Source organism: Mauremys mutica, unplaced genomic scaffold (assembly GCF_020497125.1).
Source record: "Mauremys mutica isolate MM-2020 ecotype Southern unplaced genomic scaffold, ASM2049712v1 Super-Scaffold_100166, whole genome shotgun sequence".
Taxonomy (NCBI): domain Eukaryota; kingdom Metazoa; phylum Chordata; order Testudines; family Geoemydidae; genus Mauremys; species Mauremys mutica.
In genome coordinates, this window is record NW_025423279.1 from 664,175 (window position 1) to 718,919 (window position 54,745).

At 51.5% G+C, this 54,745-nt stretch overlaps 4 non-coding genes across 4 annotated transcripts; 3 read left to right on the top strand and 1 right to left on the bottom strand.

Moving 5' to 3' along the window:
• The first annotated feature begins 27,444 nt into the window (after positions 1 to 27,444).
• Positions 27,445 to 27,516, top strand: TRNAG-UCC. Its single transcript has one exon. It is a non-coding gene; the product is annotated as a tRNA-Gly (tRNA).
• Positions 27,517 to 29,413: 1,897 nt separating this feature from the next.
• On the bottom strand, positions 29,414 to 29,486 carry TRNAI-AAU. Its single transcript has one exon. It is a non-coding gene; the product is annotated as a tRNA-Ile (tRNA).
• A 16,169-nt stretch (positions 29,487 to 45,655) lies between these two features.
• On the top strand, positions 45,656 to 45,727 carry TRNAQ-CUG. Its single transcript has one exon. It is a non-coding gene; the product is annotated as a tRNA-Gln (tRNA).
• A 1,202-nt stretch (positions 45,728 to 46,929) lies between these two features.
• On the top strand, positions 46,930 to 47,002 carry TRNAK-CUU. The gene has a single exon. It is a non-coding gene; the product is annotated as a tRNA-Lys (tRNA).
• The last annotated feature ends 7,743 nt before the right edge of the window (positions 47,003 to 54,745 follow it).

Consider the following 54,745-nt stretch of genomic DNA (forward strand, 5'->3'; position numbering starts at 1 on the left):
GGAAGGGGGGGCCGGGCGGGCGGGCGGCGAAGCGGGGACCGGTGAGGCGGCGGCGGGTGGGCGGGCGGCGGGCGCAGCGGGGACCAGGTATACGGGGCTGGGCGGGCGGGGACGGGCAGGGACCGGGTATGCGGGGCCGGGCGGGCGGCGAAGCGGAGCCGGGCGGACGGGCGGGCGGCGAAGCGGGGACCGGCGAAGCGGAGCCGGGCGGGCGGCAGGCGAAGCGGGGACCAGGTATGCGGGGCCGGGCGGGGCCGGGCAGGGACCGGGTATGCGGGGCCGGGCGGCTGGGGACACGGTGGGTCGGGGACGCGGGGAGCCGGGCGGCTGGGGACGCGGGGAGCGGGCGGCTGGGGAACCGCGCGGCTGGAGAGCCGGGGAGCGGGCGGCTGGGGACACGGTGGGTCGGGGAGCCGGGCTCGAGATATTAGGGTTCGGCGAATCGACATAACAGATGAGAAACCCCATAAGACAAAGAGGGAGTTTGGCGGTTCCACTTGTAAAACGTCGACTTAATAGGATTGGCAAGTTAACAGAGGTCGAGATAAATGGGTTCGACTGTAATAGTATTGATGTAATATACCTAAACTTCTGTAAGGCATATGACTTGGTTCAGCACAACATTTTGACTAGAAAACTAGAAAGATACAAAATAAACACGGCATACATTAAATAGATTAAAAACTATGATTGTAAATGGGGAACCATGGTCAAGTGGATTTCTTTCTAGGGGGTTCCCACAAGGATTGGTTCTTGGCCCTGTGCTAGTTAACATTCTTATCCATGACCTGGAAGAGAATATAAAATCATCACCGATAACGTTTGCAGTTGCCACAAAGATCGGGGTTGGTGGTAACTAATGAAGTGTCAGTAGGTTCAGGCTCCAGCACTGGGAGTCTGGGAAGTTTTCCCAGCCCTGGTTAGAGGGTTATTTCCTGTTCCACAAAGAGGGGAAGTTCCATTCACAACACCTGTGCCTTGAAATTAGGCCCTGACACTACACCCCACATTCAGCACAGTGGTATGATTATCAAATGATTAGGACATAATTATGACGCATTTTGTGCAAGATGCGTCATGTTCAGTGTCATTGAAAAAGTTATGATTTGCTGAATATGATTGTCCTATTTGTGTGCATGTATCATATTCGTATCTGAAGTTATGGATATTGACTCTGTATCTGTATTTCAAATGTGCTTACTCTGGGTAACAGCCACAACGAGCCTTTCAGGTACAACAAAGAAGCCAGACAGTGTTCATGGCTCATCAACAAAGACAATGGACCATGGAAGAGCTTAGCCTTCCTGTGAATGTTTCAGCCAGCCTATGAGTCATGGCTACTATGACTCAGCAGGCCATGGTAGGGCCTGTGACCAGACCACATGACACTAAACTCCATTTTGGTACCTCTATTTTTCCACAAACTGAACTGGGAATTGAGTTTGGAACAAATGGTTCCTGCCATATGGAAAAGCTACATAAGGTGGGGTGTGACGTCATCTCTTGGCCTCATTCCCCACACAAGAAAACTCCTGGAAACACCTGAGGAACAAAGACTGAACTGGGGGAAAGTGTTGGTCCCAGGGTAAAGGGATTTCTAGCTTGTGTATGGAAACTTGGTGGACTGCTTCTATCATCAGTCAGGGTGAGAAATTGCTAATTCAAATTCTATCCAGATAGTATGTTAGGCTTAGTTTGAGTTTTTGGTTATTTAAGTAATCTGCTTTGATCTGCTTGCTACCACTTACGGCTGGGAAATTGGCTTTTGTCTTCTATCTGTCCTTGAGTGGCTTAGGTAAAAGACTCAGGTAGCTCAGTTGGCTGCATGGCGCCACCTGCTGTCGTGTTGGGTGATAACAGGGCCTGGAGAGGCTGGCTGAATCTCCAGCAAAGCAGTGTGAGAAGGGCCAGCCCAGCTTGAGGGTTAGAGGACACAGCGGTTCCCAGAAGCCCCCCAGACTGCACCCCGGGGTAACAGCCCATCACACCCTACATTACACAAGTCTCAGGGGGTTTGTCACATCCTGTCCCCTCCCATTCCACACCCTATATAGTTCCTGCCTCCCACCCTCCTATACATTTACTGCTTCTCTCCCTCCAAGCAGAACCCACCACCAGCTGTCTGATAATCCCTTACCTGAGCCAGCTCCATTGCAGCCATTTCCTTCCCCCTGGGAGGAGGGGATGATTTGGGGCGAAACGTGGATGTTATTCTGTAGCCTGCCAGGGTGAGAAGGGCAATGTGAGAGAATTCAGACAGGGTTTCTGTCCTTTCCACATGTCGATTCCCCCCAGGATTTTCCCCTGCTAATGGACATTCTAGGTTCTGCCACACTGTGAAGCACAGAGTGACCTTATCCCAGTACAGGCCTAGCCCCCTCCCACCAGGGTGTAACCCTCTGAGACAGGGTGACACCCTCCCAGGAGCAGAGTCTCTCTGTTAAACTTATCAAGTTTGTGGGTGATACCAAGCTGGGATGGGTTGCAAGTGCTTTGGAGGATAGAATTAAAATTCAAAATCATCTGGACAAACTGGAGAAATGGTCTGAAGTAAATAGGATGAAATTCAATAAGGACAAATCCAAAGTACTCCACTTAGGAAGGAACAATCAGCTCCACACATACAAGACAGGAAATGACTGCCCAGGAAGGAGCACTGCAGAAACGGATCTGGAGTCACAGTGGATCACAAGCTAAATATGAGTCAATAGTGTTACACTGTCGCAAAAAAACAAAGTATAATTCTGAGATGTATTAGCAGGAGTATTGTAAGCAAGACACAAGTAGTAATTCTTCCACTCTACTCCGCACTGATTAGGCCTCAACTGGAATAGTGTGTCCAGTTCTGGGTGCCACATTTCAGGAAAGATGTGGACAAATTGGAGAAAGTCCAGAGAAGAGCAACAAAAATGATTAAAGGTCTAGAGAACATGACCTGTGAGGGAAAACTGAAAAAATTGTGTTTGTTTAGTCTGGAGAAGATATGATCAGCTTTCAAGTACGTAAAAGTTCGTTTCAAGGAGGAAGGAGAAACATTGTTCTTCTTAACCTCTGAGGACAGGACAAAAAGCAATGGGCTTAAATTGCAGCAAGGAAGGTTTAGGTTGGACATTAGGAAAAACTCCCTAACTGTCCGGGTGGTTAAGCACTGGAATAAATTGCCTAGGGAGGTTGTGGAATCTCCATCGTTGGGGATTTTTAAGAGCAGGCTGGACAAACACCTCTCAGGGATGGTCTAGATCGGGGTGGCCAACATGTGGCTCTTTAGAATTTAATATGCGGCTCCTTGTATAGGCACCAACTCCGGGGCTGGAGCTACAGGCACCAACTTTCCAGTGTGCTGGGTGTGCTCACTACTCAGCTACAGGCCCGGCCCCCAGTCCACCCCTTTCCTGAGCCTGCAATGCCCTTGCTCCATTTCCCCCCCGCCCGAGTGTCTTGCATAGCGTGAACAGCTGATCGGGAGGTGTGAGGAGGGAGGGGGAGGTGCTGATTAGTGTGGCTTCCCATGGGTGGGAGGCGCTGGGAGCAGGGGGTGGGAGCTGATGGAGGGCTGCTGACGTATTACTGTGATTCTTTGGCAATGTACATTGGTAAACTCTGGCTCCTTCTCAGGCTCAGGTTGGCCACTCCTGGTCTAGATAATACTTCGTCCTGCCTTGAGGGCAGGGGACTGGACTAGCTACCTCTCGAGGTCCCTTCCAGTTCTGTGATTCCATGAACCAAAGGCCAGAGACGAGCAGAATCAAAGGAGTCACTCTGGGGATTCTCCCTGTCACTGTCCCCAAGGCAGCTCTCTCAGGTTAACTAAGTTGTTGGATGCTCCAGCCTTTATCCAGTCTCTGCTGGGAGTGCCCCTTTCATGGGCTGGGCCTAGTTTTAGCTTTTGGGAAGCGTGACCCCGGGGGCTCTGAGACTGGGCTTTCTTGCCTCAGCACATCTTGTTTCTTTCTGTGGCTCCCCAGCGAGTCCAAATGAGTAGATACTCCTCATACAGACTGTGAACATAAGAATGTGTTTAGTGTTTAGACTTTATTGAATGCTTGAGAGTTGCTGCCTGGGTTAACATCTGACTAGTTGCATTGGGAGCCTCTGTGGCTCTGTAAATCATCAGACAGGAGAGAGACTTTAACTGTGCAAAGTGCTGATTGGCAACAGAATGCATTGCACCCTGCCTGGCAGGAAAGACCCATCAACATCAGAGAGACTATTATGGGACGTTAACGAAGACACAAAAAACTGTTGTTGTGCTCTTGATTTTCCATTAGCTGAGTTTCCAGGACAGAGCACATGGTAGGAGCACATAAAACCCCATGCAGAAGGAACTGATGATCTGTATGCTGCTTGGACTCTGGGGGGCAAAGTTTCTAGGCATAAGCAAGAGATCCCCAGCTACTTAGCCGGGGTTAGTCCTAAAGAATATGTAGAGCTTGCTTATTATAGAAGCTTCTATTACATTTGATATTTAAGACTACAACTCGTCTGCATCTATAGGATTACCTGCTTTAACTTTGTAAACAACTCTCCTGTCCTTTTAAATAAGTCTTAATACAGGTTATGACAGGACTGGCTACAAGTGTTGTCTTTGTTGGAGATCTAAGATTCAATTGACCTAAGGAAGTGACTGGTCCTTTGGGACTGGCAGTAACTTGAACATTGCTGTGATTCGTGGGGTAAGGCAGTGGTTCTCAACCAGGGGTCTGGGGCCCCCTGGGGGGGCGTGAGCAGCTTTCAGGGGGCTGCCAAGCAAGGCCGGCATTAGACTCGCTGAGGCCCAGGGCAGAAAGCTGAAGTCCCAGTGCATGGGGCTGAAGTCCAGGGCCCTGAGCCCCACCACCAGGGCTGAAGCCAAAGTCTAAGCAATGTAGCTTTGTGGGGGCCCCTGTGGCATGGGGCCCCAGGCAGTTGCCCTGCTTGCTGCCCCCTAACGCCAGCCCTGGCTTTTATATGCAGAAAACCAGTTATTGTGGCCCTCATGGGCAGTGGAGTTTTTATAGCATGTGTGTATGGGGCGAGGGGGGGGGGGGGGAGCTCAGAAAGATATATGGGATCACCCAAGGGGACTGTCTGTGGTTCCATGTTAATGCTGTTACAGAGCCTGAAGCGTTTACACTGGATTCTAGGTTGGTGAAATCTCCATACAGACCTTACACCCAATTTGGGGTTTGTTCCCTGCTTCTTACCAGTCTGCCCGAGGCTGGTGCTTGTGCTCTCGAGTCACTGAAGACAGCGTTACAGAGAGAGGGGCTGTGACTTCCCCACGGTCACTGAACAGGTCTGTGACAGAGCCAGGAACAGACCCTGTTAGCTCCAGAGCCCCGTCACTCGCAGCTTGGGAAGGTCCCCCGAGCACACTGTATTAGGCTGCAGGAAGAGGTGTGCAGGGACTGCAGCTGAGCTGCCCTGCCAAGACAGCCTGTGCATCCATGGACAAACCACCTCGCTGGGCGGGTGTCCCCTGGGTCAGGAGAAGTCAGTGTCCAGCCCTGTGGGGCTGTGCTCCTGGCTCATACCTCCAGCACTCTCTGCTGCCCCTCCCTTCCCAGCTGCACTGTTCAGCCAGCCCCAGGCCTCTGTGAGGTCACTTCCCCCCACCCCCACCTCAAACCTTCAAACTGGGACATGGTGCACCAGTACCAATCAGAGTGCACTAGTGTAAATTCTGTCTGTACTAAGGGTTTGCACCAGTGCCTAAAACACCAGTGTGACAGAGACCTTCAGTGCCCAAAACAGCAGTACGGTGGCACTAGAACTGGGATCTATTTCTAGCTCGGTCACGGACAGCCTGGGTGACCTCGGACACGTCAATGTTTCTCCTCCCAACTTCAGTCTCTTTACCCAGCTGTCCACTCACTGGGCTCTCCTCTGCAGAGAGAGCTGCTCACCACTCAAATCTGTGTGGGTGTCCCCAGAGCTAAGGCAGTTGACCTCTGGAATAGTCTTACAAGGGGGGCAGGAGAGTCTCTTTCCCTGGAAGTTTTTAAGAACAAGTAGGACAAAGCTCTGTCAGAGATAATCTACAGATACTTGGTCCTGCCTCGGCAGAGAGAGCTGGACTTGATGACATCTTGAGGTCCTATCTAGCCCTACATTTCTAGGATGCGATACAATATATATATATAAAAACCCAACATACAGAATAAAACCCACCACAACATAATGTCAGGCAATTCAGGGGGGAAAAAACACAACCTGCACTCCACAGCATAAAATGACAATACAAAGGAGAAGAAAGCAACACGATGCAAATGACAACATCCTAGGACAAAAGTACACAATGCGAAAGAGCTCAACTCAAACCGACACAGCACAGGCACCAAACAAGCTGAGGCAAAACAATGAACCATAAAACTGCTCCACAACATGGTGCATCACAGTTCCAAATGGCACCATGCAAAACAGCTCAGCGTAGAACAGGACACAGCACAAAAGAGAATTATTTCAGTGTAGGCCTGGAAGGGATCTTGAGAGGGCGTCTACTCCAGCCTCCTGTGATGAGGCAGAACCAAGTATCCTAGACATTCCCAGACTGGTGTATCTCTAACCTGGTCTTAGAAACCTCCAGCGAAGGAAATTCCACAGTCTCCCTTGGAAGCCAATGCAAGGCAAACACAGACCAAAACAACGCTGTACACACACACGCTGGGCTTGGGGTTAAGGGGAGAGGCAAGAATTCAAACAATCTGGGTTCAGTTCCCAGTTTTGCCCCAAATTCTCCATGCAAACTTGTTAGATACCGACGGCTGGCCCGTGCCCACTGACTTGGGCTCACACGGCTCAGGCTGTGGGGCTGTTTAATTGTGGTGTCCATGTTCCGGCTGGGGCTGCAGCCCAAGGTCTGGCACCCTCCCACCTTGCAGGGTCCTACAGCCTGGTGCCAGCCCGAGCCCAGACATCTACACTGCAATTAAACAGCCCCTTCGCCTGAGCCCTGTGAGCCTGAGTCACCTGGCATGGGCCAGCTGGGGGGTTTTAATGGCAGGGTAGAGATACCCTTGGTGTCTGTTCAACACCTGTCACAATGGGGACAATGATCTCGGTGTCTGTGCAGAGCCCTGCACAACAGGGGCCTGACCTCAGTCGGGGGCTCTGCAACTCCCAGCATTACAGGATCCCTGATTTTGTTTAGGGCCCCTGCAGCAACTGGCAAAATGTGGGGGCAGGATCTCGGGCAGGATCTCTGTCAGGGTCTGTGCAGTGCCCAGTACAGTGGTGGGGTGTGATCATTAGGGTCAGTGCAATGTCAGACCCAACGGGGACACAGATCTCAGTCGAGGTCTCTGAAGTGCCCAGCACAATGGACGCAGCGGTTTGGGTCGCAGTCATTCGCTGCCTGGCACAAGGGGGGAGCCGTGATCTCGGACCAGGTCTCAGTTTTACCTGGCACAACACTGGGGTTTGATCTCACCTGGGGTCTCTTCAGTGCCTGTCAGAACAGGGCCCAGATCTCTGTTGGGGTCTCTGCAGCACCTGTCAGAACAGGGTCACGCTCAGTATGATAAGAGCCCTGATCTCAGTCACACACCTGGAGAGAAAAGTGGGAAGATTTTTGAGCATTTGATATCAGTATTTCAGAACTGAGGAGAAAATGGGGCACAAACTAAATATTTGCCAATATAAGGGACAAGCATCATGTGGGGAGATTTTATGTCACCATTCAACCACTCAAGAGAAAAGAGGGGAAATTTGAGGGGATTATACAGCAATATTAAATCAACAACAGAATGGGATGGATTCTTCTTGCCTCACATTCACATGGCCGGCAAGGATCCCTGAGTGATGTGGCTTTCACAAGGGAGAGGAGTGGGGCTGGAGTGAGGTCACTGGCTATGGGGAGGGGCTGGCAGTGGGGTCTGGGAATGTGACTAGTACAGGGGTCAGCAACCTTTCAGAAGTGCTCTGCCGAGTCTTCATTTATTCACTCGAACTTAAGGTTTCACGTGCCAGTAATGCATGTTAATGTTTTTAGACAGTCTCTTTCTGTAAGTCTATAATATAGAACTAAACTATTGTTATATGTAAAGTAAATAAGGTTTTTTAAATGTTTAAGAAACTTCATTTAAAATTAAATTAAAATGCAGAGCCTCCCTCGGACCGGTGGCCAGGACCCAGGCAGTGTGAGTGCCACTGAAAATCGGCCATAGGTTGCCTACCCCTGGACTAGCAGTTGGTTGGGGGGAGGGGGGGGGCTGCTGGGTTGGGCAGGGTGGGGGAGGGGAAGTAGCTGGGAGGGGAAACCTGGGGCTGGGCCGTCTCCATGGGGACACTTGTTCCTCCCTCCCCTTCCTGGCCCTTCCCAGGCCCCGTTGCCAGCAGAGAGAGCCCGCCCCCCAGCCCAGCCCAGAGGTGTCCCTGTCTCAGGGCCCCCCCAGCCTCTGCCCAGTCACCCTCTGCCCAGCTCAGGAATCGCTCAGGGGAACCATTTCCCACCCACACAAGGACAAATCCCTGCAGGGGAAATGGGGGAAACCCCCCAAACCCGAGCTCTGAACTGGCCACTGGCGAAGGGGAGAGAAAATGGGGCACAGTCGGGGGGGGGGGACAGGGAACTTCTCAGGGGTTGGGGGAGGGGGGGTCACCCTGGGGGGCTGCTCGTGGCTCTCTAGGGAGAAAGGGGGCAGGGCAGGGGGGGGCGGGGGGTCCCCACGGGGGGGGAGCGGTAAATCCGAGGGGGTCTCAGCCCCCCCCTTTCTCTCCCCGCCCCTCGGGGGTCACCGGCTCCGCCCCCCCCCCCCAGCCATGTCCGGGCTGCACCGGCACTTCCCCCCCCGCCCCTTTCCCAGCCCCCCCGCCCCGCCCCGCCCCGCCCCCGGGCTCGCGCCGGGACCAGGCACGCGGGAGGGTTAATGAAGGTCTCTCCCGCCGCGATCTGCGCATGCCCAGAGTCCCAGCGGCACAAACCCTTCTCTGGCCCGGGAGAGGCTCCAACGGCACCGCACGAGCCAGGCAGAACCACAGCGCCCCGCCTCTCTTGCTGACGTCACTTCCGCTCCAGGGAGAGTCCGGAACTACATCTCCCAGCCTGCCCCGGGGCCGCGTCCGCCCTCTCCAGCCCGGGTGAGGGAGGGCTCAGCTGCTGGAACTGCGCATGCTCCGTGCGAGCCCCGTTGGGGGCGGGAGAACAAAGCTGCTGCTGCCGCCTCCGCGTGAGCCGGTGAGTGAGAGACCCCGGGGGGGGGGCGGGGAGTTAATTGGTTCCTGTCCCTGTTGGCGCCTCTCGCCCCCGGTACAGAGTCTCTCCGGTTCTGCCCCGTTTCCCTCTCGGGGTCTCGCTCGGGCTGTAACATCCGGGGCGTTTCGCCCCCCCCCCCCCATGATCCGCTCTCTCGGCTCCCCTGTCCCCCCCCCGCCCCGGTCCCTCCATGAGTCTCCAATGTCCATTTAAAATCCCCCCCCCCCCGTTTTACCTGCAGCGATTTGTCCTTGTCCCGGTGGGAAATTGTTGCCCTGGGTCAGTCCCCAGCACGTGGCTGCCCCTGGCCGGCGGGGGGGGGGGGGTGAGATGCCGGTTCTCTGCCAGGGCGGGGGCGGGAGGGGCACGTGTCCCCCGTGGGGGCTGCCCGGACCCCGGTTTCCCAGTTACTGCCCCCAACGACCAACACAGCCACCTGCCCATCCCCCACTGCTGCCCCCTTCCCTCATCCAGGGACCTGCCAGCTCCCCCCCCCCCCCTTTTGCCCTCTTACAGCAGCTCCTCACAGGGCTCCCTGCTGCCCGTGGGGGTGGGGGTGGGGGGGGGGGGAGCCATCACTTTCTGTATATGTATTGGATAGTAATATAAAATCCAGTCCAACAGCCCCCCTTTTCCCTCTAGTTATGTAGCAGTAATATAAAATCCCCTCAGATCTCGACGGTGTTCATAGACTATCAGGATTGGAAGGGACCTCAGGCAGTATCTAGTCCAACCCCCTGCTCAAAGCAAGAGCAATCCCCAACTAAATCCTCCAACAGATTTTTACCCCAGTTCCCTAAACGACCCCCTCAAGGATTGAACTCACAACCCCGGGTTTAGCAGGGCAGTGCTCAAACCACTGAGCTATCCCTCCCCCCTCTCATGTTATCACTTGCGTAGTTTCTGATATGTATTCTCTGCAAATCTAAAAATTATCCTAAGCTCCACTTTTTCTCTAATTGTCTATTTCTAAATGACTATGGCCTGAGATTTTTCCCTGTCTCTTTAATTATAAAATACTAAGAAAATCTCAGATTTACACCTTTTCTCAGATTCCTGAACATGGATATAAAATATTGGCAAATGTTGCCCATTTTCTCTCTATTCAGTTATCAGATATTGATGTGAAACACTCAGATTTTACCTCGTATCAACAACTGATATAAAATCCCTCTGATTTTCCACTTTCCTCTCTAAACGGATTTAATACCCATCAAACCCAGAGGCCTCCCCCTGTTTGGGGGATCAGTGGTTCCCAGCTGGTAACGGGAGAGTTGGCTGGACCCTTTCCTTTTCTCCAGCTGGCACTGGGTGAGGAGGTCACTCTGAGTGCAGCGTGGGTCCAGAAGTGTCCCAAAGCCCATGACAAATGGCCTCTGGGAGGGGCTGCTTCCCGCAGTGCGAAGATGTAGCTAGTGACAGGGCATGGACCTTTCTTGCCCGCCAGGCCTTCCATTCTCCTGTTAAAGCAGCACCCCCCAGGGATCCCTCTGCCCGTGTGACTGGCCAGCAGGGGGCAGTGATAACTTTCTATCCACTTAGCAGACACAGTGAGGTAACTGTTGCTGGGGTCGGGGGTGGGGTGTCTGTGTGGGGAGATTGCAGCTGGAGCTGAAGGGGCATTGTGGGAGGGGGAGGCCTCTGGGTGACTGGGCAGGGGGTTCTGGAGGTTTGGGGGGGTGGGTTCTGATGTGCCCAGCCCTGAGGCTGTGGGTCCTGGAGGTGGGTAGCACTGGGGACACGTTGGTGCAGAACAGTGAGGGTGGGCGTCTCTTGGGGAGGCGGGGCAGGGGGCTGGAGGGAGCCTGGTGCTGTGCCAGGGGCTCAGTCGTGCCCAATGCACAGAACTGGGTGGGGGAGTGCCAGGCGCTAGGTCGGGATGCCAGGCAAGCAGAGGGAGGGGTCCCGTTGTAAAGCATCAGGGGGTCCCAGGCAAACGGCCTGGCAGGTCCTGCTGGAGGGCAGGTGGGGTCCTAGGCAGGCAGTAGGGGAATCCTGGGCAGGCAGTGAGGGACTGAATTCCCAGTGAGGGGTCCCCTGGGGGGGTGGTCCCTAGCTGTTGGGGGCTCTTGGTGGGGGGAACCTTTAGGATTCCCAGCCTGCCAGTGATGGTCTGGTGGGGGTTCTCTGGCCAGTGGGGTGCTGAGGGGTATCTGGAGTCCCTGTTCAGGGATTTGGGGGGTTGGGTCCCAGGGAATATCTGGTGGGACTCTGGCTGCGGGGTCTGGGCTCTGGGTACTGGGGGTGTCTGGGGGGCCCTGGATGGAGGCTCTGGGGGCTGCTACTAACCATGCTCCTTCTCTCTGATCAGCTTGTGCCAGAATCCTGGCTCCAAGCACATCCCAGCATTCCCCAGCCAGGCCCAGTCACCATGATAACTTTCTAGCCACTTATCAAACATCTTGAAAACTCCAGGACCTTCCAGTTCCATTGGGAAAATTTGTGCCCCGAGTCCTTATACTAGATCTTGGGGGTGCGGCAGGTGGGAAGGGGGCTAGAAATGCCACACAATGGTCTCTTCCACAGCGTTCTGGACTCCTTCTTTCTGAAATCTGGTTTCATTGAGACCATTGTTAATCCAGAGTCACTGCATGGAAAGACAAGGAGTGACTCCAGATGGACAGTGGGGCAAATGAGATCAGCAGTTCTCCCTGTGAGGAGGGGCGCTCATTAGCTGCTCTCCCCAGAGAGCTAAAGGAGGGAAGCTGCTCAAACGCTCTGTCCCTCTCTGCCCAGGATATTGGGGTTCAGCTTCCTGGGTCAGACGCTGCAGCCTCCATTGTGATCTGGGAGACCAGGCTTAGCAGCAGCTGCTCCCCCAGCGGGGTTCTGTGCTGGGATGTGACCTTAACTAAAGCTGCTTCTCTGCCTGGCCCAGGGGATGACTTTCTCCAGCTGGTCCTAGCCCCTTGGGGCAGCCCTGGGCCCTGTTAATACAAATTCTACCATAGACTCCAGGTAACTGAAAGTCCTCTGGGAAAGTGCTGGGGACTGGCAAGAAAGTGACTCTACACAAACAGCCTCTCCTCCCATTAGCAATTGCCAGGAGCAAATCCAGCCATGGGAGAGCAAAGCCCCCAGGAATGGGACTTTCCCAGCCAGAGGGGCAGGGAGACAGGACAGGGGAAAGAGAGTCTGAAAGGGGCAGTGGGAGAAATGAGTGGGGGGGAGATTTCCAGCTCTCTAGTGCACCCAGACACATGTATTGCAGCATCCCTGGGCAGAACCACTTTCCAGTGATCAAGAAAAGGATCAGAGAGAGGAAAAGCTGGTTCTTGACTCCATATTCCCCCTGCTGGGGTGTGACTGCCGGGGGGTCAGTGTCCGAGGGAATCCCCCACAGTGACTCCTTTGGTTCTGCTCTTTTCTAGCCTTGTGTTCAGAGACTTAGTTATGAATTTGGGAGAGGGAGAAGGAAGGTTAAAAATCTCTCTGTGGGCTTAGCCTGGCAGGAGGGGCCAGCTCCACACTGTAATAAAGAGATTGAGCATTTTCCCAGGATGGCAGAATCTAGGATGTCTGTCTGCAGGAAAAGGGCCTGGGGGAATTGTGATGTGAAATTAACTAAAGCTGAAACCTCCACAACTGCCCTTCTCACCCTCCCAGGCTGCAGAATGTCCTCCATGTTTCGCTCTAGCTCATCCCATCCTCCCATGGGACAGGGGAGAGAAATGGCTGCAGAGGAGGCTGTTCAGGTAGGGATTATCGGGGGGTTGCTGGTGGGTTCCTGCGGGAGGGAGAGGGACAGCAAATACACCGGAGATGGGAAGATTTGCACAGTCTGGTTTGGAGCCGGGCAGGAAATGCACAGGGTGGGGAAGGGAGGAGGACAGCTTGTGACATTCCTGCTGGGGGGAGTTTAATGAGTGGCCCAGATTCTAGGAACAGACCCAGGAGATTAGGATGTGGAAATAACCTAATTTGTGAAACAGAAAATAACCCTCCTACATGGGGCTAGGAAAACTGACCAGACTCCCAGTGCTGGAGCCTGACCTGACTAACCAGTGGCTGCTGTGAGATATGAAGGGGACACCCACTAGTGAGGTTTAGGGGAGATTCCCCTCCTTTCGTATCCAGCTCTGCACAATGAGGAGGGTGTTGGGCTTCCTACCGAAGATCTCTCCCTGGTCCCTGCTAGGGGCTTCATCTCCTGTATCGGTCTGTGCCTAGTAGGCTTGTGATGGATCTGCTGAGAGAGAAAAAGGGCTCTTGCTTTGTCCCCTTAACTTGGTGTTTCCAGGATGCTCTGAGCGGGGTGGGGGTGGGGCTCTGACTGTGATCCACCCAGAGATTCCCTTTGATTGGCTCCTCTCCCCACAAATAGTGGGAGTGTGAGTGGGGCAGCAGGTACTGAGTGTTGGACTCTTGCTCTTTCAGAAGCCAGTGACCTTCGAGGAGGTGGCTGTGCATTTCACCAGGGAAGAGTGGGCTCTGCTGGACCCTGCTCAGAGAGCCCTCTACAGAGACGTCATGCAGGAGAACTATGAGAATGTGACCTCGCTGGGTAAGGATTCCTGTCCCCTCAGTTCTTGGAAGGGGAAATGAAGAGAAAAGGTTCACGCCAGCCCCACAATGCCACCTCTGCACTGTCCTGTCTCTGCATCACCCCAATATGCCAGTGACCCACACACTGCCACAGACCCTCCCCTGCTGCAGAACACAGGAACAGTATTGCACAGTGTCAAATATCTCCTGTTTGCATAAATAAACTTCTTTGAGATGGGGCGACCACACCTGCACGCAGTGTTATGCTCCTACAAAGCACATGGGATCTTTATAGAGGAAGGTAAACACACACACACACACACACACACACACACACACACACACACACACACACACACACACACACACACACACACACACACACACCCTCTGCCAGAGCAGTTCATAGTTACCAGTCTGTTGTAGCTCGAGTCAATCTAATGGCCAATTACACTGAGCACGAGTGTGGGGCTGGGCTCTTGTCGCGATCCAATGCTCCGGGAGTGTGGCAAGACAAACCCAAAGTCCCATGGCCAAGCACCCTGGTTCTTATAGGCTTTTTTCCTTTGTTGAACTCTATGGATTTTGCTGTGTCAGTTTGTGATCGGTTACTTCTTAACTGGTGTAAACATTCCAATGCACCTCCGGGAGGGTCAGCCTGTCCTTCGTTCTGATTTAATCAATTGTCCTCAGGGGTGCCAGCCTTTACCTCAGGGTCATCAATCTGCCCTTCATTATGGATGCGCGCTGATGATTCTTTGATGTCCTTTAAGTCTCTTGACTCCTTCCTTGACTCTGGCTGTAACAATGGCCTTTACACCTTCTCTTTTCCTGATGCATACATCCTCATTCACACAAACCCACTGAGAATACAAACAGTAGTATTTTATATCGAGCAAAAAGGCATTGCAAATGAAACCTTGCCTTCAATGTTTCTCTAATCTACTTAACATGGACACAATAGAGAATCCTGTCTCTTATTTACTAAACCTTAAAACAAAGACATGTATATTTAACTAGAGTGCCTAATTTGTAATACATAGAGGAAACCATAGTAGACAGTGTAACTTATCCTAAAACAAAAGGTGACCATAATCAGTCAGAAGGATTGTTCTGGTCTGTCATTCCTTTCTGCTATTCAAACAGGGTGGCTGACAGGATGAAATCAAATCATACATTAATTCTCACAGTACGTTATAAAATCCAGCTCCTACAGCCGTATTCGAGATGTGGGCGCACCATAGATTTATATACAGGCAATATGATATTTTCTGTCTTTTCTATCCCTTGCTTAATGATTCCCAACATTCCGTTCGCTTTTTGACTGCTGCTGCACATTGAGTGGATGTTTTCAGAGAACTATCCATGACTCCAAGATCTCTCTCTTGAGTGGAAACAGCTAATTTAGACCTCATCATTTTGTATGTCTAGTTGGGATTATGTTTTCCAATGGGCTGCACTATGTGCTATCCTGACATCTAGTACTGCTGAGATCCTGCATTCAGTACTGTCCCTGCCCTTCCTGTTCCCTTTCTCCACTGAACCCCACCAGCCCATGGTTACTGTTCCCAGCTTCCCCAGGACTCTCTCATTGTCTCTGGACCTCTCCGTCAGCAAGAAGCAGTGGCAGGGAGATTTGCCCTCTCTCTGGAGTCTTGGATTTCTGGGACATGGATTTACTTTCTCTGTGTTTTAGGAGCCTCTTTGAAATTGAGTGTCTGTGACATTAACCACAGTGCAATCTGGAGTGTTGAACAGCTGTGTCCCCTCAGTTTCCCAAGCTGGGGTGACTTTTACACTGTTTTACTGTGAGAGCAGCCACTCCTGGGCAGTTATCACACAGTCTCCAGCATGTAACTCGCTCCCAGCTACACAGTATTTAGTGCTGCTAGTCAGCGACTCAGGAGTTACAGTGCAGCACAGGAAAACCCCAGAAAAGTCTCTGTTCCCAGACGTCCCCCAGAAATGTGCATCTTTTCCTGTCCAGCACACTACTGAACAAGGCAAGCTCATATGAAGTCTGTCATTTCATCTGTGGAAAATGACATGCACCAGCCTTGTTATCCCATGTAGATGAGGGGACTCACCCCTGCGGCACCCCCTGCTGGTGACTTCTGGGAATTAGCTCATTCCAGCTCCAGCGCACCCTCTGCAGGCCGGTGAGCCGCCTGTCCTCTGGCCCCCCGTGTCCCTCCCTGGACCTGGTGCCCCTTTTACCTGGGGTGCTGCCCTCTGGCAGTAACCCCTCAGTCTTAGGGTCTCCCCTCCCCAGGGAACTCCCACCCTCTATTCCCACCTCGGCTCAGTATAAGGCCAGTCATCGTCTAGCCCCACACCCTGGGGCAGGCTGCAGTATCAGCCACTCATCACTGGCAAGGAGGGTTTGGACCTGCTGCCTTGGCCTACCGCTGGGCTGCCCTCTGCAACCCCCCCAGTACCTATTGCCTTCTGCTAGGCCGCAGCCTGGGGCTTTCCAGGCTGGAGCTCCCCAGCTCCTCTGCCTTTCCCCAGCCCTGCTCCACTCAGGTACCCTGTGTCCAGCTCCCTGCAGCCAGGCCCATCTCCCTCTACAAACAGAGAGAGACTCTATCTGCCCCTGGCTTCTGTGCCTTTATAGGGCCAGCTGAGTCTGTTTGGGGCGTGGCCCCAGCTGCAGCCACTTCCCCCAATCAGCCCAGCCTAAAAGCTGCTTTCTCCAGCCACAACCCCCTCCCAGGGCTGTTTTTAACCCTTCAGAGCAGGAGCGAGGATCAACCCCTCTACATCCCAAATGCAGTTTCCAACACACTGTAATCCAAACACACTAGTTGGATAAAACAATAAAACAAGATTGTTAATTACCAAAAAAAAAAGACTTTAAGTGACTACAGGTAACGAGGCATAAAAGTCAGAATTGTTTACAAAAGAAATGCAGATAAAACACAAATATATTTGTTAGTCTCTGAGGTGCCACAAGTACTCCTGTTCTTTTTACAAACTAACATGTAGGTCAGGGGTAGGTAAACTACGGCCCGCAGGCCACATCTGGCCCGCGGGCTCAGCCTTCTCGGCCCCTGAGCTCCGGATGGGGAGGCTCCCCTATCCCTCCCCTCCCCTGCTGTCCCCTCGCCCCCGCTGTCCCCCTGCAGCCTCAACATGCCGCACCACCAGCGCTCTGGCCCACCACTCCTGGGCAGTGTTGCAGTGGTGGGGCTGCGAGCTCCTACTACTCTGAATGGCATGGTAAGGAGGCCGGTCTGCGCGCTCCTGAGGGACCTCGTATCTAGCTCCGGCGAGCTGCGTGGCTGTGGTAAGGGGGCCAGGGGGTTGGATAAGGGGCAGAGAGTCCTGGGGGGCAGTCAGGGGACAGGGAGCAGGGGACGATTGGGCGGGCGGTCAGGGGATGGGGAACTGGGGGGTTGGATAGGCGTAGGAGTCCCGGGGTCTGTCAGGGGTAGGGGTGTGGATATGGGTTCATATCCAGGACCCCACCCCCTACCCAACCCCGCTGCTACCTGTCCCTTGACTGCTCTGACCTCTATCCACCCCCCTGTCCACTGACAGACCCTTGGGACTCCCACACCTATCCAGCCCCCATCCCCGCAGAACCTCTGCCCCATCCAACTGTCCCCTGACTGCTCCCCAGGACTCCCTGCCCCTTATCTAACCATCCGACCCCGTTACCATGCCGCTCAGAGCTGCGTGTCTGGCAGCCATGTAGACCACGCAGAGCCAGACACACTGCCCAGCAGGAGCGCACAGCCCCGCCCCGCAGGAGCAATGCCCACGCGGTGGTGTGGCTGTGGGGGAGGGGCTAGCCTCCCCAGCCGGGAGCTCAGGGACCAGGCAGGACGGTCCTGTCGGCTGGATGTGGCCCGCGGGCCGTAATTTGCCCATCCCTGATCAAGGGCATAAACCTATTGAGTCAGCAAGACATGCAGGGGTATGTCTGTGTGCTGAGACCTATGAGGCTTTTCCATGCCATGTGCTGTGAAGCTTGTGTTTGGGACACAGGAAGTACAAGCCACATGGCAAAGGGAATATAAAGGGCAGCTGCATCATCTCCATTTTGTCTTCAATCCCTCTTCCTACCTCTGGAGCAACTTCTCTACAAATTGAAGCCTGGAACAAAGGACTGAAAGACCCATCGAACTTGTGGATGTGTTCCAGACAGACTTTCAAGCCAGCAGCTCAACAATACTGCTAATAACCTGATATATAGATTTTGGAATGCATCTCACTGCTTTTCCATTTAACAACTTTTTTTGTGTCGTGTCCTGTCTTGTCTTTCCATGCTAAAGGATTGGCTGGCAGTGTGGTCTTTTGGGTAAGATCCAAACCTATAGTGATCTTGTAATGTGGCTGACCTTTTGGGGTCAGAAAAACATTTTGTATATGAGCAGAGTTTTTAAATAACCTCTCACTGTACTGGACCTAGGTGCTGATTGGGAGTCGGAGAACTGGAATGCAATAAAGGGGGCCGTGTGATTTCTTTTTTCAGCTTCTCGATAACCCGTGTGTGGGATCAGAAGCACAGTTTGTGACTGGTCGTTGAGTTTAACTTCAGTGTTAACCACCAGTTTTGGGAGCATCTGCTCTCCCTTTTTCATCCTGCCCTGACCCTGGCATTTTCAGTGTGGACTGCCCCAGGCACACCCGTCACACTAAGCACTGAAGTTAAATTAATAGAATGTTTTTTATGACAAAGTTATGAAATCAAGTGACCTCCTTTGTTTTCTTTCATCTGAGCAGGGTTTCCAATTTCCCAACCTGATGTGATCTCCCAGCTGGAACAAGGGGAAGAGCCATGGGTCCCAGACCTCCAGGGTTCAGAGGAAAGAGAGATCCTGAGAGCTCCCTGCACAGGTGAGGAAATATTAAACCAACTGAGAATCTGTAAGTGCCTGAAGGAAACATCTGGGATGCCCTACAATGCCCTTGGAAGGTCTCTCAGTTCAATATTGTCCCTAGCAGGGGTCGTATCCTTAGGGTAAATATAGCTCATGGCTTCCTGTAGACACTAGCAGACACCAGGCAGTAGCTTCCTCCCTTCCCCCTGTGAATTTGGATGGGATGTGAAGCCTGAATTGATCCCCTCCTCTCTCCTGTTTGGGGAAGAACTTGGGGGAGTTCAGTTCCTGATTTTTATTTGACCTCTCTCCAGTACTTGTATTGGTTTGGCCTTCCCCTTTCCATCCCTGTTTGAGGTTTCTGTCTCTATCACAGCAGGTGACGCAATGGTATGTGAGAAAGAGGAGCAGAATTCTCAGCAGGAAAATGTTGAGCAAGTGGATAAACACAGAGCATTATCACAAAGATCGAAAAGGAATGTGTCCTGGAGTCATAAGCAGGAAAAATCCCATGACATTCAGCACAGACCAGAAGGAGAGCAGGGAAACCAGCCAGGGGAGAAAGTGGGTAAATGTATTTCCTGTCAGGAAACTCAGAAGGACCTCAAGGAAACCACAACACAACAGGAAATCCTCAGCAGAAAGAGAAAAAATACATGCAGTGAGTTTGGGGAAAACGTATGTGATTACTCCATCCTTATAAAGCATCACAGAATCCACACAGGGAAGAGGCCCTATGAATGCACTGAGTGTGGAAAATGCTTCCCTAGCAGCTCAGCCTTTCTCAACATCAGAGAATCCACACAGGGGAGAGGCCCTATGAATGCAGTGAGTGTGGGAAAAGTCACTAGCAGCTCAGCCTTATTAACATCAGAGAATCCACACAGGGGAGAGGCCCTATGAATGCAGTGAGTGTGGGAAAACCTTCAGTCGCAAGAATCCACACAGGGAGAGGCCCTATGAATGCAGTGAGTGTGGAAAATGCTTCACTAGCAGCTCAGCCTTTCTCAACATCAGAGAATCCACACAGGGGAGAGGCCCTATGAATGCAGTGAGTGTGGAAAATGCTTCCCTAGCAGCTCAGCCCTTTCTCAACATCAGAGAATCCACACAGGGGAGAGGCCCTATGAATGCAGTGAGTGTGGAAAATGCTTCACTAGCAGCTCAGACCTTTCTCAACATCAGAGAATCCACACAGGGGAGAGGCCCTATGAATGCAGTGAGTGTGGGAAAAACTTCACTAGCAGATCAGACCTTCTTAGTCATGAGAGAATCCACACAGTGGAGTGGACATATGAATGCAGTGAGTGTGGAAAACTTCACTAGCAGCTCAAACCTTCTTTCCATCAGAGAATCCACACAGGGGAGAGGCCCTATGAATGCAGTGAGTGTGGAAAATGCTTCACTGACAGCTCAGACCTTTCTCAACATCAGAGAATCCACACAGGGGAGAGGCCCTATGAATGCAGTGAGTGTGGGAAAACCTTCAGTCGCAGCTCACACCTTCTTACCCATCAGAGAATCCACACAGGGGAAGGCCCTATGAATGCAGTGAGTGTGGAAAATGCTTCACTAGCAGCTCACCTTATTAGACATCAGAGAATCCACACAGGGAGAGGCCCTATGAATGCAGTGAGTGTGGAAAATGCTTCACTACAGCTCAGTTTCAACATCAGAGAATCCACACAGGGGAGAGGCCCTATGAATGCAGTGAGTGTGGAAAATTCATTGCAGCTCAGACCTTATTAGCCATCAGAGAATCCACACAGGGGAGAGGCCCTATGAATGCAGTGAGTGTGGAAAATGCTTCACTAGGAGCTCAGACCTTTCTCAACATCAGAGAATCCACACAGGGGAGAGGCCCTATGAATCCAGTGAGTGTGGGAAAACCGTTATAACAAGCTCAGACCTTAGAAGGCAACAGAGAATCCCCAACGGGAAGAGGCCCTATGAATCAAGTGAGTGGGGGAAAAACTTCACTGCAGCTCAAGCCTTTCTAAACATCAGAGAATCCACACCGGTGGGAGACCCTATAAATGCACTGAGTGCGGGAAAACCTTCTGTGGGCACTTAGCCCATGTTAGTCATCAGAGAATCTGCAAGGGAGATCAACAACATAAACACCTCTAGGGCTATCAATACTTTTTTTTCTCTAATAATTTTCCTGATTCCCACATAGTAACTTTTAAAGCTGTTTGAACTGTTTGCAGCATGGTTATCCCTCAGTTTGACCAGAGGAGTGGCCCATTTTTGCCTTTTGCAGTTTGCCCTGTTTTGAGGTGGACCCATTTGTCCTTTCTATCAACTCCATTATCCCATGAGTTATTCTAGTGTGCCCTTCCTATCAGGAACCAGGGAGCATCACATTTATACTATTCTTCCTATTTCAAAGTTATTGTTAGTCACCAGTGATACAGATTGTATCATTGCCACTTGTTCTCACGTTGCTCTGGGTTGTGCTGAAGAGCAGATATAATGGGAATTTTTCAAATTATAGTTAAATGAAGAGGAGCAGGGGCAGGAAAAAAGTGTAATTTCAGCCTCTGTGACACTGGAAGGAGATGGGGAGACGCAGAGATTCCCTCCTTCCCCATCACTGCAGAACTGTTACCTTTTGTCTGAGCCATGCAGAGGTTATCATCATCACATTCTATCCATCCACTTCTCAAAGTGTCCTGTGAGGAACAGTTCTCAGCTGTCTGTGCTTGGAGATGATGCTTTGACTTCTTTAATCTTATATCAGAGTCGCTCTGACTGGAGATGAAAGTGTCAAAGACCTGGAAGGGGAATTCAAATGGATCCCAAACACAGTGTGATCATTGGGAGTTTAAATCCCAGGTTCCATCTATTGGTAAAGCCACTTCTGGCAAGGTGAGTGGTTTTGTCCCAAATTATAGCAATGCTCGGATACTAAAAATTTTGTAAATAACATAACTGGCTATTGAGACAGTGCTGAGTGAAGTATGTTTGAATGGATCAGAGGAGAATGTGATGGGAGAATCTCTTGTCCTGATTCTGAATAATCAGATGTAACCTGCTCTGGAATTTCACTTCACACTTTCATTGCCATGTATTCTAGCTCTCTGTGATGTGGGTTTCTATCTTTCCTGAAGGCTGTTTGGTCACTCAGTTGGATAGTAGTTCAGTTTGATAGGATGTAGCGCAGATTTATTGGAGAATTTAAGACAAATGACTATTTGCTAAAGTCATCATTTCTCACTTCAGCTTTGCTTTTTCCCCATCCCTGCATGATGTCATGGAGAAGGTTGAAGTGCAGTTCTGTCAGCATTAGAGAACTCTCCAATTTACTGGACAGGCTAACAAAGAAACAGCAGTGATTTAAAATCTCTACTCAGAAATGGTGAACAACAGCAGAACCCCAACTAACTGAAGGAAGTGCATATGATCACAGTGTAGTTCAATTGTTTAAGTCAATATTGTCCCAGATGTTCTGGGGAGAAAATTCCATGGTAAGTGATTTTTGAACTAGGCACAATGCCCATGTATTTGGTTCCAAAGCCTTTGTAACCCAGGCCCTACAGAAGTTCTTTCCTAGCTAATCTTATTGTATCGGAGATGCTGCCCTTCATGATGCAGATGTTGAGGAAATAGAAGTGGAGTTTTGTTGAATTTATCCTTTGTAGGTGCTAAAAATGTATATTGAATCAAATCAGTTTTGGAAATCTAATAGCTGCAGAGAAATAGCTATTTTTGAATAGAAACTCCAACTCTGGTCACTAATGAAGATTGTGATCCAGCCCTGTATCCAGTCCCTTGCCTGGAACTGTGCCACCAAATTAAAGAAAAGCTGGGCATGTTTTGGTAAGCCTCCATGTTTTGGTAAGCCTCACTAACACTGCTGAGATTTGGAGTGGTTTTGTAAAGGATTCTACTTCGGAGAAGTGTAAATTTACCCTAACCAAGACCAAGGATTTGGAAAGAGCTGGGGCTGAAAGAGTACACATCCAGTTCTTGGTTTCCACCCCAGTAAAGGAAGCTATGGTGACCAATGACCCAAGGAAAATTGTTTGTACAACTCCATTTCCTAGTTCAGTGTCACTGATTACAGTTCCAAAGGATGCCAGGTTACATTGAGAACAATCATCCTTTACCATTTGGATCCAAAGAGAGAGAGCTTCAAAGGACATTCCTTCCCCGTGGATCCCAAACTGGCTGCCTGATTGGGTAACAAGGACTTCAAGGCTGTAGAAATGATGGTAACCAATGAGGCAATGAATGTATCAGGCTCCAATTTCAGACTTCTGGATACTCGCATGTTGAGTTCTGGTTCTATGGTTTTGTGTCTGATGCTGTGGCTACACAATAAAGCTGATGTTGGTGCAGCTGCACCAATGTAGCTGCGCTGCTGTAGCGCTGCTATTACAGACGCTTTCAGCCAATGGGAGAGATTTCTCTCATCGGACTTGATTAGTCCAACCCTCGCAAGCGGCAGTGGCTCTTTTGGCAGGAGAAGTTCTCCTGCTCATGTATAGCTATCTACACAGGGGGTTAGGGCTGTGTAACTACATTGCTCAGTGGTGTGGATTTTTCACACATCGGAGTAATATAGTTAACCGATAAATGTCTTTAGTGTAGACCAGACAGTTCTCTCTTGTGTTTTATGCATTTACATCACTTCTCTATCTTCTCTCACTTTGAAAGATTAAAAGTGTGACACGAGAGGTATTTTTCCTCATGATGCAAAGATTCCCACATAGGAGACCCCTTCCACCAACACATACTGCAGAAGATCCTGAGATATATGAACTCACAGAAGTGGTTGGGACAAACCACATCTTGAGCCAAGGTTCAGTTGTTGGCAATTGGCATTAGAAGAAAATTAACATATATGATAAGAATTTGTGATCTTTGAATATGTTTTTATCGTCTATTAAAATGAGATTATTGGTGAAGTTATTGGTTAAAGAAGAAGAGACTAAATGTGTGATAAACTGAAGTATTTTGGAAAACTGAAAGTTGTTTCGTTTTGTTTTGTTAGTCGTACAGGAAATGGTGGCTAATCTTGAAAAGATAATTTGATTTAATTTACCCCCTGTAGTATAAAGAGTTCTGGTAGAAAACCTCACTCCAAAGGTTGGGGTGGGAGAATGTGTGTGAGAAAGTGTGTATAAGAGAATATTGGCCCAGTATAGATTTTAGTATTTTGTGTTTTCAAATAGAATTTATTTTGTTTAGTTTCTAAGTCAATTTCTATTCAAAGGAAAGCTACTCGAGGTGACAAGTTGTATAAATTTTTACCAGCTTAGAATGTAAGGGTCACTGTCTTCCCCACTTCTCTAATTTGCAAAGGAAAGGCCTGACATCTGTCACAGGATGTATCCAGCAGGTAGGACAGCTGCACTCATCAACCATCAATATAAAGAAAAAGACTGAAATCCATTGCCTTTCAGGTCAATAAGCCAGCTAAAGGCTGGTCGATGTTGAAAAGCTGTGTTGGCATAGCACATCTCTCAGGGGTGTGAAAAGTCCTCTCCACTGAGAGAAGTAGTTAATGTGACCTGAGCCCCAGTGTAGGCAGTGTTAGGTTGTCAGAAGAATATTTCCAGTGTTTGAAGTGTAGACACAGCCTTAACATCAATTCCAATTTTGACCCATCTCCCTATATGTGAGAAAGTTACTCGTATGGAGGGCTGAGCCAGCTGTCCGCTCACCTGGTTCCTCAACTGTAGCTACAGCTCTTAGTGCCCATGAATGCAAAGACTGAGAGAAATGGAGAGTTCCAGCCATTGTCATTTTAGTATCTTATTGTTCCTCTCTCTGTTTTTTGTGCTGGCCTTTCTGTTCTATCAGGGGGTGACGGTATAGCTCAGTGCATCTGTGACAAAAGCTCATTGGTGCCAATTGGCAAAGGGGGTCACTGTTCTTCACAAGCAACTCCTGTGTCAGACCTGACAAACTCCCCACAGCTAATACACTGCTTTTATGATAGTTATCCAGGAAGCATAGCAGTGAGATCTCTACTGAAAGCTTGTAAATTATTGATACTCCTACTCACTGCGAGAGGTGTGTCCGAGTCATAGTTAAGGGGTAATGTAAGTACATGGAAAATTATGCCCATATGGTATTGTTGTGAAAGTGAGTCACCCCAATCATAGGTCTTGTTGGGAACGGCCCATTCCAGTGGGAGGGAATTGGCACCTCTCCCTTGCTAGCCAGTTATGTGATGTATTGCTCCATTGTCAGCCTTTGCACCAATCCAGAAAAGCCAATAGAAAACCATCAAAGACAAATTATAGACATCGAAACCCTGTGGAAGTGACAAGGACAATATGAGAATGAGGAGATCGTCCTTTCTGTGAATTTAAAGACAAAAGACTGATTCAGTTCATAACAGGGTGGAGAAAAACACTCTGGGTCCATTCACCAAGGAGATTCCTAATGACCAGTGATGCTTCATGAAAGGCAGGGCCATGGCGCCTAGGGACTAGCAATCAGTGAAATTGACTGAAGTGTGAGGTGAGACTCTACTTAGATAGGAAAGGTAACTATTAAAAAGTGTAGGTTGCATTTTCTGATTTTGTTTAGTTGGTAACAGTTGGTTTCCATCACTCACATTTGTTTGTTTAAATCTCTATCGGTTGTTAAATAAATTTCTGCTTGTTTGATAACTATACTCAAGTGCGGTGTGAGATACAGTAGCAGTGGTCCACAGTAAAACTAGTAACCTGGGATATACCATTGCTTTGGGCAGAGAGAATCTGGGATTTCTCTGAGTATGTGGTGATCCGGGCTGGACCCCAGAGGGGGACACATTGAAGGAACTCGGGGGTTAGGGTGGCTGCTGTAGCTCAGAGGAGGGTCCTTGAGTGCCTGACGGGCTGGGTGAGTTGGTCACTAGCATCCAGCTGCCAAATGCAAAACTCCCTCTTCCTAGTGGAAGGTGGCAACAAGGAAACTCGCAGCCCTCAGCTCCCTGAGAAGGGTCACAATATGTCTCTATGTTGATTCACTTGTCAAATTCACACAGGGAAAGCTCCCTATAGTATAAAACTCTGCCATATGAAATCATGGAACATGTGCTCTTCACTCTGTGAAAGCACGTAAAGAATCCAAGCGCTGGAGGACAGGGTTTGGGTCCAGAGTGACTTAGACAAATTGGAGGATTGGGCCAAAAGAAATCTGAGGAGTTTCAACAAGGAGAAGTGCAGAGTCCTGCACTTAGGAAGGAAGAATCCCCTGCACTGCTACAGCCTGGGGACCGACTGGCTAAGCAGCAGTTCTTCAGAAAAGGACCTGGGGATTACAGTGGATGAGAAGCTGGATATGAGTCAACAGCACCCTTGTTGCCAAGAAGGCTAACAGCAGATTGGGCTGCGTTAGTAGAAGCATTGCCAGCAGCTTGAGGGAAGTGTGTTCATTTCAAACCTGCAGCTTATTCATTTCATTTAGTGACCCCTCCTAGTTCTTGTGTTATGAGGAGTAAATAATACTTCCTTCCTTGGTCCTTTAGAAGATATTATGGGACCCCCTCTTGCTTGTGTCTCATGTCTTGGGACCAACATGGATACAACAACACCGCAAACAACAAGGTTCAAAGTCAATGCACATGGGAGAAGCATCTTGTGTTTCATTCCTTATGTCCTAGTCCCATCGTGTGGCCATTTCCTTTTCTTCCTTTCTGTCAAAAGCTTTGGTGTTTTGCACAGAAACATTATTTCCCCAGGAGAGACTCAGGAGCGAGGGCTGCATTCCTGTACCAAACAATCACTAGAAGGGGGCAGTCAGAAGCCTTTAGGATGAGGCATCCGTCACTGTCAAAAATCATCTCCCTCCTGTGGTTCCGCGGGCAGCAGGAGCAGCCACAGCTCGGTGGCCCCCGGCAGCAGCACTCCTGGGGTGGCCGGAGCAGCATCAGGCCCCCTGGGGCTCCCCCCACCGGGGCAGCAGCTGGAGTGGCAGCAGGTTGGCAGGGCTTCTCCCCTGGTAGCTGGTGCTCATTATCCATCAAATAAATCAAAACACTTCCCCCTGCAAGTGGATTTAGCCCAGGACCCTCAGAGTCAGCAGCTCTTACACCCCCCACTGCGCTCTCTGGTCAGGTGCCCTAGCGCCGGAAGCCTCCTGTTTAGATCCTAAAATAGCATTTTTGCACCTGGGGGGGGGCTGAAATTTTTGACTGGACATTGCAGCTCCACCGTTATTTTATTGAATTGCTTGAAAACAGCAAGTGTAGAAAGTCTCCTAAGTGCCAGGCTCTCTGCCATGGAAACAGCTGCCCCTGCTCTCCAGGAGTCTGTGCGTTCCACCCAGCAACGTACAAACCTCTGCACTGAAGGGGGGTCAGACAGTGACGGTAACACAAATCTTCCCACTATTAACCCAAGTCCCTTCCTTTCTGTAACCCAGGACGTGCCAGTCAACTGTTAGCCATGGTGTTATCTTCATCTTAAAATACCTCTCAGGACATTGAACAGAGGAAGTGAAACCCCCTCCCCCGAATGGCTCCCTGTTGAGGCGTTGTACCATACCTGCCCCTGGAGACTGTCTGGTTTTATATCCTTAGAGCTTTTTCTCTTCAATCCCCTTATCCCAATCTCTGGGCCACCTCCGAATTTCAGAGTTTAGAATTTACTCTCATCACCCTTGTATGGCACTTTCCATGTGGATTAGACAAAGTGAGTGGGAGAAGCTCCCTGGCTAATGAAAACCGATGCTCTGGGTGAGGCCTGAACTCATAACCCCAGCAGTGCGCCTCCCTCACCAGCCAGGTGTGCCCCTGTAGGTGCTTCATAGACAAGCTTGGGAAGTAGGGTAGTTACCTGGGTTTGTGAGTAATCACTTGGGTGACCTAATTGAGAGGCTGATGGTTCAAACCCAAGTGAAAATAGAGGTAGTTTCTTTTTAGTGATGAGACTCCAGTACATTTTAACAGGCAGTAAAATGCCTCAATTCTGGTCTAGCCTCATTGGGCAAGCATAAGGGGTACTTTTGCCAGCTGCATTGGTGGTATAGTGGTGAGCACAGCTGCCTTCCAAGCAGTTGATCTGGGTTTGATTCCCAGCCAATGCAGGGATGTGATGTTTTCTCTGCTGGGAATGGGTTTAATTTCAGTCACATTGTATCAGTTTAGCAATGGAACGAGAGAATCAACGTGCTGCAGGTCATTCAACACCCAGTGGAGGAAGAAAGGGGCAGGACTATACAATGAGCAGGTGGAGTCATCCTGGTATTACAATGTTTGGTTTATTTTTTATTTTTTTTCCTTTACTTCCCTCTCCCTTTTAGACTCAGAGCCTTTAAGGTCAGAAGGGACCAGTGTGATCATCTAGTCCGACCTGCTGCACCTTGCAGGCCAAAAGACCCCACCCACCCACTCCTGTAATAGACCCGGGAGGGGAGGCAGCTCTGTGCACTGCCCCTACCCCAGGCAGCACATGGAGGCCCTCTGCTCCCCTCCCCCCATGGGTGTGCAGAGATGTGCCAGCAGCACTGAGGTGGCTCCCTGCCCACTCTGCCTCCGTCCCTCCGTGCGACTCCCAGAAATGGCCGGCATGTCCCAGCATCCCCTGGGGTGGGGGGGGAGTGTCTCCATGCACTGCCTCTGCCCAAGTACCAACTCCGCAGCTCCCATTGGCCAGGAACTGCAGCCAATGGGAGCTCTGGGGGCAGCACCTGCAGGCAGCGGCACACAGAGACCCCCTGGCCTCGCCCACCTAGGAGCTGCTGCCAGAGGGTTGTGTGTACCGGTCACTTTGGGAGCTGCAGTGCCCGGGGTAAGCGCCACCCCTCCTGCACCCCAACCCCCTCCCCCAGCGCAGAGCCCGCACCGTGCTCCCAAATTTCCTCCCAGAGCTTTGCTTGTCTTCCTTTCACCCAGAACCATCCTTCTCCTGGGCTGCAAGTAGCCATCCCTGGGAAGCCAAGAGGCAGGCACAGGATTCTACCTCCCAGCAGCCAACCGCACCTCCCCAGGCTTTGCAGAGCGACTGGTGATGCTCTACTAACCCCACTTAGCTGCACTGAGGCACTTAGCTTCTGCCCTGCCTTCCTCAGCTCGACTTTCCTCTTTTGCCCCATTCCTGTCTCACTTCCTCCTTTGGCAAGTCACACAGATGAGGCAGCAGGAAGAGCCGGCCGCCATAGGCCAACCTCCAAGGGCAGAGGAGACCAAGCCACAAGGCTTCAAAAGGTGACTGGCCAAGATCCTCTAGCTTTCCCCTGCTGATGCCAAGGCTTTTTCTCAGCTCATTTCACTACCCTCTGTCCTGCAGGGGTTGGGGTTATCGTGGGTGTTACCCAAATTTGGGCCAGCTAGTCAGCGTAGGGAGCACTAATGACCCACCAGTTTGGCAGAAAGCAGCACGTTTATTATATTGACAGCTAAGCTCAAAAGAAAGGGGGGGGGTGTCACACTCACGCTCCCAGGACAGGCACGGCACTGGAGATGTCAGGATTCTGCAAGGTAAGTTTCCCACAGCACCGTGATGCATGGTGTGATGAAGGTAAGTCTCCCTGAGGCACAATGAAATGCAACGCAGAGAACCACTGGCCAGGCGGTCGGGGTAAAGGGCATTCACTGGAGGTACAAGCTTGTGAGTGCTCTCCTGAGCACAGGGCCCCTTCCCCTTTTAAGGACCTGCTGCTCATGGCCTGTGACTAGAGATGACTTGGCTGCATCTGGTTGGTCACACTCCACCTTGGGCAGTGTCCATGCTCTGGGTGTGTGAGCGCTGCCTAATTAGAGTCCCAGACACCTTGTCTACCTGGGAGCTCTTCTGCTCTTCAACCAGCCCATTCATCCCAGGAGGGAGCGGGAGGGGGAAAGCCACTTCACAGGCATTCAGAGAAGGAGAGGAGACAAAAGTGGGAGCAGGGGAAGTATAACAGACCTTCTGAGCATAGAAATCACTGCTGCTCCTACAACGGCAGGGACAGGCCAGTAGGAGATGGGAAAATTAAGCCCTCATGTTTCTGCCTGGTTTTGAACCAGGGACCTTCTGCATATTAGGCAAACGTGATAACCACTACACTACAGAAACTCTGTTGCAAGGTTTTGCCCTTCCCTTCATAAGAACGTAAGAATGGCCATACTGGGTCAGGCCAAAGGTCCATCCAACCCCGCATCCTATCTGCCAACAGTGGCCAATGCCAGGTGCCCCAGAGGGACTGAACCTAAGAGGTAATGAGCAAGTGATTTATCTCCTGCCATCCATCTCTACCCTCTGACAAACAGAGGCTAGGGGCACCATTCCTTACCCAGCCTGGCTAATAGCCATTCATGGACTTAACCTCCATTAATTTATCTGCAAAAAGAACAAGGAGTACTTGTGGCACCTTAGAAACTAACAAATTTATTTGAGCATAAGCTTTTGTGGGCTAAAACCCACTTCATAAGATGCATGTAGTGGAAAATGCAGCAGGAAGATATATATATATATATACACAAGTATCAGAGGGGTAGCCGTGTTAGTCTGGATCTGTAATGTACGCCATCATCACCATTACACCAGTGTAATGTACGCCATCGTGTGCCGGCGATGCCCCTCTGCTGTGTGCATCGGCCGGGCTAGACAATCTCTAAGGAGGGGGATGAATGGACACAAATCAGATGTTGGGAATGGCGGTGTGCGGGGGCCTCTGGGAGAGCACTTCAGCCTCCCTGGCTGCGTGGTGGCGGGTCTTGGGGTGGCCATCCTGCGGCAGGGGGGCTTCGGGACCGGACTTCGGGGGGGGCTGCTGGGCTTCGGTTCATCTGCGGGTTTGGCACCATCACCTCACAGGCTGCGGCCGCCCCTGGGTCCCTGCGCACATGGGATGGGACAGGCTGCTGCGTGTGGGGCTGCTCCCGGGGCAGGGGCGCAGAAAGGGCTGGGCCTGGAACTGGGGGGTCTGAGCCCCCGGCCCCCACGTGCTGAGCCGCCACTCACCGTCCCGCCCCAGCGCCCCTCGGACCGGCCCCGCGCCCGCCGGCTGCCCCCGAGCCGCGTCCTCCCCCCGCTCCAGGACCCCCCAGCAGCGCCGGGACGGGTCCCACTGGGGCCACCCCTCGCCGCAAATGTGATTCGAATCCCAACAGCTGCAGCGTGCGCCGGAGGGTGGGTGGGGGCAGCGAAGCCTCGGGTCGAGGGAACCGGGGCCTCCCCCCACACGCCGAGTCTCTGTCCCGCGCTCTCTCCGCCAATCAGGGAGCGGGGAGGGGCGCGGCGAAGTGACGAGTTACGGCCTCTCCTCCAATAGAGGCCGCGTGTGTGTGTGAGAGAGCGAGAACTACGCTTCCCAGTGTGCGCCGGGAGGAGGCGCGTTGCCTAAGTAACCGCTCCGTCACTTCCGCTCTGAGACGAGCCAGGAACTACAACTCCCAGCCTGCCCTGGGGCGCCGCCGTCCTCTCCAGCCCAGGTGAGGGCGGGTCCCTGGGTCAACCTGACACCTCCCCCCCAACGCAACCCCTCATCCCCGCCCCGCCCCCCAGAGAGCCCCTGCCCCGCCCCCTCCGGCTCCTGACGCAGGGTACACGTGGCGGGTGCGGGTCTGTGCGGGGCGGGTCCGGGCCGGGTCTGGCTCTGTCCGGGGACTGGATCCCCGTGTCCACCCCGTGGGGATGTTCCCGGCGCCCCTTGTAAACCACCCCCCGCGGCTGGGTGTGAGCAGGTCTGGGTGTGTCCGACGTGTCACCCCCCGACTCCCGCCGCCCCCGGCCCCGCCCGGGTGAGCCCGGCTCTAAACACCCGCTGCAGGGACAGCGTCACCCCCCAGACAGACCCGCCCCCGGCCTGAATGAGTCCTGCTCCTTCCCCCAGCCCCCCCGCTGTGCCCGCCCCCAAAGCCCCGCCCCTTCCCCCAAAGCCCCGCCCCTTACCCGAAAGCCCTGTCCCCACACTGTGCCCTGCCCCCAAAGCCCTGCCCCCCGCTGTGCCCGCCCCCAAAGCCCCGCCCCTTCCCCCAAAGCCCCGCCCCCGCCTCCCCTTCCCCCAAAGTTCTGCCCCTCACATTGTCGCTGGACCCCATCCCTGCACCACCTGTTCCCACTAATCCCTGCCCCTGCATCACCCCTTCCCCCAGACCCCACCCACATGCTTCCCCTTTACCCCGAGACCCCGCCCTCACAGCACCTCTTCCCCCAAGTCCCCAATGCCACACTGCCCATTTCCCCCTGAGTCCCTGCCCCCACACTGCCCCTTCCCCCTATGACCCCACCCCTGCACTACCCATTCACCCGAGTCCCCGCCCTCACACTGCTCCTTCTCCTGAGACCCCGCCCCCGCACCACCCAGTAACAGGCCAGACCCTGCGGGGGAGGGGGAGAAACATGCTTTGCTCTGCCACAGACTTCCCGAGTGTCCTTAGGCACATCACTCAGCCTCTCTGGGCCTCAGTTCTCCTATCCAGGAAATGGAGCTGGTGGCGCTTCCCGCCCTCGCACGAGCTGGGAAGAGAACTACCCTGTGAATTAGGAATATGCTCCCAGTCCCCCTGATCTCACCTCTAGACCCCCCTCTGCTCCCAGAGCCAGGGATAGAATCCAGAGGTCCTGGTACCCAGCCCCCTCCCTGCTCTGACCACTAGACCCCACTCCCCTTTTAGGCTCACTGCCTTTTCTATCCACCCAGCCCACCTGTCCATCCCTTTGCTGCAGATTTCTGGGGTGTCACCCCTGCTCTGCATTCTCCCAGTGCAGCCCCAGGCCTTTCTTCCCCCAACCACACATCCTCTCCCCCTCATGCTGGATCATCTGCTTGGTCCCCCACCTCCTCTCGGGGTGCGCTGTGCGGCGTGGCTGGGGATTGTGCAATGGCCCAGCACCAGGCAAAGCAGAACGTAAACCACAGGCCCTGCCCCACCCCACCGGAGCTGCCTTCCAGGTGCATCGGAGCCCAGCGCCCTTCACCTGTGCCCTCCTGCCCCACAAGGGGTGAGCTGCAGCCCCACCACGCTCTGCAGAGGGGAGAAGGGTCAAGCCAACCTGCCCATTTAGGATGGGGGAATCAACATCCTTTTTTCTGCACAGCCACTGACCATCAGCGGGATTCCTCCTCCCTCCTGTGCCTCAGTGCAACTAAATCTCTGTACCTAGACAGCCGGTCCATCCGCTGCACCTCAATCCCCCATGCCTGAGCCTCCCTGACAAAGCCCTGCACCTGGCTCCTCCTCGCACTTTATCGTCCACCTCTTCCACATTCAGCTGCTGAGAAATTGGGCTACTTTTCAATGGTTCTGCAAGCACTGGGGGACCATAGGGGCCTTTTTACCAACATGAACGTTGTATGGCCGGGCAAGGTTCCTGATGTGTGTGTTCTCAGGAACTGTGGGCTGCTCAGACGCCTGCTGGAAGGTAGTTTCTTCCCGTACCACGAAATAACTGTTGTGGATGTGCATTTGCCTATAGTGATCCTCGGTGACCCAGCCTGCCCGCTAATGCACTTGCTCATGAAGCCCTATACAGGCGCCTGGGACAGCGACAAGGAACTCTTTAAATACCAGCGAGCAGCGAGCAGCGTGACCTGTGACTGTTCAGTTTCTTTACAGAGAAGCTGAACCTGCCCCTGTTTCTTTACCCAGTTACTGTTGACTCTCCTCTTCGGTTAAATACCCCGTTCTCCCCGTTTCCTCCACTTCCAAGACACGTGTAAAAATAAAATACATGTCACACTGTTACTGAGGAGAGGTTTCTTTATTCATGACTTTTCGTTAAAGGGTCGAAACTGGAACGCAGACTGCGGTGGGTAGGGTGTGCGCTGATGTAAAGACCACCTCTAAACTCAAGGAATGACAGGCTCCTGCTCCTACAGCGGTCCGCATTGCCGGACTGCTTGTTTCAACGGAGCCTGCCATCCCTCCTTTTTGGGATTCTGTGTGCGGGGGGCTATGTGGCCTTGTGGCGGAGGAGGACGGATACAGATTCCTCTGCTGCGTGACTCAGCGGTCCACGACAAGGACCGCTGTATAAGATCTGTACCTGCCCTCCCCCACTAAAAAGTCACATCCCCACCGCCCACACAGAACCTGGAAACCACCTCCCATACCGACCACGGTGCCTGCTGACTGCACTGTGTGTGTTACCCGCTGCTGATCCGGCCCCCGTGTCTGTACCCTGCGAAAGGTGCCTGTCCTATGCAATTAGCAACGCACTTCCCCACGCACCCCATTCAAACACAGTCTTCAGTGAAGAAACATGACGGAAACAGTACTTAACAGCAAAGTATTTTTATTACTTAAGTACACAGTTATGGGATGGGACTGGGATTGGGACTTGTTTGAGTCCGGAAGGGAAGGACTTATGCAAACGTAGGGTATGAGAGCTTTTGGTTACTTGAGCACTCTGCTGGGGTGCAGTGATAGTATTCACGGACCAGGGCGGGCATCCTCCTGGTTATTTGGGGTGAGGGGGGTATGTGACTTTGTGGCGGGGGAGGGCGGTTGCAGAGATACTGCCGGGGGCTCTGTCCTGCAGCGGTCCTGCAGAACATACACAAGTCGCCGGAGCGTGTCTGTTTGCTCCCTCAGTAGTACAAGCATTGCTTGAGTCGCCTGCTTGTGTTCCTCACGCCACCTCTCCTCCCATTCGCTGTGTGAGCGCTGGTACAGAGAGACTTTCTCCCTCCACTGCCTCTGCTGGTCCGCCTCGGCTAGGTAGCAGCCCACACATTCATCGAAAATCGTGTCCCTTGTCTTTTTCTTTTGCCGCCTAATCTTCGCCAGCCTCTGCGAGGTGGATGCTGTGGAAGGTCTGGAGACAGTGGAAGCTGTGAGATGGGAAACAGTTAGTTAATTCCTTGCAATGATACTTTTTTGCGAACAATTAACTGAGTCTAGGCTGTCTCTGTGAATTTTTTGTTGAGACCCCTGTGCCTGCTGTTGCACAAATCATTTGCGCGGTGGATTCTGGGTAAATGTCGCCAGTCATTCCTTCCTCCGGGAAAGCAACGGCAGACAATCATTTCGAGCACGTTTTCCATGAAATGCCCTGGCACACGCCATAGCGTGGCAACAATGGACCCTATTTTGCCTTTTGTGTATGTCACCGTATGTGTACTGGATGCCGCTGACAGAGGCGGACCAGCAGCGCTACACAGCAGCATGCTTATGCTTTTGCATGACAGCAGCGATGGTTACCAGGCATACTGCACCGTCTACCATACCATGAACTGGTAAGAAGACGGTAATAAGATGGTCATGGTTACTTGTCCTTTTGCACTGCGCCATTTGGTGCTGTCATAAGTGCCCCTGGTAGATCAGCCAGGGGCGCAAAAGCAAAATTTGGGAATGACTCCCTGAGTCAATCCCTCCTTTTTGGGTATCTAAAAATAGAATCAGTCCTGCCTAGATTATGGGCAAGTGTACTAGAGAACCACTGTATCATACAACCAGAGACCACAGCTGCTCTCTGTCCAATCCTGCATAAATTTTGAGCTGAACGCTATTCACAGGGTGTGCTCCTGAAACAACCCCAGCTGTTCATTCCGTTCTTCCCCCAGCCTTCCTGGGTTCCAATACCATTGTCCCCCCACTTGTGTGATGAAGTAATATAGAATGCATGAATAAGACACAGGTAGTCGTTTGTGAGAAATGAGTGGAAGGAAGCCTCCAGCTGCAATGATAGTCCAGAGATGACATTAAGGGGTGTGGAGGAGGGAGCCACTCATCCCTCTGCTAGTCCAGGGGCAATTGAATCTTTTCTTTACAATGAAGGGTGGGGGCTGATGGAGCTCAGCCCCCTGTTGCAATGATGAGGACGGTTACCAGCCATACTGCACCATCTACCATGAAAAATTAGCAACCGGCGGCCTTGACCGACCTGTCCCAAGCAAGTTGGTATGGTCGTTATGGTTACCAGTCCTTTTGCACTGCCCCATGTGCCAATAGGCTGATGATGAGGATGGATTTCCATCTTATTGTACCATCAGCCATCCATAGCGTGGGGGGAGCAAGGATGTTGGTGTTGAGTGCTGCACCATCGCGTCTATCTGCAGCATTCAGTACAGATACGGTGACATGTAAAAGAGTCAACAGAGGATTGTTTTCCCTTTAACTTCTGGGGGTCGGGGGGGTGCGTAAATTGCCGAGCTATGCCCCGACCCACCGCGGACACTGTGTTTGACCCTAGAAGCATTTGGAGATCAGCCAAGAATGCAAATGCTTTTCGGAGACAGCAGGAACTGTGGGATACCTTGCGTCCTCGTTCCCCCCTCCCTCCATGAGCGTCCATTTGATTCTTTGGCTTTCCGTTACGCTCGTCACGCAGCTGCGTGCTGAGTCTGTGCTATGCCGTCTGTCCGTTTATTTATTAAAAATACTTTGGACCAGGCGTAACGTAACATTTCTTCCCCTACTTAGATGCAGGAGTCTCCGAGCGAGATCACCGCGAGGACGGGCACTGAAGGAGATAGAGAGCGCATGCTGCGTGAAATCTAGCACGAACCACGGACCTATGCAGCCGTGCTCTGGGAGGCAGTGCTCCCTGAATACCGCATGAAAGCCTCGCGCGGAAAAATGTGCTATCACGGAGCACCCAATAAGGCAGCTCTCCCCAGGAACCTCCTGCTGATGCTTATCGATTAACGGCAGGAGAGCTTCGTGGCGTTCTCCCAGGAGGATTTCTGTTCTATCACCATATATACAGAGACCTCCTTTTCACACACTTCAGATTCCTGTTATATTAAGAATAAAAGTTAACATGGTTAAAGCACTTACCGACTGCTCCTACCCCTGATTCAGGATCCGGGTTCCTGGCCGGGGAGGGTTGGTAGGGGATCTCCGTGACGGTGATGAATAGATCCTGGCTGTCGGGGAAACCAGCGTTGTAAGCGCTATCGCCTGCCTCGTCCTCCACAAACCCTTCCTCATCTTCCCCGTCCGTGAACATCGTCGAGGAACTGTCCGTCGACACTGTCCCATCATCAGAGTCCATGGTCACTGGTGGGGCAGTGGTGGCAGGCTCCATAGCGTCCGTTGGCCGCTTTGATTTTTTGGTAGGCTTGTCTGGGGTCCTTGATTTTCACGCGGCGCTGCGTTGCATGACGGCTGTATCCTCTGTCTGTATCATGGCTTTGGAGACATTCTCGTAGGTCTTTGCATTCCGTTCGTTGGAGCGCAGCTCCGAAAGCACAGACTCCTCGCCCCACACACCGATCAGATCCAAGAGTTCCCGGTCAGTCTATGCCGGGTCCCTCTTTCTATTCAGAGATTACATGAACTCCTCTGCTGGAGAGCTCTGCATTGCTGCCGGTGCTGCGGAGCCCGCCCCGATGTGCAACCAGAACGTCAGATTCAAACCGCCCAGACAGGAAAATGAATTCAAATTTTCGCGGGTCATTTCCTGTGTGGCTGGGCAGAGAATCCAAGCTCGGGCTGCTGTCCAGAGCGTCAACAGAGTGGTGCAGTGTGGGATAGCTCCCGGAGCTACTAAGTTCGATTTCCATCCACACCTAGCCTAATTCGAACTAGCCATGTCGAATTTAGCGTTACTCCACCTGCCGGGGTGGAGTACCAAATTTGAACTAAAGAGCCCTCTAGTTTGAATTAAATGGCTTCCTGGTGTGGACGGTTGAGCGGTTAGTTCGAATTAACGCTGCTAAATTCGAATTAAAGTCCTAGTGTAGACCAGGCCTAAGGGGAAGGTGACTGCAGAGCAATGACACTGGAGATGCCCAGACCTCCAATGGGGGCAGCGTGGAAATTAATAATGGGAAGATCATTTGCGAAATTAGTCGTCACTGACAAGATTTGTCTCTGTTCCTATTTCACGCTGTGGTGTTAGTTAGAGGAATCAGTACAGATTTTTTACTATATTAATTAAACACTTAATTTTATTTAACCAAGCCAAAAACTTAATGTCACTTATTTTTTCTCTCTCCTAGCAAGAATGAATTGAATTTTGTAACTTTCTGGAAAGTGCAGCGAGATTAAATGTGGGGAATTCAGTCTCTGTGTTTGTGAGCTGATGTTTTCCTCTCACAGGTCAGTGCCTGCATTGAAATACCAAGAGGGATCTAAGGGCTGGTTTACGCTGGGCACTTCACTGGCAGAGCGACGTCTCTCAGGGTGTGACCCCCTCCCCCAAACCCATAGAGTTAAAGTGACCTAAGCCCGGGTTAGATAGTGCTAAAGAAAAGGAAGAATTGTTCTGTCCATGTAGCTATTACAGGGACGGGAAAACCCCTCCAGTCACTGTCTACTCCAAAGTGCTATAGCAGTGCCACAGCAGCATTTTAAGTGTAGACAGAGTGAAAGTAGATCTGGCTCCAGTTCGCACTGTGGATGCTGAGGTACTAAGGCTACAATATTAACAACAGCACAGTGCTTGCGTAGTTGGCAAGGTTCAAACCTGCACAGGAAAACCCCAATGGATTTCTAGTCCATTGCCTTAACCACTTGGCCACAACTACTTAACGTGCATCTTTTTTGCTACATGATGATTCTGTTCTCACTGAATTGTCACTTCAACTTGTTTGCTCAGACCAGCTTCCCCAGCACACTCATGGCTGCATTAGTGTAAGTGTATCCTGGGCTGAACAGCGAGAATTCCTGCCCATTTCTCTTCCGGTTGGAGCATGATCAGAGTGTGTTTGTGTGAATGACATTGCTGTAGATTGTTGTTTATTCCCCACTCTGACAATTCAGACAGTCCCTTTCCTAGTCAAATCTCCAGCACATCGTTCCAATAGCAGGGGGCAGGATTTCTCTGGGGCACTGAGGGCTGGTGCGTGAACTCAGCCTTGCATTCCACCCTTGATGTTTCCTGGACTAACAACAGCAGCAGCAAGAAAGAGCTGAGCCAATATCTCCCTGGCAGGGATGCAGGTGCCATGTCCCCTCTGTCTGACCATCGCCATTGCAGCAGAGAAGGGTTCACTGGAATCAAGCACCCTGGCTCAGACAAGAGACCCAGGAAGATTTTGCTGTTCATGGATCTGTGCAAAGGAAATTGTGTCTCTGTGTGAAATTGAGGCAGGAAATGAAACTCCACATGGTGGCCCAATGACCTAAGAAATGTGAGTGAAGGATTTGGGCTGAGAAATGATCTAACAGGGGTTTGTTTCAATTTATTGCCCTGGTTAAAATCTATGGCTAAAAGGCAGCCACTGTTGTTAGTACTTGTACCTGTGTAGGGACACCCCAGTGGGTGTCAAGTCCATTGCCTTCACCAGGGGCAGTCGATTATTTTATCAAGGTACAAATTTCTTGGCGAAGGCCTAGACTCCAGAGAAAACAATGCACGGCTGATAAGAAGAAGTACATCAAAAGATTTTGCAGCCACCATGGGCATAACTATGATGTGTCGTGTTTCACTCTTTATATCTGGCACCACCTCCTTTCCCTTTAGCCTTGTAGTTGACCAAGGGCAAAGCTGAACATCTCCTCAGATACCAGGGAGTGTTTATGTCCATTCCTGCGAGCTACACAGGGGTTTGATGTTGCTGCTTTCAATCCTCCGGCTCTGCCGGGATAAGGAACAATTCAGGCTGTCACTGAACAGAAGGAGAAAGATCAGTTTTTGACAGGGAGAGGGACGCCTCCTCTTAAAGGTGTTTGTCTGGCTGGCAGTCCTGGTTCCCAGGTCTCGCCCATGGGGCTCCAGCTGTTTTGGGACCAGGTCACTCCCTTGGCCCCACCTGCCGCCCCCACGCGTTCCCCCCCAGGGGCCCTGTCAGTGCAGCGGAGCTGAGCAGCATCTGCCTGCTCGCTCCAGTGGCTGCCGGCCCCTCCGCATGGCAGGGCAGGGTGGGTCTGTGCCTCCGCGCTTTCCCTGCCCTGAACACCCCTGCAGCCAATGGGACACTGTGGGGGTGATGCCTGGGGGCAGCAGCACTCGGAGGCCCCCCAACCCACCCCGCCTTAGAGCCCCAGGTAAGCGCTGCATCCCTGACCCCCTCCCAGAGCCTGCACCCTCACCCCCTCCCCACATACCCCTTCCTACTCCCAAACTCCTTTCCAGAGCCTTCACCCCCTTCCCACACCTCCCCAGCCCCCACACTCCCTCCCAGAGCCTGTACCCCCCTCCACACACCCCTGCCCCCAACTCTCTCCCACAGCCTGCACCCTCTCCCTCCATGCCCCCAGCCCCAAAACTCCCTCCCAGAGCCTGCAGCCCCTCCCCCTTCCCACACACCCCCTCCCGCCTGCCCCCAGTCTCCCGCCCAGAACCTGCAACCCCACTCCTCCTGTTCCCCCCACACCCTGCCCCAGCCCAGATCCTGCACCCAGCACCCAAACTCCATCCCAGAGCCTGCACCCCAGAACCCCTTCCCCACCCAAACTCCCTCCCAGAGACCAGCCTCTCACCCCTTCTGCACCCAAACCCCCCCAGAGCCTGCACGCCTCCTGCATCCCAATCCCCAGCCCCAGCCCAGGGCCTGCACCCTAGATCTCCTCTCCCTCCCAAACTCCCTCCCAGAGCCTTAGGCAGGTGGAGGGTGGAGTTTTGGGGGGCGGGTTCTGGGTGGTATGAGTGACATTATTGGCCCACTGGGAGGATTGGAGGACTGGCACTGGCCCTAAGGTAAATTGAGGTTGAGACCCTGCTTTAAGGGATTGGAGCAATGCTGGAGAGACTGACGGGCAGGGAGCTGGGGAGCTGTGTGTGCCCCAAGGAGAGTTGTTGTTGTGCTCTGGTGACACAGAGCGGGGGTGGGGAGTTTGTAAGCTGTGGTGTTTGTATAGAGAGAAAGTTTACTAACCCCCAGGTTAAAAACTGTTCCTGCTCTGGGCTCTACATGGCACTCTCTGTTGTGAGTGTAGCTCAGTGGGTGAATGTTTCCCTGCAGGGTAATAGATTCCTAGTTCCAATCCAAGTGATTCCCTTTAAAAACTTTTTCAAATGAAAATCGATTTCCAGACCCATCTCCAGTATGTTCAGGAGTTTGCTGAATTGGGGTGGGTGGGGCTTGAAATGAATTTAAACACTCAGCATTTTCCTGTGCAAATGAATAAAGACCTAGCAGAGCTGTCCAGCAGCTGAAATCAGTTCCAGTCCTCGGCATCTCTAAGAGGGACACTCGGTAGCTGAGGCATGTGGGACACCTCTGTGGTGAGGACAGGTGAAAAAATGCTGGATTCAATGAAAGCTGAGCCCATAGGAGGGGAAGGTGAACGGCAGCACCACACAGGGTCATAACACTCAGACACGGGGCTTCACTGTCACCTTCCCTGTGTTTTCCATCATTTATATCCAGGGGTGAAAGTAACTTACAGGACTTACCGGTACTGCCGGAGTCCTGAGGGGGTGTGGCCTCATCTGGAAGGGGCGTGGCCTCTCAAGATTTAAAGGCCCTGGAGCACCAGCTGTGGCTGGGAGACCCAGGGCCTTTAAATCAACCAGGGCCTCCCAGCTGCAGAGGCCCCCAGAGCTCAGGGGCAAATTAAAGGAACCCTGAGCTTTGCGGGGCTGGGGCAGGTATTTAAAGGGCCAAGAGCTCCTGCCACTGAGGGGAGCTCCAAGCCCTTTAAATCCGGCCCCAGCCCGGCCGCCAGAGCCGCAGGCAGTGGGTTTAAAGGGCTCTGGACTGACCGCAGCAGCCCAGAGCCCTTTAAATCCGGCCCCAGCCCGGCCGCCGGAGCCGCGGGCGGGGGGGTTAAAGGGCTCTGGGCTGCCAGCTGCGGTGGGGAGCCCAGAGCCCTTTAAATCCCCACAGCAAAAGCCAGTGCAGTCCGGCACGGCGTACTGGCTCTTGCCGGTATGCTGCCCGTACCAGCTTGTACCAGCTTACTTTCACCTCTGTTTATATCCTAAGGAACACACCCTCCCCCTCCTCCACGCACTGTCACACACAACCTTCTCCCCTTGAGACCCCTCCCCCCCACATTGTCACACACACCTTCTCCCCTTGAGCTCCATCCCACCCCTCCCCCTCTCCCCCACACTCGCCATGGGACACAGCCTCTCGGTGACTCACCCAGATTGGGGCTTGTCTCTGCATCTCCCCAACAGGGGAGCAGAGAGCCGAAAGGGCCACAGGAGACCAATGGAGCTAGGCAGGAATAGAAAAGACTTCCCCTCCCTCCATTCACTTCTCAGGAGTCCCGTTAATCTCACCCATGAGACATTCCAGCACCAGCTGGGCTCAAAGCACCAACCTTCCCCTCAGCAACGGAAGGGGGAACCAGCTCTATCACACAGAAGGAGGCTCCCCACCTCTGCTGCTACCATTCTGCAGCCATTAATATGGATTTGTTTCAGCTAATGCAACCCCCCCCACCCACCCCTCTAATCCATCCATGAATCAAGGAGAAAAAACCCTCCATTAACTACCAGAGGTGCCATGGGTTAGTGCACAGGACTTATAATAGCAGTGTTCAATGGAGTGATGCTGAGGTTGTGAGTTCTAAACCTCTCCTGGAGCACTAGTGTTCTTTGAGCAAATGGCTTCTGCCAATCCTTTTCTCCTGCAGAAAATACAATTGCAGCTCAGAAAGACACTGAGGTCCCCTTGCTTTACAGAGAGCAGGGCAGATTCCACAGATCTACCAGGCTCTGCTCTCCACCAGCCGCCGGGGTCAGGCAGAGCCCAGAGCCAGGGCCGTCCTTAGGCATAGGCAGAACAGGCAGCCGCCTAGGGCACCACTAGGTCTGGGGGCACTGCTCTGCTGGGAGGCTGGACAGATGGGAAGCAGTGGAGCACGTAAGAGCCGGGCTGCTGGGTCCTAGAGAGAGCCGAATGCAGCACAGTCTGAGGGAGGGGATTGGCTGCTGGGGTCTCTGGGAAGGGGTGGGGGAAGGAGCTCACCTGTGAGTGTGACTCTTTCCCCCCGGCTGAGGTGAGGTGAGGCAGGCTCTGCGGCTCTGGAACCAGTATCCTCTGTTGTCCCCCATAACATCCATTCTTCTCCCGCCCTGCCCCATGGAGCACCCCCTCCTTTCTCCCCCTCCCCAGGAGCATCCCTCTCTCTCCCCTCCCTCCCCTCCGTCAGGGCTGGGTTGGGTGAGGTGCTGGGGGGTAGGTGGGGGGGGGGAGGCTGCCTGCTGAGGAATGAAAGTGAAAGTAACTCACTTCCTGGGCAGTGAGCCAGGATTGGAATGTCACACAGGGCTGGGCTGGGGTTAGCCAGATGTGTGAAAAATCAGGACAGGGGGTTGGGGTAGGGTGAGCAGATATCCCTATTTTATAGGGCCAGTCCCAATTTTGGGGTCTTTTTCTTATATAGGCTCCTTTTACCCCCCACTCCCAACCCCTGTCCTGATTTTTCACACTTGCTGTCTGGTCACTCTAGGTGGGGGTAATTGGTGCCTATATAAGACAAAGCCCCAAATATCGGGACTGGCCCTATAAAATCAGGACATCTGGATCTGGTCACCCTAGCTGGGGAGCGCCTCTCCCCCGGGCTGGCAGCTGCCAGCGATCCATCTCATCCGGGGGGAGCTGCACAGGGCAGGATGAGCTGCTATGGCTCCATGGGTGCCCCGTCCCTGAGATCAGATGTTGTGCTAACTTCACCATGGTCCGTAAGGCTGGTGGTGGTGCCCATTGGTGTGTGATTGGACCTGAGGGTTTGCTGTTGCTGTTGCCACTCTGCACCCCAAGAGGTGGATTTTGGGGTCTACTGCAGCTGTCGGACCAGCAGGCTGGGGGTGAGCCAAGCATGAAAGCAGGACTGTGTTGCCATTTAGATTGTCATTTAACAACTTTGTTTGCCAAAAATTCTTGCTAACAATCCTGAATCCAATTTCAATATTTAAAAAAAAAATCAATATCTTAGCCAGAAAATTAAGTTGTTGACAATTATTAGTGACAGGTTTCGTTTGAGGCAGGGAGTGGGCCAGTTTTCATCAGAGAAACAAAAAATGTCAACTGACTTTCCTATAGTCTGTTACTCCTGATAAGAGCCCTCCAACAACTGTAATATGCTCATCTCCTTACTGGTGTATAAAGCAGGGGTCAGCAACCTCCGGCACACGTGCCAAAGGTGGCAGGTGAGCTGATTTTTGGTGGTACGCAGCGGCAGGCTGAGCGGCTCAGCCCATCACTGCTCTGGGGTTCCAGCTGCTGCCCTTTTGCCAGCTGGGATACCGGCCGCTGGCCCCACTCAGCACCTGCTGCTGGCCTGGGGACCCCCAAGGAACCCCAGGCTGGCAGCGGGCTGAGCAGGCCGGCTGAACCACTCAACCTGCTGTCAGCCTGGGGTTCCATTCACTCAGCCGGCAGCGGGCTGAGTGGGCTGGTGGCGGGCTGAGCAGGGTCGGTGGGGAGTTGAGTGGCTCAGTCTGCTGCCAGTCTGGGGTGCCGGCAGCACTCAGCCTACTGCTACTCCGGGGTTCCGGCTGCCGGCCCCTTGCCAGTCAGGAGCCCAGCCGCCGGCCCCACTCTGCCTCCTGCCAGCCTGGGTGAGCAGAATCCCAGGCTGGTAGCGGGCTGAGGGGGGTTGGCGGCCGGGATCCTGGCTGGCAGGAGTTGGTGGTCAGAACCCCAGACCAGCAGGGGGCTGAGCAGGGCCTGGGATCCTTGTCTAGGGTTCCAGCCACCAGTCCCGCTCAGCCCGCACCCGGTCTGGGATTTCATTTACTCAGCTGGCAGTGGCCTGAGCAGGACCTCCGATAATAACAATAATTTATTTATATAATATAGACATAGAGAGAGACCTTCTACAAACATTAAAATGTATTACTGGCAAGAGAAACCTTAAATTACAGTGAACTTGGCACACCACTTCTGAAAGGTTGCCGACCCCGGTATAGACTGACCACATGTTGTACTAAGATTCTCCTGCTTTTTTTTTTTCCTGTGAGTCAGTATAGCTTTTGCCAGCCCAGAAGTTGGGCAGCCAATGTTTTACGTTTTCACAATGTTTTCTCCAACTTTCATAAAGTAAATACATAGTTAATATGAGTTAAAAATGCCAGGGTCACTTCCTTGTGAAGAATCTGTACAGCAGATCATGCTAGAGCTGTGAAAATGTCAGTTTTTGATGGAACTTTAGAGGCAGTGATTTAGCATGTATTTTATCATGTGAATGTGCTGCTATTGCTAATGTCTTTCCAAACAAAAATAAGGTACAATAGGACTTCCATAACATTTCTGTGCTACCTTAATCTAGATGAGATGATTCTGTGCTGACTTCATTTTGGTCACTTTGTGCTTTACCTAGCAGTAAAACTAGGGTTATATTTTCCCACTGTTTGGAAACCCAGCTTGTTAAACTGATTTTGCAGCCAAAAAAGCCAGAAAGATTGCTTTTAATTAAAAACAAATCTTTGTTTCAATACCTCTTCATATAAATTTCCAATAAAATTTTGACAAATTAAAAAAATTATATTATTTGCATCATTCTGTCAAATCAGAATTTTTTCTATAGTGCTACTTCTTTAGTGCTAGTGCATCAGCATTACAGTGTGCTTAATTAAGTTAAACTGGTTTTAATAACGTGAATATGGCAAGATTTCCAATACTGTATGCTTATATTTGTGTTGCTAAGAGCAGATCAGGCACAGGGGCACCAGTTTAATAATCTCGCCTAGGGCACCAGAAATCCTAAGGACGGCCCTGCCCAGAGCACTGCCCCCGACTCCCCCTCAATCTTTGCTCCCCAAACCACCTGTGTGCTCACCCTCTTTGCTGTGACACTCAAACCCTGCCTGGCTTTCTGTATGTTGGTGTGATTTTTGTCTGTCGTGTTTATGTGCATGTGGGTCCTGTGTGATTTTGGTGGATTCCTGGCATAGTTTTGTGTGCATGGGTGTGTGTATGATTTTTGCATGCAGATTGTTTTTTGCTTAGTATTCTTTTGGTATGTGGGTTTTGTGTTTCCTGTTGTTGGCTTTTGCTGTATTTTTGGTGTGGATTTGTTCTTTCTATATTTTGTGTGGTTTTCCTTTTTGTGTATATGGCTCTGTGTGCTGTGTGGGTTTGGTTTTTGTTTATGTCTGTGTGGGTCTGTGAAGTGTGTGATTTTCTCATTCTCTCTGTGTGGGTTTGTCTCTCTGTTTGTATCTTCATGTGTAAATTCACTGGAACTTTTCAAACTCTCCACAATTTGCCAATTTTCACCAGGAATTTTTCTCCATTAACAAATTCTCACTTGTTCCCTACCAGTTGGTGACCATTGCCCCAGGGGCCTGTCAGTCTCAGGGTCCTGATTTCCCATTGGCCCTTCCCGCTTCTATTGGGACTGGGAACGAGCCAACCAAAAACCCCACTAAGTTTTAGTAAAGGGCCAACAGTCCCTTACACATGCCAGCCCTGTGAGGGTTACCACGGTGCAGAGAAGGCAGCACAAGCTGGTCCCATGGTGTAATGGGCAGCACTCAGGACCCTGAATCCTGCAATCTGAGTTCAAATCTCAGTGGGACCTTTGGTTTGTGGTGAAGCCCTGGAGCTCACACTGCTCCACTTCCCTGTCTCCTGTTGGACAAGAACAAGTCTTTCCCCTCCTGTTGGGTGACTCAGGTGCTGTGGGGGGTCAGGGCTCTATAGCTAGTTACTGGTGCCTGAGGGTGGGGATTCTCATGGCTTCACCTGGTGCCCACAAGTCTGGCACTTGCTGCTGTGCTTCTCCTCTTGCCCACCTGGCGCTTGAAGTAAGCAGGGCCAGGGCTGGGCAGGCTGGAGCCCAGCACCTCTCCTCCTCTGGGCTCCTAAGACAGAGGCGGCTGGTGCTGACAGCTCCAAGGGAAGACTTAAAAGCCACAGAGCAACTGAGGGCAGGGCCAGAGGAGGGGAGGACCATGCCTATGTGTGGCCAGCAGACAGCCACAGAGACACCCAGCCAGGCTGCTCCCTGCTCCCTGGCATGCCGAACACCCACTGAAGGCCACCCACAGGGCGGCTGCTGATGCTCTGTGGCCAACATGAGAAGAAGGTAGGAAAGCAGGGCCAGCCCCCCTGGTGGGGCCTCTGACCGTTCCCACTCCAGGTGCTCACTTTGGCAGTGAAGCCGCCCATTTTCTTTGGCAAGTCAGGAAGGGCAAAGGCGAGACTGGAAGCACCTGGGGCTCATGCCCCAGCCTTTGTGACACCCAACCCCCAACTCCTTCCCGGGGCTCTAGCTGAAGCCAGAGCATTGGCCTGAGTGTCCAAGAAGAGGTTCCAGCCCTGAAGGGAGCAGGACTTGCAGCACAAAGTGAGCACAACCACGAGGGGACTCAACTCCTGAATCATCCGATCCACAGGGAGATGCCTTATCCTTTAGGCCACATGATGAGGGGGGTCTAAGCTCTTCTTTGGAAAAGCCGGACACTGTGTTTCTCAGGTCATCTGCTGAGGGGGCCGAGACGCTCTGGGCACAAGAAGTCAAGTTCCCAGCGACACGTGAGACTTAATTGTATGGGGCCAGGTGCAGAGCTTTGGCAGGGAGGCTCGGGCATGGGGGATTGAGGTGCAGCGGATGGACCGGCTGTCTAGGTACAGAGATTTAGTCTCCCTGAGGAGGAGGAGGAATCCTGCTGACAGGCAGTGGCTGTGCAGAAAAAGAGGAGGGGTTCCTGGGACTTTTTTTGCCTCTCTTTTGCCTGCCTGCTCGCTCTTGTGGTGAACGGTAAAAAAAATTCTCAATAAGCCCAGGTAGCTCAGTTGGTAGAGCATCAGGCTCTTAATCTGAAGGTCCGCAGTTCAAGCCCCTGTCTGGGTGCTTGGCTTTTAAGTTGCCTTGTGTGCCAGGAGCCAAATTCTGTTCACAGCCACACAGGGATTCCCAGAAACTGTGGCCATTTCCTGGAAAGGTTCCTTTCCTCAGGAATCAGGAGAGAGGCCACATGAGCAGGTGCAGATAGCGCAGGAAGTGCTGTGGGGCCAGGTGCTGAGAAAGCCCAGAGGGGGAGCAGCAGAGATGAGGGGAAGAGAGACAGAGAAGCAATGAGGACAGAGCACAAGTGTACAGGGGGCATCTGGTCTGGCTATTGTGCGGAACTTACCTGGTTTATACACTACCCTGGTGGAATTGGCCTGTGGAAGTATCTGAGTCCCCACCCCCTTACCCAGAGGCTGCCTGACCTCGAGGACTGTTAGGATACAGATATTCAGGCTTGTCTGCAAAGGCCTGTACTTTAAGAATTTAGGTGTATTTTTATCACTTAGCTAGTTATAAAGGTATAAAAGAAAGAATAAAAAATCCCTGTCTGTCTGTGTAATGGCCTTCTCTCACCGTGACAGTCTGAGACCTGGTTCTTCGGCTAAGCAGCAAAGGCAGCCATAAGGTGGGAAGTGTATGGTCACAACCTCACATTCCCAACTACTCACATTGAACTAAGGTGCTATTGGGCTGTTAGGGACACAATCCTGTCCTGATATTCCTATCACCTCCAGAGAAAGGGAAACTTAGTTTGGTAGCATCCTGTCTGGCAAGAACTCACTTATCAATAGACACAGCTGGAAAACCCTTATGTCTGTATAGATGTAGTTGTGAAATCCTCCCTTCTGTATTGTTTTGTATGTTTATTTGCATGGTCTCTGTCTGGTTCTGTGATTGTTTCTGTCTGCTGTATAATTAATTTTGTTGGGTGTAAACCAATGAAGGTGGTGGAATATAATTGGTTAAATAACCATGTTACAGTATGTTAGGATTGGTTAGTTACATTTCAGTAAAATGATTGGTTACGGAATAGCTAAGCAGAACTCAGGTTTTACTATATAGTCTGCAGTCAATCAGGAAGGCGGGGGGTGGGGGAATGGGAACAGGGACTGGGGATGAGGGAGTTGGGATCACGTTTTGCTACAGGGGGAAATGGGAACGGGGGATGGGAACAGAAACAGGGACACAGGCAAGGCTCTGTGGTGTCAGAGCTGGGAAGGGGACACTAAGGAAGGAAACTGGAATCATTGCTTGCTGGACGTTCACCCCAATAAACATCGAATTGTTTGCGCCTTTGGACTTCGGGTATTGTTGCTCTGTTCATGCGAGAAGGACCAGGGAAGTAAGAGGGTGAAGGAATAAGCCCTCTAACACTGTCATTTGTTGCTCTAGGCTCCATATGTACGTGCACATTCACATCCCACTCCTGACACAATCACTGTCTTCTATCTGACGAAATAGCCTAATTTCAACCTCTCCTGTAACATTACACCACCAACTATTTAGCATTTGTAGGAGAGAAGTTGGAGGGAATTCAAACATCTTCAAACGGCAAAACTTTTCCCCCGGCCTGGTCAGTGAATCCTATGGTGAGAAACTTTCTGTGCATTTCAGTTTCTTGTATTGTTGGATGGGGCCTGAGGTGCTGGAAGGGAAATGTCCATGGAAACCTTGGACATCACTGTTGTCCGAAAAAAGGCAGGTGTTAGACACAATCGCTTCTTGTATTCCCGTGGAATCCGAGTCTAGCTGAAGAATTTCTGTCTGTCCTAGAGAGAATCATTCCATTGTAAATACAAATGAAATGAGATCTTCAGGTCGAGTCAGCGCCTTTTAAAAATATTTACTGAGAAAAAAGCCATTCTTTGCCTTGTTGATAAGGACAAGAAGCCCTCTTTGCCTTTCCATTTCAAATGCGAAATGAATGGAGTTTTTCATTGAAAAACTTCTGGTTTTTAGAGGAATTGAACCCAGGCCATGGCTGTTAAAACACCAGAACCTACTGCTTAAAGCACCAGGGAGGGCTGTTTTTATCTGACAGCCAGTGTTGTTTTTCTCAGCCTCCTACTTCACCAATGTCAGACTCTGAGTGCAGTTAAGCTCTGGAATAGGCTCCCAAAGGCGTCTGTGGTGTCTCTGTCCTCAGAGGTTTTTAAGAACAGGTTGAACAAACCTCTGTCGAGGATACTCTGCATATACTTGGTCCCATAGACAACCTGCTCTGGCTCTATCTGCTACCTTCATCGTGTTTGGATGTAAAGGTGGGAAATGATGGGGAAATTGGCCCCTCTTTCAAGTTTAAATGTTGTAACTTCTACATCTAGACTGGGGTGGCCAACCTGAACCAATGTAACTGCCAAACGTGCACCTTTGTATGCAACTGCTGAGTCAGTTGTGAACCTTGCTACCATTATCATTATCCCTTTGAAATGATGATGGACACTTGGCTGTATATCCCAGTGTGCCCTGGACGTCTACAGGCTGCATTAGCCAATCCAACCATTCGGCGCTTGCAGATGGGCACCTCTGTATTGTGCCTGAGTCTTGTACAGCTATGAATGGCTGGTAGATGCCGATATTTTCCCCTCTTTTTAACCAGCACTAATACCCAGTCTGGCCAGGGCTGGGAAGAGAGAGAGAGCAGCAGGTTTCCCCTATTGTGGCTGTCTCGCTTTTTCTTGACTAGCTTCACCTCTGCACCAACTTGTTTCTTTCATATGTGAGCCTGGCTAGCTGAGTTGGCAAAGCATCAGACTTTTAATCTGAGGGTCCAGGATTCAAGTCCCTGGTCAGGTGAAAAACTTCTCACTGTGGTTATAAAAATCTATCTCTCTGGAGTCTTGTTCAGTGTTACTCTTTGTCTCCAGGATTTTGCCTTTCCTAAGAAGGGCCTTTCTGTGGGGGGGATTGAAGGAGCAACTCCTTGACATCCCCTCTGTCCTTGCAGGCTGGAGGAATAAAGTCCTCTAGGCATATAGCATGTTCCTCCCCTGCACACACACACACAGAATATTCATAAGGAATTAGAATTAGAATCCACCACTTTCCTTGGGAGCTTGTTCCTGTGGTGAATCATCCTCGCTGTTGAATATTTGTGCCTTAGTTGTAATATGAATTTGTCTCTTTTCACCTTCCAGCCATTGTGTCTTGTTAGGCCTTTCTCTGCTCGATTAAAGAGCCCTTTCATACCCAATATTTTCTCTCCATTAAGGCCCTTCACCACTTCAGTGAAATCACCTTTCAATCTTCTTTTGATAAGCTAAACAGGTTGAGCTCGTTCAATAGCAAAGAGCCACCAAATGTTCTGAGGGCTGGAGAAAAATGTCTTCTAGGGAAAGTGGTGGATTCTCCATCTCCTGATGTCATTTAATGAAGACTAGCTGCCTTTCTGGAATGTGTTTGCCCAAAAGTAGCTGTTGTATCATACAGGAGGCCTGTGATATGCAGGGGGTCAGATTAGATGCTCTAATGGTCTCTTCTGGCCCTAAAGTCGACTAATTTCTGAAAAACGGAGTGTAGCATTGGGAGCAGCGTCTGATGTTTTCCTGTCTAGCCGGCTTGCTTCCTAGAACGAACGCTCCTTGAGTGGGGTGATCCACAGGGAGTAGCTCAAACCTCCAAAGTGCCTGGCCAGGGGCAGGACATTAGCACAGCAAGGGAGGGGTGTGGCAGTGACATCACAAAGGCCTTTTGCAGGACCTCAGACTTTTGGTCAAAGGTGGTGGGGAGGTGATGACCTCACAGAGAGATGCTGACATCAGCCAGGCAGGACAGGGGCGAGGGGCCAGGGAAACCTCAGAGACCCCTGTGGCTTTGCTTCCGCAACTCTCCTTCTCCAGGTCTCTCTTTGAGGACTGAGAGAGTATTCGGGTTCAGGTACGTGAGCACCAGGAGGAACCTCTTTCGAGTTTTCTCCTTCCCTTTAGTGATTTTACTAGAAAACAGAAGTCCCTGTTTAGAAGGTAAGAGCCTCCTCGAGGGAAGGGGTGTCCTGGGCGTGTCACAGTTCGGATGCCAGTGGCCCCCCTACACTGTCAGGAAGTTCCCGCCACCCTGCTCTGTGTTCGCAGGGCGGGAGAGAGCAGCATCCACAGCAGTGATTTGCTCCTGGCTGCCGGAGCAGAGCAGCAGGCTCAGCTGTCAGAACTTCCCAGAGCAATGAAAGGGGAGGGGCCCATGGCTCTGTAGCAGGAATGCAGGGCAGGCTTGTTCACGGCGGGCATTGTGGGATACTGGGGAAGGCCAGTTATGGTGATATAATGAACAGCAGCGTTTACTCTGTTACTTTAAGTTTGCTGCAAAAAGCTCTCGCATTGAAGTCGTTTTATTCTGTCAGCAGAACAGGGCACTCTTGTCGCCAGACATGGCATTGCAGTGTGTACACCAGGCGCAAGCTACCGACTGAGGGAGTGTTGTGTGTTTTTCACACACCTGAGCAATATAATTCTGCTGAAACAACTTTGTAGTGCAGACCTGGCCAAAGATTCACTCACACACAGCTTGCAAGGAAAACCTCACCTGCTCCTCTGCTTTGCAGAATCCAAACACAAGCAAAGCTTGTCAGGCCTTGGTGGCGATGACAGCGAGTCAGGTGTGGGCAGACAGTGTGTTATAACTACGCACAGGCACCATGGCTAAGCTGGCTAAAGCTTCTGTTTTGTAAACAGGAGATCCCAGGTTCAACTCCCAGTGGTGCCTTGTTGACTGGTTGTTGGGGCACCTGGTATTGGCTACTGTCAGAAGACAAGATTCAGAGCTAGATGGGCCTTTGGTCTGGCCCAGTGTGGGTTTTCTTATGGTTTAAATAACACTCACAGGCACTGATAACAGAGTTACTGAACGTTTGGGAGTTAGGAGCGGGTAGGTCAGTGGTCCAGTCCCCACATAGATGACCCCTGTCTCCCTCTGGGACAGGGGCAGGTCTGAGCTCTCACCCAAATGCTCATTGTGGCTGCCAGAATCTGTGAGCAGCTTGTTTAGTTTACAGCAAAGGTTGAGTTCTGCTTTGTGCACCGTGTGTGAGAATGAAAAGCCTAAACCGCCCTTTGAAATAACGAATGCAGCAGGACGTGTTACTGTCCCTGCCCCAAAGCAGACAGACCAATGGAGAAAAGCCGTCGAGTCCAAGGTAATACTCCCCTGCCATTTTACCTTTTTTGCTGGCTAAACTCCTTCTTATCTGACCGGCCCAGGCTGTCCTCTGCCTCAGCTGCTGCTCCCGGCCTGCTCTAGAGTCAAACACGCAGGGCTCCCAGGGGAACAGAGGCTGGGACAGGGCAGCAGCCTGGGCTGGGCTGGGAAGATGCTGGGAGTTCTCGTTCCCTGAGAACTGGCCTGGCTCCCTTCTCAACAGCAAACAAATCAATTCCACGTCCCCTCCCCAGAAAAACCAGCCTGGAGCCAAGGGCAGCAGGGGACCATTCCCTCCAGTTCCCACCGAGGCAGGAGAGAACCCAGGGTGTTTCTAGCAGAGCTTATGGAACTGACATGGGGAAACCAGCCTTTAATAACAGGCAGTTCCAGTTTAAGCTCAGTGTTTTTAACAATTTCTACAACATTAAATTACCCTTCAATCATAGTGTCACCATCCATAACATTGCTTCAGCCTTATAGGTTCCTAAGTGTACAACTAAACATCTCTTCAAATCCAAGGGAGTGGAGATCAGTCAGTGTTCAGAGTCATCCCATATAAAAGAACCATGTAGTGGTACATACTGGCCCCATCATGTGGCCATCGCCTTTCCCTCCTCTCTGTTAAAAGTTTTAGTATTTTGCACAGAAACTTTCTTCCCTCAGGAGAGTCCTGGGAACCAGGGCTGCCAGCCAGACAAACACCTTTAAGAGGCGGCATAATCTGTCAAAAAATGATCTCCCTCCTTCAGTTCAGTGACATCCTGAAATGTTACTTATCAGGGCAGAGCCAGAGGATTGAAAGCAGCTACATGAAACCCCTGTATAGCTAACAGGAATGAACACAAACACTCCCTTGTATCAGAAGAGATGTTTAGTTTTACCCTTGGTAAACTACAAGACTAAAGGGCAAGGCAGTGGTGCCAGATATAAAGAGTGAAACACGAAACAATCATCATAGTTATGCCCATAGTGACTGCAAATTATTTCTAAATTCTTCTTATTATCATCAGTGTATTATTTTCTCTGGAGTCTAGACATCGACTATATCTTGACCAAGAAATTTAGATCTTGATAAAATAATCGACTATCCCTGGTTAAGGCAATGGACTTGATGCCCACTGGGGTGTCCCTACACAGGTTCAAGTACTAACAACAGTGGATGCCTTTTAGCCATAGATTTTAATCAGGGCAATAAATTGATACGAACTCCTGTAAAATCATTTTCCAGCCCGACTCCTTCACCCACATTCGTTAGGGCATTGGGCCACCATGTGAACATTTCATTTCCCTCCTCAATTTCACACAGAGACACAATTTCCTTTGCACAGATCCATGAACAGCAAAACCTCCCTGTGTCTCTTGCTGAGCCAGGGCATTCGATTCCATTGAAACCTTCTCTCCTGCAATGGCGATGGTCAGACAGAGGGGACGTGGCCACCTTCACCTCTGACAGTGAGATATTGGCTCAGCTCTTTCTTTCTGCTGCTGCTGTTAGTCCATGAAACATCAGGGATGGAATGCAAGGCTGAGCTCACACCAATCCCCTGAAACATTTCAGTGCCCCAGAGAAATCCTGACCCCGGCTGTTGGAATGATATGGTGGAGATTCGAATAGGAAAGGGACTGTCTGAATTGTCAGTGTGGGGAATGAACAACAACCTATAGCAATGTCATTAACACAAACACACTCTCATCATGCTCCAGCTGGAAGGGAAATGGGCAGGAACTCTTGCTGTTCAGCCATGGATACACTTACACTAATGCAGCCGTGAGTCTGCTGGGGAAGCTGGTCTGAGCCATTTGAAGTGACAATTCTGTGAGAACAGAATCATGGTGTAGTGAAGCAACTGTACATTAAGTACTTGAGGCTGAGTGGCTAAGGTGATAGACTAGAAATCCATTGGGGTCTCCTCACGCAGGTTTGAATCCTGGCAACTATGGAGGCATTAGTATGTTGCTAGTTCCTGAGTGTCCACAGAGCCAGATTTGGTCTCATTGTGAGGCTGGCTATACTTAAAATGCTGCTGTGACACTGCTCTAGCACTGTGGAATAGACAGCTGCTACAGTGACTGGAGGGGTTTTCCATCCCTGTAATAGCTACATTGGCAGAACAATCTTTCCTTTCATTTAGCACTATCTAACCACGGCTTAGGTCAGCTTAATTATACTGGTTTTGGGGTTTTTCACGCCCTGAAAGACCATCATGCTCTACCAACTGAGCTAGCTAGATTTAAAGTCAGTCAACTGCCCAGTCGCAGTGTAGAAGGAGCCTGAGAGTGTTTATTTGTGAGCTGAGGTTCCCTGTCTGACATTTGCCTTCTTTCCTGGTCCGTTATGTCTCCAGCGAGCAAACCGGAGCTGTCACAAGGCTGGTTAGATGCTGCTTTCTAGCCCAGAGAGCTGGGGTTGATTTAACATGCTGTCGCCATTAGCTGGTCAGAGTAACCAGGGTGGGAGGGTGGAATTTAGGATTCTCCCACCAAGGGGAGGTGCTGTTGGACTCATCTAGTGGGGGAGAGTCTGAGTCTGAGTTCCCCACACGCCACACACACATTTTCACAGGGAATCAGGCCCCCTGGGGAAAAACTCAAAAGAAGCCCAGGCCCAGGAGTGTCAGAGAAGGGAATCACTGTTTGCCTTAAGAGGTGGGTCAGGGAAACCTGCAGGTG